This window comes from Patiria miniata, unplaced genomic scaffold (assembly GCF_015706575.1).
Source record: "Patiria miniata isolate m_02_andy unplaced genomic scaffold, ASM1570657v1 HiC_scaffold_29, whole genome shotgun sequence".
Taxonomy (NCBI): domain Eukaryota; kingdom Metazoa; phylum Echinodermata; class Asteroidea; order Valvatida; family Asterinidae; genus Patiria; species Patiria miniata.
Window position 1 is genome coordinate 16,052,111 of NW_024037068.1, and position 65,497 is coordinate 16,117,607.

At 42.2% G+C, this 65,497-nt stretch overlaps 5 protein-coding genes across 6 annotated transcripts; all 5 read left to right on the forward strand.

Annotated features, from left to right (window-relative positions):
* The first annotated feature begins 14,089 nt into the window (after positions 1-14,089).
* Positions 14,090-15,400, forward strand: LOC119735212 (G-protein coupled receptor 84-like). Its single transcript, XM_038208918.1, has one exon. It carries the CDS (start codon positions 14,090-14,092, stop codon positions 15,398-15,400), a length of 1,311 nt encoding a protein of 436 aa, XP_038064846.1.
* Positions 15,401-18,098: 2,698 nt separating this feature from the next.
* On the forward strand, positions 18,099-19,391 carry LOC119735213 (gastrin/cholecystokinin type B receptor-like). The gene has a single exon (XM_038208919.1). It carries the CDS (start codon positions 18,099-18,101, stop codon positions 19,389-19,391), a length of 1,293 nt encoding a protein of 430 aa, XP_038064847.1.
* Positions 19,392-32,406: 13,015 nt separating this feature from the next.
* LOC119736122 (TLC domain-containing protein 5-like) lies at positions 32,407-40,754 on the forward strand. Of its 2 annotated transcripts, none has more exons than XM_038210135.1 (3): positions 32,407-32,631; positions 37,531-37,767; positions 39,685-40,754. In XM_038210135.1, the coding sequence occupies exons 2-3, from the start codon at positions 37,560-37,562 to the stop codon at positions 40,284-40,286; spliced, it is 810 nt and encodes a 269-aa protein (XP_038066063.1). In that variant the 5' UTR covers positions 32,407-32,631; positions 37,531-37,559; the 3' UTR covers positions 40,287-40,754. The 2 variants fall into 2 exon arrangements, with proteins under 2 accessions (XP_038066063.1, XP_038066062.1); XM_038210134.1 differs by having other exon boundaries at positions 32,408-32,631; positions 37,514-37,767; positions 39,685-40,753.
* A 10,085-nt stretch (positions 40,755-50,839) lies between these two features.
* Positions 50,840-55,650, forward strand: LOC119736219 (TLC domain-containing protein 5-like; the record flags this gene model as incomplete). The annotated part of the gene is made up of 3 exons (XM_038210252.1): positions 50,840-50,876; positions 53,136-53,348; positions 54,911-55,650. Coding segments are annotated over 3 exons (774 nt in total), but the record flags the coding sequence as incomplete, so codon positions are not given.
* A 2,108-nt stretch (positions 55,651-57,758) lies between these two features.
* LOC119736020 (TLC domain-containing protein 5-like) lies at positions 57,759-60,407 on the forward strand. Its single transcript, XM_038210003.1, has 3 exons — positions 57,759-58,063; positions 58,600-58,821; positions 59,819-60,407. The coding sequence occupies exons 2-3, from the start codon at positions 58,614-58,616 to the stop codon at positions 60,292-60,294; spliced, it is 684 nt and encodes a 227-aa protein (XP_038065931.1). The 5' UTR covers positions 57,759-58,063; positions 58,600-58,613; the 3' UTR covers positions 60,295-60,407.
* Positions 60,408-65,497: the final 5,090 nt, after the last annotated feature.

The following is a 65,497-nucleotide window of genomic DNA, read 5'->3' on the forward strand; positions in this document are numbered from 1 at the left end:
GAGTGCAAGGAGTGAAAAGAAAACGAAATAAGCGAAGATTACCGAAAAGGACGCCGTACTTGCCAGATGAAAATTCAACCAGCCGAACGACTGCATGGTCGAGAATACCTCAAATTATTTCCATGCAAGCTTTGGGTAAAGATTGCAAAAATGTTGTCTTCTGTAACGTCTAGATTGAGGTGTTTCGCCGTGAAAAAAAAATGGTACTCTGGCCTACGACTTGAACTGCGTTTTTTTTCTTGAAGTGGAGGCACGCAGACGAGTTCCGAAAATTCAAACAGGCAGCGTAGGTCTTTACTCAGACTTACTTAATACCACTTCCCTACTTCAGATCTGAGAGTCAGTAGCTTACAAACGCCGCGCCAACACCACTGCTTGCTCAAAAGACCACACGCAGATGAATTAAAAGAGGCGTTAAATACCTAGCGAGTTTAGTTTCATGAAAGAGACGAATGTGAACTCCCTGTTCGTTATGTCGATCATTATATGACTTGCGAAGGCCTGTCGTTCATCGCTTTGAGATGTGGTCTGCGATCTGACAATTAAAGTAATTATCCGCGGGGTTGTTATGATGAGAAGAACCGGTAAGAAAGATTGAACGTGGAGCAGAGTAGTGGTTGTTTGGCAGCCGAATCGATCCTAATGCATTCTACTTGTATATGTACACGCGTAACATAGCAAGGCCATTTTGATGGGGGGGGGGGGGGGGGGTTGATTAGACGTGATAAGTGGCACTCGTCTCATCGCTGCACTCGTTTCATCCTTGTTCACCGTTTTCACTTTCCACAGCAGACTTTCGTCAATATTTATGATTTTCCAAGGCCTGCCGTCAATCGCTTTGAAATGTGGTCTGCGATCTGACAATTAAAGTTGATTGGTTCCAAGGAGCTGTGATAATGAAAGAACCGGTAAAAAGATTGAACTTGAATCAGAGTAAAGGTTGCTGGCAGCCGAATCGATCCTCATGCAATCTGCTTGAACATGTACACGCATGAGCAGTTGCGTATATAGGGGGGGGGGGGGAGACGGGTATTTAAAAAAAAAAAAAGTGGTCAACATTATTTTCTTTCGGCTTAAAATAGGTAAAATCGAGAATGGAATAAAAAAACACAGTAACGGTTGAAAGGTGGAAGTGCATGCTTTCATTAAAAAATAGGCATTGGATACACCACTTCGCGCGCGAGTAAAATTATATAATTTTACTACTTATTGATCGCTTAGCTGCCATTTAATAAAGGTGCTTAAACGGCTTCCTCCGCAGATATGTCAACTCCACATCAACCCCGCGCGAGGCCGGTACGCTTTCCGATCGCGCGTGTGAACATCAAGACTTGTGGATCTTTTCACTCGTCGTAAGTATAATGAAACATTAAACATAATTTACTCTTTCGAATGAAAGATATATCTATTCATTGAAACGGAAAACATTCAATTTCAAATGTGATGAATTGGTCAAATAATTATTACCAATGCTAAAATAGCACTTGTGGACGAAGCTAAAATGTCACCTAACCCAGGTTTACCTTATCCTGCCTCCACAAATTTCGATATACTTATGTTTTGGACCACAAGGAATCGATCTAGATGGTTTGTGACATTACAATTCCTCGTCCTAATGTCGTTTCAACGATAGGGCGACACGAATTTGTCGCTTCAATAAGGCGTGTCGCCCTAATGCAGCTGCGATGAGCAAAATCTGACGCCTTTTTATTTGATTTTGTAGTTCTAACAATTCCATTATTATTATGACGGGAGTGGTCATACGGCGGACTGCAGTTTCGAACATCCAATGAGCTATGCAGATCTTTTGAACGATGTTTCGAGTGTTTACGGGTACGGGTCAGCTGTAGTGTGAGTTTGTAACACCTCCTATCGGGGCACATTCCACTTTCCCATTTTGAAATACTCAGATTTTTGTATTTTTTTAAGGGTGTTTTTTGTTAAACAGTTTTCTCTCAAACAATATCGCTCACTCTGATATCGCTAACATAAAAACCAACCAATTAGTCTTTACATGCGGGATGTTTTGATGAGGATCCTTAGGCAAAGCATTTTTCGGTAAACATGCGCCACCTACTGCAAAGGTAATGTCGTAATAAGGCGGTAGGATTTGGCCACTTAAATTAGTCGAGTTCAGTGTTGATAACACTCACAGTTGGGGCCTCTCGTAAGAAAGCGTAAGAAAGTCCTCAACCTACTTCAACAAGTTTGATCTAGGATAAGTCGTTTGTTGGTGACGGAACTTACACCTGCGCACTAATATCAACATGCGCATGTTCCTAGTCAAAAGTTGGTCAAAACGTGCACAACACTTCTTTTTCCTGGCTCTCTGCTATGCGTTATGATGCGCGCGGCTATTGTTAACAGCGAGGCGACCGACCTTGAAAGGCGATAGGCTGGTTCTGAATACTTACCTAACTACTCTGTCGACTAACCATCATTCTCGCTAGGATGAAAACTGATGTCGAACGTTCGCAACGAAACCTACACAATAACTAGCTCTAGCTCTAGCTGGAGGGAGAAGTTTAGCGCTTTTAATGTACTGTCGAGGGCTTATTATGTCTGCATGTCACATAATAAAAGAACTGGGAAGATGACATTATACTGTTTTCGGTCAGTCATATAGAAGAACAGTGCTCAGGTGATCCAGAAATTGGTGCTATAGGGCTCCCGCCATCGGTTAATTCACGTAGAGTAAACTACATGTAGGGCCCACACCACTAGGTCGTCTTTTTTTAAGATAATACCAGTAGTGCTTTTAAAATTTCGCCATGTAATTTCTATCATAAAGCCGCCACACAGCGTTTATTGAAGGTTAAATGATGCGTTTAATATATGTGGAAACTTACCTCCAGAAAGTCTTGATTTTAAATGAGTCGATCGCACTGCTTTATAGTTACTGTTTCTCAAGTTCGCAGATAAAGTACCCAGCAGCAGTGCAACGATAGGTGAACCATGCCCACCCGTTAGACCGCTGAAGGTAAACACAATCGCGGCTGCTGCTGCCTAAATATGGTTCGCTTGAATCCCACTTAGTATATCCAGGGCTCTGCAAAGATTCACTCCAGACGTACGTACCCTCGCGTTCAATATCGTTCAGTCCTATCCACAAATAGTATACCATTACTTGCTGGGTATCTTCAGCATACTTAGCGAAGAACTGCTGCTCCGCTTCACTGTTGATCGTGACAAGGTGCGCATGCCCGAATCGACGGGGTGGCAACTGCTGACAGTAGTTCTCAGCATCCGCCCAAGGAAGTTGTTCAAGAACCAACCGGTAGCAATGGTCCCCAAATGACATCCACTGGAACGGACATGGACTGCAGCTGGCGTGGGTACCAACGACCAACAGACAGGTAGATAGTGCAAGAAAAGAGAGGCGTCGTGGCGTCGATGACATCTTCACAAAAGGTTTATCAGTCCATAATGCTGAATTAGATACCAGTTCAGGTAGTCAACATTGTATACGATATATAAGCGAACAAAATCAAAAAAGAAATCGGGATGTTTTTCCAACGTAAAAATTGAGGACCCCAACTAAACTGTCGGTACGTCGGAGCATAGAACTCAAAGTCTTTCGTTTACGCACCTGCTTGATGTAACGAATGTACTATGGTACTGCGACAACACACGGTTTCCAATATACCTTAGCATGACGTATTACTAGAAGTGCTTTCACCCAAATTTTCATGCGCGCGCATGACAGCCTTGCCAACTGACCAATCGTCACACACCTCGACGCGTGGCACTGCCAAACACCGTCCAATCAGAGCTTGCCCAAATCTTAACACAAATCATGAAGGCCCATCTAATGAGACTGTTTAGCGTAAAATAAAAATATACAACAGAAAATACCATGGTAACGGTTGGTTTGTTTCACGGGTGGGCATATAATTCGTGTGTGTGCGCATGCATACATTATGTAACTAAGGTTTGCTCGCTTCTAGGAATTAGTAAATTTGTTTTTAGCTCTGTAATCACACAAGGGGGAACACAGTTGGAACATTCCTTGGTTAGCAGAATTTGTAAGATCTATCACAGCCTTCAAGACTGGAATTAAAACTTGCTGATTTTGTTAGCACACTGTTAAGGGTACCTTGCGAATTATCGGGGAACAAAAGGTACACAAAAGTAGTTCTTACATTCAAAGGCCGTGTTTGCATCAAACATGGATGAAAATAAAGATCCCAATGTATGCACAAGCGGCCATAGACCAAATAATTATCTGCCATTTCTAACAATTTTGCTCAGGATTTGTATACAAACTAATCAGGTTTCTTTTTAATTAACCATGACCCTGGACAAAGGTGGATCGGGGAGGGGGGGGGGGGACGAGGGCGCCCTGGGCCATGCCTCTTCCAACTAAGTAGGTTCTAACAAAAACAAAACAAATCAAATAAATACAACAGAGGAGGAGTGAATATATTATTTCATCGATGCTATTGATCCCCTTTCCCTCCACAAATGGATTGGTGAAATACTGATAACATGACGAAAGAAAGGGCATACAGGGCCCCATGTGGTCAAGCCCCAGGCCAGTTGGTCACGTGCCCCCCCCACCTGATATTTAGCTCTAGGCCCGCCCTTGATTCAGGAAACATCATTCGCCTGAGTTTTATAGAAAGCAACAATTGCCATTCTGTTGAATAAATGATAATCATTATGATGTACCGGTGCTAATTGAAAACTCCAATCAACCTTTACCAAGGAACAAACGACGCTATGAATGTTTCATCTGACTGCAAATGGAAACCGAACGAGGGGGTAATTAATTGTCTTTGCTGTCAAACCGGCAGAGTTAATACTTAATAATTGTCGTAATAACTGAGAAGGATGAAAACAAATAATGCATGAAGTACGCCTGAGTCATATACCGAGTGGTTTTATCCTATCATTACGTGAAATGGTAGCTTTGCGAGGTATTCCCATGGACGTGTGCACAAGTAGTGCTGTACTCGAGACCATCACAAGACCAGACACAAGACCAATTGTGGAGCAAGCACAAGACAATTCATATTACCAGCCACAAGTAACAGGGCACGAAAAATAACATTGATGCAATTAATTTGAATAGCTTGTGCCTTGAGGTCTTGTGTTGGTCTTGTACTTGCGATGGTCTTGTGTGGGTCTTGTGGTTTTTTTTTACGCCCCCCCACAATATTTTGTAAAGACTGCCTGTTTCCATTCAAATGCCCTTTTTTTCAACGGGCTTACCCCCCCCCAATAATTTGCAAAGAGTGCCTTTTTTCTACGAAGTGCCCTTTTTTTCTGAACAAGTGCTCTTTTTAAAAAAGAAGTGGTTCCTTTTTTTGTGGCATCTGCCGTTTTGGTTGCCTTGTTCAAAATTTCGCACTTGTATCGCCCTGAAAAGCACCATATATTTGCCCTTTGTGTGAATAATTGTTGGTTTTGAACAGCTCCCCCATCGACAGATGGTACCAGCCCCCTCCCCCCCCCCGCTTTTTCATTTCACCTGTCCACATTTCACAACGGATGTACAATTGCCCTTTTCAAAAATTTTACCCCCCAATAAAAATGACCGTGCTACGCCCCTGATCAATGGTATATCATTAGCATGTGCAAATTGAAAACACAAGTCAAACGTTACCAAGGGACAAACAGCGTTATGAAAGTTTAATCCAAGAGCAGATGGTAACCGAGGGACAATTTTCTTTGTAATCCAACCGACTGTGCATTATAACATGTCTTAATGAAAATAAATAATTTAAAATGTAATTATCTCTACGGTTTGAAATATATGTATATTGCGAGCGAGAGTTTTTTGCACGTAGCTCACCTAAAAACCAATAATTATAGAGCGTGGATTAGGCCAAAAAAAATAAGTCTCCGGTTTCTGGTATGGAGCTTGCCAAAAAAGTGGTGCGGCGACGCGGCTTTTTTTTTTTTTTACCTGATTTTTTTTGCCTCAAAATGTAGGCTGATGACTGCAAATGGTGCCCGACTAGACTTAGTGCAAATATATTGGAGTCCAGAGAGACAACATAAAGCTTATTCTCGATCATAACCCCACCTAAAAACACGTTAAAATTGTGCAGCAGCAGGATTCCAGTCAAACCAGTGAGTTTGGCGGTTTTGAGACATCATCTTTCATTGAAAAAAAAAACTTTTTCATTTCGCCGACGCGCATGGCTACGGCGACGCGCGTGCATACCAGAAACCGGAGACTTTCTTTGTTTGGCCTTACTGTGAACCACAATATTACAGTATATAGTCCCAGCAATACGTCTATTTGTAAATAACCACATAAATATCGTCTCCAAAGTACGATTTCATAGATATCTTTTAAAGGGCAATGCAATGTAATTTGTTCAAGCAATCCTTGAAAATACACGTTCATCTTTTTGTCCCGTTTAACCTTATTTTCAATTTTTGTTTGGCCATTTTTAAGGGTATTTTTGGTGTCTTTTTGGTATTGAAGCTAATGCGGATTCCGCATTCTTGAGCCAAAGTTTACGTTCTCTTGCGTTCGTGATTTATGCCATTTTGAGACTATTGTGCTTTAAAACACAGGACACACTGATTCAATACTGAGGTTTGGAAATATCTTATATCCCCAACAATCCGTTAGCGGCCCCCACCCGCGAATCTTTTTTTTCCCCAACGACATCCGCATGGGGTGTACGCTATGACATTTTGGACCTAAATTAGAAACAAAGAAATAAATTCGAATGTAATTAAATATGGACTTTATTTCCCTTTAAAAAGTCCTCCAAAGCCTCAGATTAAAAAAAAACCACCACAAATTCGGGTAAAAATGGTGACTCGAACCCACACCGCGAGGATCTTCGCGGTCAAAATCACGATGCTATCCTACTAAGCTATCGAACTGCTCGAGAAATCCTGGAAATGCAGGGTAATATAATACCTGCGTACGTATCATAAAGATATCGTAGAGGGCACCCAACAACCATGTAATGTGGATGTTGTTTGGGAAAAATAATTCGCCCCCGCCCCGGCAGCGAATATTTTATTTACACAATAGTACAGGGTACCCATTTTTCAGGCGACTTGAATCAAGGTTATAGGATTATAGAGTGCCGCGTAGCGGCGCTCTACAATCCTATAGCATCGTTGAGCATCGCCGTTGCCTAGTGGTTTTGCAGGCTGGCTAATGATCAATAGTCCCGAGTTCGAATCCGCTCTGTCCCTTCACCCTTTGCTCTTTTTTTTTTTCAACAAGTCAAAGTTTTATCTGAGAAACGTTATTTTACAGTCGGATACTACTTGTTCAGCAGCAATTTTCTTCTTCTTTTCTGATCCGAGGCTCTGGAGGATTTTCAAAAAAAGGGAAATGAAGTCCGAAATCCGCACAAAGTTGAAAAATAGTAGCCTCCACTCCAGCCTGGTTTTAAAATGAATGCCCCATGGGAAAGCGCAGGTACCCCAGATAGTTGTGTAATAAAGGATATCGCGCCCCGGCAGAAATGCCACAAAACAATCATGACATGCAAAAGCTCAGAGTGTGGGCCTTGAATGCCGCCGTGTAGTCGCTGTTATGCTGTAAAAAAAGACAGCAGCTGAAGCCTGAAGAATTAATTGCTCCTAAAAACGAGAAGAAAGAAATAATGACCATTTCATTATTCATGAAAGCTTGATGGTTGATTGAATGTCGTATATAATGCTATGGAAACACATAACAGTGCGTCACAATTCCTATTCAATTGCTTTGCAAATGACAGAACCCCCCCCCTCCCATTATCCCTAGATTATTCATTAAAGCTTGATTGATGATCATTACCCAACCTTTACGTATATTTATATTTCACTATAATTATGGTGTCTAAAAGTACAGGGAGAGTTCGAACGAGTGAAAAACGTGTATTGAAATTTAGGGGTGATATAGGGGGGGGGGGGTTGGATGGGAGTCTGGGAAGCTCTGAAATCATCCGAGAGAAAACATGTTCTATCGTGACGATGCAAACGTCTTGAAGTGATGTCGTAATTGCGTGTGATCAAGGGCGGATCCAGAACACAATGGTGGGGGGGGGGAGGCCAAAAAAAAATGTTGGGCCCTCAAAAAGTGGGTCAAAAAAACTACGGCGTGGGGCTCGGGTCCCGCTTAAGGGCCCCGACAATTTTTTGGATTCTAGATGCTCTGTGGTGCGATCTGAGGCAATTTCTGACCACTTTAACCAATGTTTTTGAAGAAAAGATGGTGTTGTATACTCATTGCCTGCCTTTATTGCGACGTCACATAAAAAAAATGGTTTTGGGGGTTTTTTTGGGGGGGGACTATGGCCCCCTTGCCCCCCCCCCAAATCCGCCCTTGCGTGTGATCAATATCATAATACAGGGAGTCCCCAAAAAAGTAGTCCCAAAACAAAGGGACAGTATGAACAAGACCAAAACTTAATGACTATTATTGTTTTATCATAAATTAGAGGCAGTATAGGCTTTCCATTGATATCCTGGATGCATTCCTCATACCATGCATGACTGAGCTGAAACCGTTGTTTTGAAAATGGTGTGTGAACCTTCTTGGGACCTGTGTGGGGTAAAACCACTGATCTCTATATAAAGACTAGATAGCTAATAAAGAGCCGCACATGTACGAATTTGACGCCATTTTGGTGAGACCGGCTGGTGATCTACAAAGGACAAGTTGCCGTCTTTATAGACAGCTTGATTTCTTTTGTAACGTCGCGGCTCACTTGACTTATATTTTGGCTACCACCACTGACCAACTGACCAAGGTTTACTACAATTTTTCTAACGTAGTGGTTACTTTTATAATGCCGCAAATCACTCTTTCGGCGTTTTTGGAAATAATAATCACTACGGAAAAGTGTTCCTTTGAGAACATCATAATATGTGTACGTGACCAAAATGCGAGTCAACTGTTGATACAACGCGCGCGTATTTACGCGTAGAATGTTCGTATTATACGCGGCCATCTTCGTGAGACCGGGGGCGAATTGGTCAAAATGCAAAGTCTGCTGTGTGAATGTTGTATGCATATCCGCTATCCAGTCTTTATATAGACCGCTTGCAGACGCCTTCGATAATTGACGCGCGAAGGTGCGCGACGCCATGTTGTGGGACAAAATGTGCATGGATAGATATGCGCTTGACCCACAACATGGCGTCGCGCGCCTTCGCGCGTCGATTATCGAACGCGTCTGCAAGCAGTCTATAGAGATCAGTGGGTAAAACAGTGTTAACACAACCAGACATAAGACCAGAAGCTTCAAGGGATAGTCAAGAAAACAAAGAAAACAAGATGTTCGTCAATTGGTGATCTTGTGCTGCAGCACAAGTTGCATTTTGAACGAATTTCGATCAAGGAAATGGCACATGTCTTCCAATATCTTAGCCTGAAATTTCACCCCTGTTGGCACGCTTCCAAAATCTTTGAGTAGGATAATTGACGTGAAAAAAATTATAAGATTTGCAATTATTTTTGGCACATTTATTTCTTAAGAATGGCACCCTCGAAAAAGGTCTTTGTAAAATTGTTACTTAGCATCTCAGTTTATAGAAACTGGAAAAAAAAAGAATAGCGTGCCAAAAATCGACCACTAACTTCCGAAAATCCGAAAATCTAAATTACATCGTGTTTAATTCGTGCAAAGAAAAATTTTAAAATAATTTAGTGGCGGTCATAACTGAAAGTGGACCCCGAAATTCGTTCTCGCACACATAATACAGGATTAACACAAAAACGCCCAGTTTTTAAAGGGTAGTCGTGTGGATGTTTCTATCCTAGTTTTAAATGTTCTTTCCGATCAACATAATCTCGTTCAAAGCGCGTTTTGTAGCCCAATTTGGCTGTTCCAGGACCTAGTGTCCCTTTAAGACGCACCGTTGGAAAGGCCTTCTTTCGTTGATTACTTCAAAATGATAGCTTGCCAGAAAGATTAATTTCACAGGGAGTTTAGTCCACTTACTATCTTTGAACCAAGTATGTTTTTCAACAATAATACGCCAGTTACTTTTTTGGATGGCTGCAAATGATAGACTATAGCTTTAAATAAGAGACTAACTTAGATATATGTTAGGATGTACATTTTTTTGAAATAATAGAAGGACTCTTTGCATTAATACAAACAAAATAATTATGAAGTGACCGCTGATAAGGACTGCATTCAAGCCAGCCCAACTAAATCTAAAACACATCGGCTGTGGGAAGGTCACCCCCTCCACCATTAATCACTTGTTGGCAAAATCGTGTCTGTTGACAAACATACCGCCACAAAGAGCGCCAACAATTGTCCAATAACATCCACGATCGTTTGCTTTCATTAGCGCCTCCAATAGTCAGATCACTCCCCAGCCCATTTTTGGGGGTTTTCTTGTTGCGACGATCGACTTACCGAAAAAGGTTCCGGCTGTATACCATGCAGCACAGAGGTATGCCGGCATATTCTTGCCCCCCCCCCCCCCCCTATCAGTCTCCCTACTTACCCCCAAGGCCAGTCTAGCTCCGTCGGGAAATGAACCACAAATTCAAATAACAGAGCAAGGGCTCGCACAACCGGCGTCGCTTGACGAGAGGTGAGGGGAGTGTCAACCAACCCCCAAAGTCGCCATTCTGTCTGCAAAACTCGTACCCCCGTCCTGCAAACAGGACGCTGGGAAGGGCTGATGAATTCACGCTCTGATTGGATAGATTTTGCAAGACCTGTGACCTGCAAGTCATCACGCGACCACGACCCTGCACAGTTTCAAACAGCCGTTAAGACTGATTCATTACTCTTTTATTCCAATTAATAAATGTTATTGTTTTAGTTGAAAAGCATTATAATGTAGGAAAATCTGTAAAACTTACCTGTGTTGTAAATTTGCGATTCCCGTCACTTTCTCAGGCTCCGTTTCGAATTCACGAAGGGTCAATCATTGCATTATGCGACGCTCAAAATGTGTCCACATAGTCCGCAATGAAAAAGAAATCACATCCGGTATGGAATGTGTGCATTTCTATGGGAAGTTTTCGGATAGCATTATTTACGCGCATTGTTTTACTGCGGTCTTGAACAGCTGCAGCCAGATGCTTTATATATAGGTCATAGGTCAATTCCTTCACAAGATTCTGTGAAGCTCATCAGTCCTTCCCAGCGCCCTGTTTGCAGGGCGGTGGGCACGAGCGAACCATGAAGGTAGCAGACCAGTAAATAAACTTCCATAGACCCCAATGGTGAATGCTCCCACTTCAGAAATTCGGGAAAAATACTCACAACTCTCCAAGGTGTTCGAGACACACATCAAATTAAAGCTTATTTCATCATCTTTCATTTTCTTTTCAATTTTTGGGGGGTCAACTGATGACTTTTAGGAGAAATTTCCATCTGAAGATGATCACCCCTGAAAATAGTCCTGAAGCCCATCGCCATTTTGAAAAACGATGCCTACACTCCATTGCAAAATAGAGCGCTTTTAGGGTCCAAATTTCATCCAAATTACACAGAACTGCAAGCTCCCAGTCGTGTTCACGGCTTCCACCCATATTTTTTTACAAACCCTCAAGTTCATGGCCCACAGCATGCTCAAATACTGAATATTTTGAGGGCATGCAAATCGTGATTTGGCCGGCGTAGGCAATTTCGGACCGATTTACTATTCCGATAATGTCCACGATCGTCCACGATCGTCTGCTTTGAACAGCGCCTCCAATAGGCAGATCGTTACCTCTGCAGCCCATTTTTTTTTAATACATGCACTTCGGGTTTAATTTGTGCCTAACGGAAGAAAAGGAGCCGAAACCACAATAATCATGGCTCGGGGGGGGGGGGGGACACAGAAAAGGGGGCTTGTGCTCGGAGGGGGGGGGCAATCGTTGTGGGTTTTTAACAATAAAGGGTCATTTGGTCTTCCCTGAGTTTTGAGCAGGGGAGGAGGAACAAGTGGGGCAGGGAACACAAGCATCGAGCGGCGGATGCCCCAGTTCACGTACGCCACTGGTGATAGCTGTATTATATTGAATTCGTGAATTTATATTGTATTTAATTTCGTGGTGGCTCTCTTACAAATCGCACAACAAAGCGTGACGTCATGTAGTCTCAGGTCGTTTAATTTCGAGTAATTTATCAAACGAAACCTGTTTAGCACCTATTCCGTGATATCAGAGAATCGACCCGGGCGTTGTAATTTGGGAAACAACCACCTGCTCTCATTAATATCATAATGAATAGTTTACAGACAACACACAAAGACGAATACCCAACAAAAAAGGGGTTATCTGATTAATTATTTTTTTCTAGTTTAAGTTGCTGGTTTGTGGGGAAAGGGATACGACAATGGCGTGTCACAAATCAGCGTTGTTTTAGTCATTTTTTTTTAGTTTCCCCGTTTAAAGGGAAGATACCACATTTGCAAACATCAACAAACGAAATGATCAAATTATTACTAAATACCTTACCGGATTGGTAGGGAATGAGAGTCTAAAACATCCTGTAAAATTGTGGCTCCTGGTGTGCTGACATTTGCAAGAAATATGGTTAGATGATATATGATAGCGTTGGGGAAAACTGGCTTATTTTCAAAACTGCTCCTAATTGTTCATATTCCGCATTTACTTTGCACTTTATTACACACCTGTGAAAAGGTACAAGCCTGCCAGACTGATTCTCTGACCTTACAATTCCCCAAAGTCTAAAAATTGCTCCGTTTCATCTCAAGTGGAGTCAGGGAACCAGACTACAAGAAAATGATTGGTTTTCTTGGTTTCTCCAGCATCTACAAGCCCAAAACGTGAAACAAGTCAGTTTAACAATATTTGCTATTACATTAATTTTTTTTCAAATCCATTCATTTCTGAAAATTGCAGCAAAAGCAAATGTTGTACATTCCCTTTATTTAAAATGAATGATATTCACCGACAATAGAATACTGATTAAGGTTTGAATGATTCATGGGTAATAACGTACCGTTACAGGTTTATTTCTGAGCTTTCAGGCATAGTGAAGTTCTGCATGTAGCCCTTTCAATATCTAGGATACGAAAGCCCAATTCAAAATAGGCTTTCTTTTAGCGTCCTTGGCTTTTTTCTTCGATTAATATAGCAATGAATGACGTCCACTAATGTGTAAATTTAAACGATTGACGTCACAGAACCGTGAAATATTTAACATTCAAATGTAAGGTTCAAATCAGAACTACGCAAAGCCATCAGTTAGTGATATTTATTACAAATGCGCGTTTTTTACCCAAAGGTATTTTTGTTGGGGTTTTCGCCCACCACATGGTATCAGTAATTCATGCCTTATGTTTAAAATGTGTATATAACTTTATTTCTTTAACATTTCTGAAATACTTGTATTTGTACACATTAATGTTTGTCGAGTGTTTCACCAAGGTACTTTTCCTTTTGATTTTAACTTTGCTTAACATTATGTAATAATTTGTATTGTATGCAGGGCCCCAGTGGATACCCTTGGTTTTTAACTGTTTGGGCAAACCCTGGGTAAAGAAATGGAATCAATAAATAAATATACAAATATAATATTATGTGCAATGAAATGTTCGCCTTCGATGACTGCAATATGCGCGCAGCACCCTGTAAACCCTTATAAAGGTGCTACATAATAGGTCTCATATTTCTCATAAACTTCATTTACCTGTCTTTAAAAATAGACGTAATTAGACCAGCGCCGTGAATGCGTAATTGTTGGTAGATACGTGCACTATATAAGACCGGGGTTCTGTCTCCCAAACGAGCAACACCACAATGGGTTATTGGTTGGTCTATAGTCTCGTCTGTTGACGAGTCAGTCTTCATTAAACCATAGAGCAAGGACTTTGCGCCATGATTTAACAGTTACCTAGGCAATGAACTTCGTCTGACATACACGAGATGGGTGTGGATAATGATATCCAATGTACTTGTATTTTGCCTGCAACGAGTTGAGCATCTATCAAGATGATGTAGTTGGTGTCTTAGTTCAGTTCGAGGCTTGAGTAAATTGAAGGATTTTGGTCTGAATCGACTCAGTCTAAACTGGCTGATCATAATGAGCGGTTCGGAATGCATTAGTACCCGAGTTATTTGTCCAGAGTGAAATGTTCCGAGAGAGGCGACACCTGCGCAGTGAAGCTTAATTTACGTAAGAATCCAATCCACTTCAAACACAACATGGAGGACATGTTTGCCTCAAATTCAACATCCGAAGACGTGTTGGTTGCTGAGGACCATTCCATCAACGTTCGATTCACTATTTTCCTCATCGCTGAAAGTTTAGTGTTTTTGCTCGGAGTGCCCGGTAACTGCCTGATTCTCGGTGTCTACTGGACCAAGACTCGTAAGACCAGCACCGATATTCTGATCAGAGCCCTGGCCTGGGCTGATCTGGCCGTCTGCTTGCTGAGAACGCCAGATATCATCGTAATTTCTCTACGTTTGGCCGGAAAGTATTTGCCGTATTCATTTTCTCGAGAGCTCATAGATGCTGTTATCACGGCATTTACAGACGCTACATTAGTCTCGTCATTCAGTATCACTGCAATGATTGCAGTCGAACGCTATGACTGCGTATGCCGTCCGCAAAAACGGATTTTCAAACCTCGACGGTCTAAGATAGCTGTTTTGGTCGCAGTGTTGTTTGCAATTGCTATTAACGCAGGACAACTTGTCCTGCATATCTGTAGAGCGTCAGGCACCGTACCGCCTCCTTTACATGTACATGTATATGGAGACATAGAACCGATTGTTGAACCAGTTTTATATGTGATTGCGTTAGTGACAATAGTTGCGTGTTACGGGAGGGTTTACGCCACCATCCGTAAACATGTCAAGGTAGGGCCCGCACAAGCGCCAACTGCACGAGATGAACACAGGCCGAGTGATCTGACACTCGAACGCCAGGTTATCTGCTCGACAAGACCGACACCACCTCCGCAGAATAATGATTTAAACTCTCGTGAATCATTTGTCGACGAGGCCGTGACAAGGTTCGTAAATACGCCAAGCACAAGTCTGACAACTGAAGTAGATTCCTACAAACGGAAATCCAGCGATGCATGCACGTCTGCTCACGTAGTATCGTTGGCACACCAAGACTCCTCTGGCCCTAGCCAACCCAATGTGATCGCCGAGCCCAAAGCTAAAACTGCGCCCCAAGACAACTCCCCATCGCAAAGGCAGAGTCGTCCAGAGCCTGGACACGCCCCTCAAAGGGTCGGTGCTGCCAAACTGCAGCGTAAGACAACCAGAATGCTTTTCATCACTAGTGTGGTGTTTCTCCTGACCTGGCTGCCCTACCTGATTTACGCCGTCAGATCGTACGCGTCTCCACATGATCAATTAGCGGAAATAATTGAGGATATTTCGATCACTCTTCTGATTAACAGCGTAGTTAACCCGCTGATTTACGGCATCGCAAACAGACGATTTAGGAAAGATTGTAAGGAAGTCATCCCCAAGATCAAATGCTGCAAATGCTCATAGTCACAGGAGTCTGTAATTTACTCTAATACACGTAAGACTAAGCACGAAACTTTCCAGGACCTTGATTATCTTGAAATCCGTGACCATTTGCAGACACCGGGAAAATAAAACAGCAGAATGGGAGAAAGAAAGCTTCGATTTATTTCCAAATGTCTGGAACAATGGCGACGTTGTAAACTCCAATAAGTTGTGGCAGTTTGCTGATCGGGTCTTATATACGAATCCCAAAATACTATTGAAACCGATGCCCTCGGTGCTAAGCCATTGTATGACATTGATGACCGTTGTTTTTAATCATCTCAACAAAAGACAGCACTGAGGCCTTCAGCTTCTGTACCAATTTGAAATCCCTCTACTCGTATTCATGAATTGTATTCATGATACATTGCATGGTTAGAATCACACTGACCTACGAAGCTATTGTCAACTTGACCACTGTCATTACGTTTACAGGTTCCATGTGGTACTTGACAGGGTGGCATATACCGTAGAAACGGTCATACGTGACGGCGGCCGCTAGGTTTACTGATACGATAAAGCAAATTCGTAAATAAGGTGTGTGGCACACACAATCGGTCCGCTTTCTAGTTAATGATGTTATAATCATGGATGTGCACCACATTTTGAAAGCACACAACGTGTCGCAGAAAGCTAAGTTACACAAGTACACATTGGTGACAGTTTGCATGGACTTGATCTGGCTAAACGTAGCGATAGCTGATATGAATGATGACCGTCGCGAAGAGCGCCAACTATTGCCTAATAATGTCCACGATCGTCTGCTTTGAACAGCGCCTCCAATAGTCAGATCGCCCCGCCCAATTTTTGATTGTGCGACAACCGACTGACCAGGGGAAAAACATCCTTCCCAAATTTCAGCACAGAGCCTGGTCTGCCGGCAAAAAAAAAGGAATTTGCCACCCCCTAATTGAAATGTGTCTGGCCACGCCCCTGACAAGTGTGTGCATGCACTTTAGGCTTGCTCCTTCTGCCAGTTCGACGATAGAAAAGGAGCCGCGAAGCCACAATCAGCCTTTTTACGAGATCCAGTGGTGGTGGTGGGGGGGGGGGGGGAGAATGGGGCCAGGCTCTTGCTCAGGAGGTGTGCACGTCAGTCGCACTTATTCGGGCAGTTAAATTTTAACCAGCACACAGGCAGAAAGAAATCGGGTATCCATTAACCGTAATAACAGTGTTTTGTATTGAATCCAGAGCGCAAAAATACTGCACGACGGACCCGAGACATACCGACGTCACGCTTTGTTTACATGTACGCTTTCTTACTGGAGCCATGTGGCTCCCTTAAGAAGCGCACATGTAAACAAAGCGTTTGCGTGACGTCATTTTGTCTCAGTTCTTTTTTTTTTAATCTTGAGTAATTTATAAAACGACATCTGTTCTATACTTATTTCTTGATAATTGGGGAATCGACGTAACATATTTATAGACCTACGACCAAGGCAATGTAATTGGGGGGAAACCATTTGCACAATGATAATTATCATTACGAGTAGTCTACAGACAACACACAAATACAAATACAGAAACAAAATGGGTTTTCTGCACTGTAAAAAAAGGTTGGGCAAAATGGATTGATAATTCGACCAGAGCTGTCGAATTATCAACTGCCAATACACTCTTGGGCAAATTCTTCCACTCTTGGGCAAATTCTTCCCACTCTTGGGCAAATTCTTCCCAATCTTGGGCAAATTCTTCCCGACAGTTTGACAGTTTTTACCCAATTCAACCCAATATGAGGTAATTTCATTGCCCAACAGTATTTTACCCGACCTTTTTACGGTGTGATCAATTGTCTTTTTGTAAGTCAAGTTGCCGGATTGTGTAGAGGTATGTGGGAGGGGGTACGGGCAATGGGGCGTCTGAAAATGTAACTATCCTCCTTTTTGGTCATTTAGTGTCCACGTTATTAATATATAAAATGAATGACGTTAACCGGCGAATGGGAAAATTGCAAGGACCGATGAAAGTTTGAATGATTGATCGGCAATAACTCGCACCGGTATACTGAGTTTATTTTCTGAACTTTTAGGCTCATTTTGATGTGATTGGGCCTATTTAGCTTACTTGGTTTTTTTTCTTCGATTAACATAGCAATGAATGACGTCCACTAATGTGTAAATGATTGTCTGTTGCAGGACCGTGTAATAATTAACGTTATGTTCGTTAGCAATCTGTCAGCCTGAACCAGCCACGATCCGGTAATAATGAGCAGCAATACAATGTAGGCTTCGATGTCCGTCAGATGAGCAGCAAGACTAAGGCTTATTTGTCGTTGCAGTCTCGTCGCCGAGTCAGTCTTTCTTTAACCACAGCGCAAGGACCTTGCTTTATGAGTAAACAGTTACCTATAAGTAATGCACTGGAAACGCTTTTCCTCTGACAATCACTAGATAGACGTGGATAATGATATCCAATTATACTTGTATTTTACCTGCAACGAGCGGTGCATCTATATAGATGACGGAGTTAGTGTCTTGGTTCAGTTCGAGGCAGAAGGCTTTTGGTCTAAAGCAACACAATTTACCAACTGGTTGAAGTGAGCGGTTTGGAATTCATTCATATTATAGAGTTTTACCAGAGTCATTTGTTCGACTTCAGCGAATTTCAGACAGAGAGGTGATACCTGCACAGTGAAGCTTGACTTATACGTAAGAATCCAATCGACTTAAAACACAACATGGACAATATTTTCGCCTCGAATGCAACGCCCGAATGTGGGGTAGTTGCTGAGGATCATCCCCTCGACGCTCGATTTACTATTCTACTCATCGCTGAAAGTTTAGTTTTTCTGCTGGGGGTGCCCGGTAACTGCTTGATTCTCCGTGTCTACTGGACCAAGACTCGTAAGACCAGCACCGATATTCTGATCAGAGCCCTGGCCTGGGCTGATCTGGCCGTCTGCTTGCTGAGAATCCCGGCGAAAGTAATTTCTCTACTTTTGACCGGAAAGTATTTGCCGTGTTCATTATTTCTAGGGCTCACAGATGCCTTTATCGCGGCATTTAATGACGTCACAGTAGTCTCGTCATTTAGCATTACTGCGGTGATTGCGGTAGAACGCTATGACTGCGTATGCCGCCCGCAAAAACGGATTTTCAACCCAAGACGGTCTAAGGTAGCTGTGTTGGTCGCAGTGTTGCTTGCAATTGCTACGAGCGCAGGACAACTTGCCCTGGATGTCTGTAAAGCATCAGGCACCATTCCTCCTTCTTTACAGGTATACGGAGAGATTGAAGAGATTTTCAAGTCAGTTTCAGTTGTGATTGTGTTAGTGACAATGGGTGCATGTTACGGGAAAGTTTACGCCACCATCCGTAAACACGTCAAGGTAGGGCCCGCACAAGCGTCAACTTCACGAGATGAATGCAAACCGAGTGTCGAACGTCAGGTTGTCTGCTCGACACGACCGACACCACCTCCGCAGAATAATGAGCTGCCGACACGTGAATCATATGTCAACGAGGCCGTGACAAAGATCGTTAATCGAAGAAGCACATGTCCGACAACTGAAGTAGATTCCTACAAACGGAAATCCAGCGATGCATGCACGTCTGCTCACGTAGTATCGTTGGCACAGCAAGACTCCTCTGGCCCTAGCCAACCCAATGTGATCGCCGAGCCCAAAGCTAAAACTGCGCCCCAAGACAATTCTCCATCGCTGAGGCAGAGCCGTCCAGAGCCAGGACACGCCCCTCGAAGGGTCGGTGCTGCCAAACTGCAGCGTAAGACAACCAGAATGCTTTTCATCACCAGTGTGGTGTTTCTCCTGACCTGGCTGCCCTACCTGATTTACGCTGTCAGATCGTACGCGTCTCCACATGATCAATTAGCGGAAATAATTGAGGATATTTCGATCACTCTTCTGATTAACAGCGTAGTTAACCCGCTGATTTACGGCATCGCAAACAGACGATTTAGGAAAGATTGTAAGGAAGTCATCCCCAAGATCAAATGCTGTAAATGCTCATAGTCACAGGAGTCTGTAATTTACTCTAATACACGTAAGACTAAGCACGAAACTTTCCAGGACCTTGATTATCTTGAAATCCGTGACCATTTGCAGACACCGGGAAAATAAAACAGCAGAATGGGAGAAAGAAAGCTTCGATTTCTTTCCAAATGTCTTGGACTATGGCGACGTCGCAAACTCCAATAAGTTGTGGCAGTTTGCTGATCGGGCCTTATATACGAATCCCAAAATACATGTACTACTGAAACCGAGGCCCTCAGTGCTAAGCCATTGTATGACATCCAGGACCGTTGTTTTTAATCCTCTCAACAAAAGACAGCACTGAGCTAGGCCCTCCGCTTCTGTGCCAATTTGAAATCCCTCTACTCGTATTCATGATTAAACTCCACCCGTGACGTCACCCTATTGTCCTAGCGCTCCATTATTTTGCACGAATGGAGCGTTGGAGGCGATACCTTCCATTCTTTTGGAATGTAATAAAGCCTCCATCACTCCATTCCTACAAAATAATGGAGCGGGAAATAAAGAAACACCAAAAATGACACAGTTATAGTTTTGCACAGTTGCAACTTTACTACACCGTTTCTCAATGATGATTTTATGCATTTTCTTATACATTTCGTACAATGCTTACGTAAGTCAAGAACCATTTTTTTTTCTCATACAGACTTTTTTCATAGGCCCTACACCGTTTCTCAAATGGAATTTTAGGCATCATTCGTACTTTTACGTGATAGTCAATAACCAATTTTTTTTATACAGTATGCTACACCGTTTCTCGAATAGAATTTTATGCATTTTCGTATACAATTTCTTACAGTGTTGAGGCGAAAGTCAAGAACCATTTTTTTCTTGTACAGAATCTTCGCACAAAGTAATGTTACATGTAACAATATAAACGTTTCAACGATATAAATGTTTCACAATTAAAGCAGATGTTTTGACAAGGTTCGCAGTACAATTTATATCTCAATCTTGTTCCTGGGTTTCAATGCCTAGCATGCAGTCCTAGAAATTCTTGATCGGCAAGAACTCAACATCCTGAAGAAATGTGTAGGTCTTTTCCATGGTGTCCAAGAAAAGTTGAAGGAAAATCACAAGTTCGTGCAATGTAAATCTGGTCTGGAACAGTTGTAGCGGTTTTGCAAAAAAAAAACCACCAAAATCTTAATCTTGCAATTTTGAGTGGTTTTAGCTCGTCCTTCCTTGTCCAATGATGAGTAGTTTGACTAGTCTCGAGTTGCGTTGGTAATGCCGTCGACGAGGTAGTCCGACTGGAGACTGCCCGCTAGTTTTGACCCTCTTCGTGACACTATCCACAGACTGCATGGCCAGAATTAGAAGAAAACAAAATCAGAAATTAGTTTTTGGGGTCAAACAACAAGACGGAAGCATAAGTTCATATTCCTGTAAATCCACTTAAGTCTTACAAAGCCGTAAAAAGCACAGGGTAGTGACGACACAGAAAGCTTCAAATTAGAACAGTTTTAGTGCAAACACGATGTCTGAATAACCTTTATCGGATAATAAATTAAAGAATAAAGCTTACTGCTATCTGACATTATCATGCTCAAAATACAACATTTAAATTTTCTGATTTTATTAGCTGTTATTTCTACTTAACAAAAAGGGTACTTCTTACCTTTATACTCATACATGTAATCTTCCTGTTCATTTGGAGTGTCGAGATGGTCTTTTATATCTTCCAGGCAAAATTTGAAGCGGCCGGCAAATTATTATCCGATATATCCATGGAGCTAGTATCAGCACCGTATCAAAGACAGTTCCCTGGCACGCTTTAATTCCACTGTATCTCACGTATTATTATCATACATTCCATAACGTCTTGAGATTGAACACTGGGTGTCATCAGCACGCTAGTCAAGAACGAATGCATGGTGCCTGGGTGGGGTTTAGCATTTTATACCAAGCGCGCCTAGAATCCAGCATTGTATTGGTTACGTAAGAACATTACGCCAACATATACTATTCGCAGTACAATTCTGTACAATTCCATTTATACTAATGCATTTTACAGTTACGCAATGAGACAAAGCGTGTGTCTTTGTATGAAACAAAGTCGCTCCATTCGTGCAAAATAATGGAGCGCTAGAAACAATAGGGGGACGTCACGGGTGGAGTTTAAGTCGGATAATGCCGCTCGGTACCGCGCCATTCGTGGGTAAGAATGGCCCTCGGGCTTCGCCCTCGGGCCATTCTTACCCACGAATGTCGCGTACCTCAGGCATTATCCTTTACATAATGATACATTGCATGGTTAGAACCACACTGACCTACGAAGCTATTGTCAACTTGACCACTGTCATTACGTTTACAGGTTCCATATGGTACTTGACAGGGTGGCATATACCGTAGAAACGGTCATACGTGACGGCGGCCGCTAGGTTTACTGATTCGATGAAGCATATTTCGAAAATAAGTTGTATAACACACACAATCGTTCCGTTTTGTAGTTAATGATGTTATAATCATGGATGTGCTCCACATTTTGAAAGCACACAACGTGTCGCAGAAAGCTAAGTTACACAAGTACACATTGGTGACAGTTTGCATGGACTTGATCTGGCTAAACGTAGAGATAGCTGATATGAATGATGACCGTCGCGAAGAGCGCCAACTATTGCCTAATAATGTCCACGATCGTCTGCTCTGAGCAGCGCCTCCATAACAATAGTCAGATCGCTTTCGCCCAATTTTTGATTGTGCGACAACCGACTGACCAGGGGACAAAAACATCCTTCCCAAATTTTAGCACAGAGCCTGGTATGCCGGCAAAAAAAATGTATTTGCCAACCCCCCCCCCCAATTGAAATCAGTCTGGCCACGCCCCTGACAAGTGTGTGCATGCACTTTAGGCGATAGAAAAGGAGCCGCGAAACCACAATCAGCCTTTTTACGAGATCCGGTGGTGGTGGTGGGGGGGGGGGGGATGGGGCTAGGCTCTTGCTCAGGAGGTGTGCACGTCAGTCGCACTTATTTGGGCAGTTAAATTTTAACCAACATACAGACAGAAAGAAATCGGGTATCCATTAACCGTAATAACAGTGTTTTTTATTGAATCCAGAGCACAAAAATACTGCGCGACGGACCCGAGACATAACGACGTCACGCTTTGTTCACATGTACGCTTTCTTGCTCCCTCAAGAAGCGCACATGTGAACGAAGCCTTTGCGTGACGTCATTTTGTCTCACTTCTTTTTTTTTATCTTGAGTAATTTATAAAACGAAATCTGTTCTATACTTATTTCTTGATAGCATAATTGGGAAATCGACATATCATATTTATAGACCTACGACCCGGGCAATGTAATTGGAGGAAAAACCATTTGCACAATGATAATTATCATTACGAGTAGTCTAACAGACAACACACAAATACAAATACAGAAACAAAATGGGTTTTCTGCACTGTAAAAAAAAGTTGGGCAAAATGGGTTGATAATTCGACCAGAGCTGGTCGAATTATCAACTGGCAATACACTCTTGGGCAAATTCTTCGCAACAGTGTGACAGTTTTTACCCAATTCAACCCAATATGAGGTAATTTCATTGCCCAACAGTATTTTACCCGACGTTTTTACAGTGTGATCGATTTTCTTTTTGTAAGTCAAGTTGCTGGATTGTGTAGAGGTATGTGGGAGGGGGTACGGGCAGTGGGGCGGCTGAGAATGTAACTATCCTTCCTTTTTGGTCATTTAGTGTCCCCGTTATTAATATATAAAATGAATGACGTTAACCGGCAAATGGGATAATTGCAAGGACCGATGAAAGTTTGAATGATTGATGGGCAATAACTCGCACCGGTATACTGAGTTTATTTTCTGAACTTTTAGGCTCATTTTGATGTGATTGGGCCTATTAGCTTACTTGGCTTTTTTCTTCGATTTATATAGAAATGAATGACGTCCACTAATGTGTAAATGATTGCCTGTTGCAGGACCGTGTAATAATTAACGTTATGTTCGTTAACAATCTGTCAGCCTGAACCAGCCACGATCCGGTAATAATGAGCAATACAATGTAGGCTGTGATGTCCGTCAGATGAGCAGCAAGACTAAGGCTTATTTGTCGTTGCAGTCTCGTCGCCGCGTCAGTCTTTATTTAACCACAGAGCAAGGACCTTGCTCTATGAGTAAACAGTTACCTATAAGTAATGCACTGGAAACGCTTTTCCTCTGACAATCACTAAATAGACGTGGATAATGATATCCAATTATACTTGTATTTGGTCTGCAACGAGCTGTGCATCTATATAGATGATGGAGTTAGTGTCTTGGTTCAGTTCGAGGCAGAAGGCTTTTGGTCTAAAGCAACACAATTTACCAACTGGTTGAAATGAGCGGTTTGGAATTCATTCAAATTATAGAGTTTTACCAGAGTCGTCTGTACGACTTCAGCGGATTTTCAGACAGAGAGGTGATACCTGCACAGTGAAGCTTGACTTATACGTAAGGATCCAATCGACTTAAAACACAACATGGACAACATTTTCGCCTCGAATGCAACGCCCGAATGTGGGGTAGTTGCTGAGGTTCATCCCCTCGACGCTCGATTTACTATTCTCCTCATCGCTGAAAGTTTAGTTTTTCTGCTGGGGGTGCCCGGTAACTGCTTGATTCTCCGTGTCTACTGGACCAAGACTCGTAAGACCAGCACCGATATTCTGATCAGAGCCCTGGCCTGGGCTGATCTGGCCGTCTGCTTGCTGAGAATCCCGGCGAACGTAATTTCTCTACTTTTGACCGGAAAGTATTTGCCGTATTCATTATTTCTAAGGCTCACAGATGCCTTTATCGCGGCATTTAATGACGTCACAGTTGTCTCATCATTTAGCATTACTGCGGTGATTGCGGTAGAACGCTATGACTGCGTATGCCGCCCGCAAAAACGGATTTTCAACCCACGACGGTCTAAGGTAGCTGTGTTGGTCGCAGTGTTGTTTGCAATTGCTATGAGCGCAGGACAACTTGCCCTGGATGTCTGTAAAGCATCAGGCACCATTCCTCCTTCTTTACAGGTATACGAAGAGATTGAAGAGATTTTCAAGTCAGTTTCAGTTGTGATTGTGTTAGTGACAATGGGTGCATGTTACGGGAAAGTTTACGCCACCATCCGTAAACACGTCAAGGTAGGTCCCGCACAAGTGCCAACTTCACGAGATGAACGCAGGCCGAGTGTCGAACGTCAGGTTATCTGCTCGACACGACCGACACCACCTCCGCAGAATAATGAGCTGCCGACACGTGAATCATATGTCAACGAGGCCGTGACGAAGATCGTTAATCGAAGAAGCACATGTCCGACAACTGAAGTAGATTCCTACAAACGGAAATCCAGCGATGCATGCACGTCTGCTCACGTAGTATCGTTGGCACCAGTGGCGTAGCCAGGAATTTTTCAGTCGGGGGGCGCTGGGGGGGCTGGAACATTTCATGGGGGGGCGTCATGTAGGGGCGTCAATCGCTTCTCAAAAGTGGGGGGCGGGGGACATACCTTGATCAGAACTGATGCAAGTGCGAAACGCGAAGCCCTTCCTGCGTGGGGGTTCGGGGCCCGCTTAAGGGCCCCGAAAAAATTGGATTCTAGATGTTCTGTGGTGTGATCTGAAGCAATTTCTTACCACTTTCCTCCATGCTTTAACTAATATTTTCTCAGCAAAAGATAATTATTTGAACATCGTTTTTGAGGTTGGAGTCATTGAATCAGCTATCGGTATTCTGAGCTATAGGCGTGGGGTTCGGGGCCCGCTTAAGGGCCCCGAAAAAAATTGGATTCTCGATGCTCTGTGGTGTGATCTGAGGCAATTTCTTACCACTTTAACCAATAATTATCTTAGCACAAAAGATAATAATTTAAACATAATTTTCGAGGTTTTCTCAGCTAAAGGCATAAGAAAAATTTTTGAACATTGTTTTCGAGGTTGGAGTCATTGAATCAGCTACCAGAATTCTGAGCTATAGGCGTGGGGTTCGGGGCCCGCCGCGGCTTAAGGGCCCCGAAAAATTTTGGATTCTAAATGCTCTGTGGTGCTATCTGAGGCAATTTCTGACCACTTTAACCAATATTTTCTAAGCAAAAGATACATTGTAGTACATAATAGGGCCCTGTAAATGAGACACGAGTTCAAAAATCTGGGGGGGGGGGACATTTGATATTGTGTCCCCCACCCTTCAAAAAGTGGGGGGGGGGGGAACCAGTCCCCCTGTCCCCCCAGGATTGACGCCCATGGCGTCATGTAGATCAATGATAATTTTTTTAGAAACTCCAAATCTCAGTGGGGGGGGGGGGGGGGGGGGGGGGGGCGACAAGGTTTCATGGGGGGGGGGGCTGTCGCCCCCCCCGCCCCCCCCCCCCCCCGTGGCTACGCCACTGATTTCAAGGATTTTTAATTGGCCTATTATTATTATTTAGCTTATATGAATGGAGGAAAAAGTTTGTGCGTGGCCGATTCGCGTGATATCGCTGACTGAAACTGTGTGACCCACGGACCACCTGTCTATAATACGTGTTCCGTGGTGTGAGCGAGCAGTGCAGTGGGTGTTAATACGCATTTTAGATTATCATTATGCGCTATGTCACGCCGGTTGTCAGCTTACTGGTCCGCGAAGGGTCGTTTCTCAGTGGTCATCATGTGGATCATTCGCGACTATTTAGATTTAGATCAATGATAACTTTTTTAGAAACTCTAAATCTCAGTGGGGGGGCGACTGGGGGGCGACAAGGTTTCATGGGGGGGGGGGGGGGGGGGGGGGTCGCCCCCCCCCCCACGCCCCCCCGGTGGCTACGCCACTGGTTGGCACACCAAGACTCCTCTGGCCCTAGCCAACCCAATCTGATCGCCGAGCCCAAAGCTAATACTGCGCCCCAAGACAATGCCCCATCGCTAAGGCAGAGCCGTCCAGAGCCAGGACACGCCCCTCGAAGGGTCGGTGCTGCCAAACTGCAGCGTAAGACAACCAGAATGCTTTTCATCACCAGTGTGGTGTTTCTCCTGACCTGGCTGCCCTACCTGATTTACGCCGTCAGATCGTACGCGTCTCCACATGATCAATTAGCGGAAATAATTGAGGATATTTCGATCACTCTTCTGATTAACAGCGTAGTTAACCCGCTGATTTACGGCATCGCAAACAGACGATTTAGGAAAGATTGTAAGGAAGTCATCCCGAAGATCAAATGCTGCAAATGCTCATAGTCACAGGAGTCTGTAATTTACTCTAATACACGCAAAACTATAGCACAAAACAACACAGGGCCGTGAATATTTTGAAATCCGTGACCATTTGCAGACACCGGGAAAATAAAACAGCAGAATGGGAGAAAGAAAGCTTCGATTTCTTTCCAAATGTCTGGAACTATGGCGACGTTGCAAACTCCAATAAGTTGTGACAATTTGCTGATCAGGCCTTATACGAATCCCAAAATGGGCCAGCCAAACGCCCATCCCTCTAAATCCGTGGGTGATTAAACTGACATTGGTATGGTGCAGCCAAAAACAAGAAAGGGAATCGTTGGGCTTTCGTTTACTGTTGAATATGGTCTCACCATCAGCCTGGACAAAACAGAGGTCCTACGCCAGTTTACCCCGTTATCTGCGGCTCCCCGCCCCTCCATCTCCCTCGAGGGAACAGAGCTGGAGACTGTAGATGACTTCAAATACATCGGCAGTGTCATCTCCAGCGACGGTTCCCTTGACGGTTCCCTTGGCAAAGAGATCAAAGCGAGGATTTGCAAGGCAAGCCATGCAAGCTCTTGGCAGACTGAGATCTCGTGCATGTTGAACCAGCACAGCATCCGGCAGTTCACCAAACTGTGTACAAGAGAGTTGTGCTCACCAGCCTTCTTTATGGATGTGAGACCTGGACCTTGTACAGGAGGCACGCCAAACTGCTGGAACGCTTCCACACGCGCAGCCTGAGATCGATTACTCTCGGCATCCAGTGGCAGGGCAGGATCACGAATCTGGAGGTCCTGGACAGGACAGAGACCATTACAAGCATCGAAGCTACTGATCTTAAAAGCCCAGCTTCGATGGACAGGGCATGTCATCCGAATGGATGCCGACTCCAGAATTCCCAAGCAGCTTCTCTATGGCGAACCTTGCTTAGGCAAAAGAAACCGGGGAAGGCCTCAGAAGCTCTTAGTAGTAGAAACATTTATTTCAATGTTGCCATTTCCACACAATAAAATGTTACAATGCCGTGTAAACATATTATACAGAGCAAAATGCAAGGAGTTATGTAATTGTGTATAATAATGTACATGGATCAATACTAGAACAAATTTACGACAACATTAGGTATAAGGTGAAGCGTCACGCTTTTGTACCCTAACCTATCGACAGACAAGTGGACATGACCAAGAAAAACAGAGACAGTGACAAAGGACAAAATGGACAACAGTGAGACACACAAAGACACAACCTAGAAAAACACAAACTGGTATGAGACGAGGGCATACATCTAGATTCATACATTATAACTAGTTATTCGAATAAACGTAGAAAAACACAAACTGGTATGAGACGAGAGCATACATCTAGATTCATAAATTATAACTAGTTGTTCGAATAAGAATTGAGTAGATGTGATCTAAGGTTTTTAACAAAGACAGAGAAGGAAGGTGCTGATTTTAAGAAGTCATCTAGACTATTCCAGTATGCACCACGTTGATTAACGCTATTTTTAGACAATGTTGTTCTGTTGAATTGGACATATAAATTTATCCTACTAGTGCTTCGGGTATTATACAAATGAATATCAGATGTGAGCATAAAGAAGGGGTTGACACTGTCTTCAAACTCAAGATAGTGTCAAGGCCAACATCGTCCATGCTGGAATACCCCCGAAGTACATGTAGCTAGAGGAGCTTGCGTAGGACCGGGCACAGGCTGGCGTGCTGTGACAAAACAAGCAACCGACAGCTGTGAAAAAAACCGCCGAAATAAAGTCATGGAGGCCCGGGAGAGGAGGAAGGCAGCTGCAGCAGCAGGACCCGAAGCGCTAGGCCAGTTTGTCTGCCCTCACTGCGGACGTCTATGCAGATCAAGACTGGGAGTCCACAGTCATATGAGAGTTTACACCACTACCGAATGAGAGGCACAGACGTCATCGTCGGACGCGACGGACTACCAATGAAATGAATGTTGAATGTCAAAGCTATATTTGTTTGTAATTTTTTATGAGCTAATCTCGCGAAAGAATATGAAATGTATTTTTTTTTATTGCAGTCCTTGAAAGTGCACCTTTATGTCCCTTTAACCTTATTTTCAATTTTCATTTTGCCATTTTCAAGTGTATTTTGCTGCCTTTTTGGTTTTATGCTATATAAAAATATATATTCATGAGCAAGTTTTCCGTAGTCTGGTTCCCAGACCTGACAATTATTCCCGACGCTCACGTCTTAAATTGTAGGTCAGGCAGCCTCCGTGGCTAAAAAATAAACATGACGACATTAATAGCCCTTTTTCAAAGCGCGGCTTCGTTTCCGATTTCGCTTTATCACTTGTAGCTTTTAATGTTCTGATCAAATCTTTAAATAAATCACTTACTTCGTAATATCATACAGTTATGATGATACAGTTTGATGTTTTTGTAAGATAAGATTGAGTAATGTTGATCTGGAATCTTCAAAATTACGGAACCAAATAGCACTGTTAGCAGGCGGAGCCGAATGAAGACCGAGTTTTGGAAAATCTCGGTAACGGTCGTCAAATTCAAAATTGTACATGACGCAGCAAAAAAGTTCGCCCGTACGATATGAGTATATTTGATGCACAAAATCGTCGTTGAATTTCAAGTTTTCTAAATGAAAACAATGAATATTAATTATCAAATCATTTAAAATAAAATTAATAAGCAATTAGCAGTTAATTAAACCTATATTATATACTCGGAAATACTCGGGCGCTATCCGATTTTCGACGAAACGACTTCGGCAAACTTCGGAAATTTTCGGAAAAAGGAGGAATTCCTCCCGTTTTTGTCACGTGACGTAAATTGTAATACATTGTATTACCGGAGGCTACCGGACCTAAGAATCATCAGGAATAGTCGGAATCTTTTGGTCTGGGAACCAGACTAGTTTTCCGGAAAAGCTTGAAAAATTGTAAAGGTTTAAAGAAAAGTGCACTTTTCAACAAAATTAACCAAAAAGGAATATTAATTAGTTTGCATACACTAAAAGAGGATCAGACAGTAGCACAAAATATGTTACTCAGAAATATTCACTTCATTTAACCACGTCCCCAACAAGGGCGGATCCAGAACACAATTTTTTGGGGGGCCAAAAAATTTTTGGTACTCCAAAAAAGTGGGTCCAAAAATTACGGCGTGGGGTTCGGGGCCCGCCTAAGGGCCCCGAAAAAAATTTTGGATTCTAGATGCTCCGTGGTGCGATCTGAGGCAATTTCTGACCACTTTAACCAATGTTTTTTTGAGGAAAAGATGGTGGTGTACTCATTGCCTGCCTTTTTTGCGATGTCACATAAAAAAAAAAAAATTGGTTTCGTTTTGGGGGGGGGGGGGGGGGGGCCATGGCCCCCTTTGGCCCCCCCTGGATCCGCCCTTGGTCCCCAAGAGTTACTTACAACGACGTGTAGGCCTATTGCTAATTTAAACGCACAGTGTTATTTTTCCGTCCGCATACAAAAACAAGCACCGATTTTAAAAGCACAGCCAGGCACCCGGCTATTCCTCTAGTTTTGCATACATGTGAAACTTTTGTTGCACAGTTACCGGATCTAGAGAAGGCCGGGGTTAAGGGACACCCCCCCCCCCCCCTTCAGCCCAGCGCTGACATATTTTTAATGAATGGGGCCCAAAAATAATAAATGGATGCTAAAGTTCCTAAATTTATTCTCGAGTTGCCTGTTCCATCTCGAGAATGTTTACAATCTTGTTAATGCGCGAGGGGTATCTGTGTTTTTGAGGGGTACTTTTGCATTACAAGAGAGGAGGCAAATTACTGTTCAGCGCGATCATAATAATTTCTTGACCTGTTTGAGGGGCAGTCATCTCCAGGTGGCACATAATTATGCAAGAGGGGCAATTTTGTTGGCCTTCCCCCCCCCCCTCTCCGTCCCCCCCCCCCCCCCCCCCCAGTTTCGCCGCCCCAGGCTGTATCGCAGGCGCGGTGCTAATGCTAGAGGGGGCTAGCAGCAGCGGCGTAGCTACGGCGGACGTGGGGGGGGGGGGCGCACGCCCCCATAAAAATTCGCCCCCCCCCCCCCCATTCGCCCTCCCCTCACTGAAAATCTTGCATCCGGACAAAAGCAAGGGGGCGAGGGCTCATACTCCTACAATCGTGCACACTACTTCATCTATAATTAGTGTACGCCCCTTCTCACGACTATTTTATTAGGGCGGAGACCGTTCGCATGTGACGTCACTAGTAGCATTTGCTAATGTCATTTTTTTGTGGCATGTGCCGTTTTCGGTGCCTTTTTTCAGAATTTCGCAACAATATCGCACCATATAATTGGTCCTTTACGGTGTGCATAATTGGCGGTTTTGAACAGCGCCTCCATCGACAGTTCTGTCTTCCGTGTGTATTGTTTACTTGGTTTCTTTTTTTTTGGTATATCCTTTTGTTGTGTGTATATACATGTCAATCATCCGAATAAATTATATTATTATTATTACAGTTGATTTTGGGCCAGCAGGCTACAATCGTTTTTTTCCTTCACTTTTTAAGCCTTGAAATATATGTCTCTCAGCCCCAGCAAAATGGAAGATCTGGGCCACAGGTTCAACATATCTTCAACATTATCGATTTTCTTTCCCGCTAATACATGTTCATGATTTGTCTGTGTATAAACGGCGGGGGGGGGGGGGGGACTTTTATATTTTTAAAATTGTTAGGCCCCATGAAAGTACGCTTTTAGTGGATGTGCCCTAGCGTTCGTAATCCACAAAAGATGGGTCCTATTTCATATCACTGAAATAACTACTGTCTGGCCCGTCCGCAATAATCTGAAATTTCTATATAAAAAAGGTTAAAAAAATAAAAGAACAAAGAAAATAGGCCTATAACCGACCTTGGGTGGAATGTTCTTTGTTTCTATATGTCTCATTCTAAACTGAATACGTTTTGGTATTATTAGAGAAATCATAAATTTAAGACATTCTGCATTTTTCAGGGTAAAACCGAAAAGAGTTCAGCCATCACTGCCGGTGTGGACGGTAATTCTGTCCCCCGGTAAAAGTGTCCGGGGGGACAGAATTACCTAGGTAAAAGTGTCCCCCCTGTCCCGTTAATTCTGTCCCCCTCCAGGTAATTCTGTCCCCTCCAGTTAATTCTGTCCCCCTGGTTTTGCACGCATATGTTGCTATATTGATGTTATTATAATGAATTCAGCGCACAGGGTTTCCTTTTTTAGATTTTTCCACCCTTCATCATTGATTATCAAAATGAAATTAACGTTTAGATGTTAATCAACCGATCTATGTTTCTGCAAGAAAGCAGAAAAGGCACGCGTAGTATAGTAATACTCAACCTATCGCTAGCGCCCTCACGCCCTCCGTAGGTGCGGTACACTCGCGCGCACGCCCACCATGCAAATCGCTCGCTCCCGAAGTCGTCATCAAAATTTAGCAAGGCGCCGCGCAAAAACAGTTAATAACTTTACTAATATACAGTCTGGGTGCTAGACTTGTGACGTTGCACGGGGACACATTTACCAGGGGGGACACATTTAACGTCGTGCAGGGGTACAGATTTACCTAGAGGGGGACAGGTTTACCTAGGTAAAAGTGTCCCCCCGGACAGATTTACCGGGTCACGACCCGGTAAATCTGTCCGGGGGGGGGGGACACATTTACCAGGGGGACAGAATTACCTGCCACACCGGCCATGTTGAACTGCCGGCAAAGGTTTTCATGTCACCATTAATTTCACCATGGGAACTGTTATATAGCGCCCTCCATTGATTGTGTATGACAAATAGACGGGTCCCCTCGCGTGATATCGAATATCTCGCTCACATTGTACTGCATCTTCAGGGTACATGTCAACTAGGCGGTTCCACAAGAATTTGCGGCTGATCAGAGTCATGTCTACTTGTTACTTCCACTTCCAGGTTTTTTTTTTTACTAACGTTAGTCCTCATGCATAAAACTTTTCCTAACTTGGGTTGTTGAAAGAAAAGCATCAATAGTATACACAATTATTTGGACTGCAAAATTTAGACTTCCACTGGAAGTTCCAGGAAGTGCAAAGGGTAAGATTTTATTCAGGATTTATTGTTTGAAGTGGCTATCGTTACGGCAGTCGTTGTTTAGCGCCCTCTACGATACTTTTTTGATACGCACGCAGGTATATAATTATAATTATTTGTTTCCACACAAGTTAGTGATCAGTGCGACAGCTCAGTCGATAGAGGGTAGGATTTTGCACCGCGAGGTTGCGGGTTCGAATCTCAGTTTTGCACTCGAATTTTTTTTCCTTTTCTAACCTGAGGCTTTGGAGGATTTTTTTTAAAAGGGAAATAAAGTCCCAATTTCATAACGTTCAAATTCACTTTTTTCCTTCTTTTAATTTTATATTTTCTTGTCATGTTTTTATAAAAGTTGCAGTCTACCGTAACGATAGAAAATGGGAAATGCGTTACGGCTGCCGTAACAATAGCCACTGCGTTTATTGTTAGATACAGGCTACCGAGATGACCGATTACGAACTTAACAAAGTCGAAGCAGGGTAAACATTGGGCTATTGGCAATGGCATGATTGATTGGGTAAACATAGCCCAGGGCTAGCTGGAGTTACCCAGCCCTGAGTTTTATCATTGGGTTGTCATTTAGGGCTGGAGCTAGTTTTTCTCGTAACCGATAGTATAGGCAAACATTTTTGGAAAATGTTCAATTTTGTCCTTGTTACACACTAATTGCAACTGCAACTCACCCCAAACTTGCCTGGAATAACCATTACACAGGTCCTTGAAGTAAAAAACGATCCACGATGGAGTTTCAGCCTACAATTGCAGTGAAAACAGGAGGAATAACCGCTAACCTGACAACCTTGCAGGCATGGCCAGGACCGCAATTGGTTTGTGCACACACAAAAATTGTGTACAATGAATGGCGGTCGATTACCATGCACGTACAGCTCGCTGGTACTAGGCGTTTGTGCGGTCGGTGCATGACGTGACGCGGAAGCGTAATACCCGATGACTGTTTCATGCTTTAATAAGAGGTTCACTCGCATCACAGTGCGGTACTGGAACGGCAACCGTCGAGTTGGCCGGCTATCGTGCATTCATAGTGCAGTGTTATTTACGTTCATTGAAAGACAGGGACAATAACTAGTTAGTTCCATAAATGAATGCACGATGTAGGCTGAATCTTCATCGTGGATCGTTTTTTACTTCAAGGACCTGTGTAATGGTTATTCCAGGCAAGTTTGGGGTGAGTTGCAGTTGCAATTAGTGTGTAACGGGGACAAAATTGAACATTTTCCAAAAATTTTTGCCTATACTATCGGTTACGAGAAAAACTCGCTCCAGCCCTAAATGACAACCCAATGATAAAACTCAGGGCTGGGTAACTCCAGCTAGCCCAGGGCCCAATTTCTGGTTCTGGTTGTTATGTTACTGTGCAAACACCTCTTAAGTGGTTATCTCGCACATTTCACGGCGCTGCTTAACAGTTAGCAGAAAAGTTGTGTTTAGCATAGCAGAAAAATTTGCGGCACAATTGCAGAATACCCCGCCACTCAATCTATCCACCTCGTAGCCGGCTACAAGGTCACGGTTGATTGCCCTTAATACACCTTCTCAACAGCAGCGCTACTTGAGATGTACTCTCATGACTCTGCGTCTAGCTTGAGTAACTCCAGCTGATATGCTCCATTTTCATTCACATGTAACATGTGAATGAATATGGAGCATGTGAGCTGGAGTTACTCAAGCTACTCTGCGTCATGCTCCACTGCACTCCCACTCCGTATCCGCGTAGCCGCCAACAGTTGGTTTGGACTTGGAATTTTTTTCAGCAACTCCCATTCCTTTTGTGTTGCTTCGTTCTCAAGCATATTCAAGGGGACTCCCACCATGCCCACTCTGTATCCGCGTAGCCGTCAACAGGGTGGTTGGTTTGGACGTATAAATTTTTCAGCAACTGCCATTCCTTTTGTGTTGCTTCGTTTTCAAATAATGGACCCCCACTCAGTATCCGCGTAGCTGGCATGGACTTGAATTGTTTCTTTTCCAGTGATTCCAACCTTGTTTTGTAGCCAGTGATTTTAGGGGTGTATTTCCGAGTGGCGGAGTATTCTGCAATTACTCCTTCCTCTGTAGTAAGCGTGCCTTTTGCTGTGCTTATCGTTACGGTCTCCATGAAAAGCAGCAAATCGTGTGCTTAGCAGCGCCGTGAAATTGGGCCCCGGTTGGACTCCGTTGTCAGAACAGTGTCTTACCCGTATTTCCGTTATTCGTGTAATACAGTCGTTTTCTTAGTTCCGGATTTTTCCTAGTTCCGGATCGCTTCAAATAAAAACCTACCTCTTTTGGACTAGTCTCCAATAAAAAAAAAAATCTGACGAAGTGCATTTTGAAAAGGGAAATGTAAGCTTCCTGATACACACAGACCTTTTCGATAAAACTTTTAGAAAAGGAATTTTGGCCAGATTTCCGACTCGCACTTTGACATGTTTGGACCGTTTGTAGAAAATCATGGGAGCTGCGAATCGACGATAAATTTTCTCCTCGGTATTTCTCTCGTACTGTGCTTTTAAATTCAACTTTTTAGGACGTATTATCACTTTCTGATGGCTGATAGGCCACTGAAGGGAAAAATTAGTTATGGCCAGATATGGGAATCTTTCCGAATCGGGGACTAGCTGAGAAACATTTCCAATTTTGTTAGGAAAAACTATTTTTCATAAATACCTAAGACAGTTTACGCATTCCTATTGGTCGAGAGCCCGTCACGTGGCCGGTCTTAAACGGATGATTTAGACATGGCTAGCTGGTCTTAAACTAGCTCTACAGTTGTGTACTGAGTGGAGCGTTGAATTACGGGTACCCCTCCATACAAACGCTCCATCGATTTGGCATACTTTGGTGACGGCTTCACAGTAGCATAGTCACATACCCACGAGAGGACAAAAAGACCCCAAAAAAACCCGGTAAAGAGAATACAAATGAGAGAGACAGTTACCCTGGATTGATCTACACATTCATGACATTCCATCAGACCCCTTACATTGTTCCCAAACAGCGAAAATTTTGAAGAAAAACAGCAAAATAGTCTGAAAACTTACAGCTCAATGTGTTGGCTGTGAGGCTCAATCCTTGCACCGGTTTGCCGAATGAGGGCGTCTGACGTGACGTCACCGTCGTTACTCGATCGAAGAAAAACAAGTCGCGCTTTATCAACGACTGTTTCGTGTAATAATACGTGCTCCAATCCGCCCGTACGACAGTATGGGCTTTGAACAAACACACGCAAGGTGGAGATGGCTGAAACGTACACGTTCTAAATTAAAAACAAATTAATGACGACAGATACCCACATGAAACTTGTATCAAAGAACTACATGTACTAATACTGACAAATGAAAATCCCATTGTTATTAAAATACGTTTCAGCCGTCTCCACCTTGCGTGTGTTCAAAGCCCATACTGTCGTACGGCGCGGATCGGAGCACGTATTATTACACGAAACAGTCGTTGATAAAGCGCGACTTGTTTTTCTTCGATCGAGCAACGACAGTGACGTCACGTCAGACGCCCTCATTCGGCAAACCGGTGCAAGGATTGAGCCTCACGGCGAACACATTGAGCTGTAAGTTTTCAGACTATTTTGCTGTTTTTCTTCAAAATTTTCGCTGTTTGGGAACAATGTAAGGGGTCTGATGGAATGTCATGAATGTGTAGATCAATCCAGGGTAACTGTCGCTCTCATTTGTATTCTCTTTACCGGTTTTTTGGGGGGTCTTTTTGTCCTCGCGTGGGTATGTGACTATGCTACTGTGAAGCCGTCACCAAAGTATGGCAAATCGGTGGAGCGTTTGTATGGAGGGGTACCCGTAATTCAACGCTCCACTCAGTAGAGCTAGTCTTAAACACTTTTCCAGTGTCACATGAAATTTGGACTCCCGTGAAATCCGGTGCCTTTTAATGTTTTATTGGTTGAGCGTTCACATTCCTCATCACGTATGCATATTATACTTTTATTGTCAGAGGGGTGTTTCGTAAAACATGGAAGTAAAATTGTTGAACAAAATGGTTGGTAACGTCAAGTTTTTTTACTTGTTTTGATATCTGGACCGAAAAGATTTGTTTTTTTGACCAAAAAGGTATTTTTGAATGGGAATAAATATGTGTTCGGTCGGTATTAAACACTCTGTTCAAGACCGGTGTGAGTCTGGATGGGTGATAATTGCCCTCGGCTTCGCCTCAGGTAATTATCACCCTCCAGACTCACACCGGTCTTGAACAGAGTGTTATAATACCTCCGGAACACACATTTATTCCCTTAGTATTACTACTGGGAAAATGTTCTTGACTCTCCATAGACTTTGTACACAGTCGCGGAAGTGGCGCGTCAGGTTGCAACATTTTTTTCTGTTTTTAAAATGTGATATAAATTCAATGGTGTTGTTGCAGTACCTTAATGATAGCAGTTAAAAATTGCATTACGGCTTCCCTAATGATAGCCAGTTTATTGTCCTTCAGGCCAAAAAAAACCAACATAGTCGGTCTCTGGTCAGACCGAAGTTCCGGAATTGATGCGGTGACGCGTTTTTATTATTTTTTTGGTGGCTTTTTTTCCCCAAGCTTGTATTGTACAGACAAGGTGGGCACTATTTTGCTTTTTTGTGTCCTCATTATACATTGGTGTCCTCCATCATTTGCCTTGGTGCCCTTTATCATTTGCCTGGGTGCAATTTCCCCATTCCTTGGTACAAAAATTTGAGGAGGCGCGGCAATAGAGGGCGCTGTTGTAGCTTCCGTGTTAATTTGAAGAAAAAAAAAGTTGACGCACATAATTAAAATTGACGCGCGCGCTGACCAGAGACAGAGTAATTTTTTTGGGGGGGCCTAATACCCAACATGCCCAACCTATAAAAACGTTTATTTATCTTGATTTTTATTGATGCAGCTCCTCTACTATACCAGCTCAATTGCCGTGGGCTAGATTTATCGCCATGGAAATGAGCGCTTCTACCATCAGTCTCCTTGTCATATCCTCCTGTGTCTTCTGGTCGTCGCTGTACGGCCTCTTCTGTTACCTCTGCCCGCAGCGGTCGTACGAGTGGAACTGCCGAGCCGTGACCCTGGTACACGCCGTCACCATCGTCGTTATGTCCTACATCTTTGGAATTTACTACAACCCGTGGCCTTTCACACATCCTGGTAATACATTGTTTGAACTCATTGGAACTCACTTGCAGGCCAGTCAGGCAGTTTGAGTACTGTTTTGGGGGTGAAATCTGAAGATTTTGATTTGGGGTACGAGTGAAAATGGTCAAAAAAGGTTATTGGTAAGGACTCTCTACTTTCACCCGACCATGTCCAAATGTTAAAAAAGGCGATTCGTAGAGTCCTACTCAGACTACTTGCAGACCAGGTTGGGGGGGGGGGGGGGGGGAGGGGGAGGGCAAGGTTTCCCTAAAAAAATGTGATTAAAAAAAAACTAATCAAACCAGACAACGAATGAAGATGACAATTTTTACAGCACCCGATTTCACGAAACTCTTCGTAACTTACGATGCATCGCAGCGCTGCGACGCATCGTATCCCTACGATGCGTCGCAGTTGCAACACGTCCTGCGATCCATTTCACAAAACACGTCGTAAGTGCGACGCATCGCATGTGTATTTATAGCACAATTCGGTGACTGTTTTATGTATTAAGTCAGCATACAGCAAATAGTCGTCTGGTATTCAACAAAGTGTCGTCGGATCTCCGCTCGAAATTTGTTAAAACGTAGGACAAAATGGTGGCCGTGCGATGCAATTTTAAAGGAAAATGAGCTCTCAGTGGACTGTGTAGCTACTTTGAAATTTCAACTGCAATATTCCAGGCTAATTCATAATTATTCAATGAATTTTCTATTTACAACTTAACACACATTGCCTCGGTATATAATCTTGTTTATGTAATGTTTATGGCACAAAACTGGCTAAAAACGGACTCTTTTTATTTTGCGACGACCACTAGACACGTCGTAGCTTGCGACGTGTTTTAAGCCGTTGTCAAGGAACTTACGAAGCGTTCAACACATCGCAACTTTCAGGAAATGGATTATACGATGCGTCGCGAGTTGCGACGTGTTACACGTCGGAACTCGAGTTGCGACGCGTCGCAGCGCTTTGTGAAATCGGGTGCTGGTACATGTAGTTGACACATTTGAGCATTAAGTGGATGGGCTTTCTGGGCTTGATGTGATACGTGTGCATGGAATGTATGTACCGAGTACATGAACGTTGTGGCAAGTGACCTACAAATACTCACAATGGTTTGCGATGTCTGCATTTCCTTCGCAAATCATTGTGAAAGGGATCATCAATCACCAGGATGTTTTGATAATCGGTGAACACTAGCAAATGTCGGGTCTCTGAGCACCATTCCTAACACGAGTGTCAGTTAAAGCTATAGTCCATCATTTGCAGCAATCCAAAAAGTAACTGGCATAATTATTGTTGAAAAACATACTTGGTTGAAAGATAGTAAGTTGACTAAACTCCCTGTGAAATTATTCTTTCTGGCAAGCTGTCATTTTCAAGTAATCAACAAAAGAAGGCCTTTCCAAGGGTGCTTCTTTAGACGCACCGTAAGAAATTTAAATTAGTAGTTCGTTTTGTTATTCGGCGAAGCACGCGCAAGGGTTGACACGATGCACACGCGCGCGGTTGCTATAATTCGTCGGAATAGTGCGCGACATCGCGTATAGTTGCAATCAGCTCAGTGAGAACGTGTCTCGGACGCTGAATTCAGGCCCAATTCAAAACATGATTCAGCAACTTTTGTTTTGAAATTGAGATCCTAGAATGCTGTTTAAAAAAAATATATACATGTACAGCTGAAGCTGAGCTGAAACTTCATCAGGTTAGTTGTTCAGTATCTTTCATTAGATTTTGAACACTTTTGTTGCTTCAAACAAACAAAATGCACAAATTACAAATGATGGACTATATCTTTAAAAAAAATGATCTCCTACAGAAATTGAGACAATGTCAAGATTGTTCAGACAATAAGTCATTGTTGCCAATTCTATAAGAACTGCAATGCATACTCAGTTGTTTCTCTGTCATTTCTGGTTTGGTCAGGCGGCAAGTCCAGCATCCACGAGGTCTACACCATGGTAGTATGTGTGGGTTACTTCATCTTTGATTTCGTCTGGTGCGTCTGGTTCCGAGACCAAGAATCCAGCGTCATGTTAGTACACCACCTCATAACGATCGTCGGTATACTCGCTGCCCTGGCGTGGGAGCACTCCGGCACCGAGGTCGGCGCGACCATCTTTGGGGCGGAGCTAAGCAACCCCCTCCTACAGATGCGGTGGTTCATGCGCCAGGCAGGCTGGAAGGGGTCCTTTCTGTACGAAGTCAACGATTTTCTGTTCCTACTGACTTTCACCGTTTGCCGGATCGGTTTGGGGTCGTACTTCCTCTACTGTGAGCTGTTACATCCGCTGCCTCGGATGTTCTTCAAAGTTGGCGCGGTGGCGCTGTACCTAGTTAGCTGGGTCCTCATGGTCAATATCCTGGTGTTTACGTCCCGCAAGTACACAAAGATGTACCACGGTTGGACAGGCAAGACTGTGGATGGGCCACATGGTCAACCCCTCGTTGATAGGAATAGCACGGTGCATGCAAAGGAGGATGAACGCGTAAGAATGAGAAATGGTTACGCAGCAGTGGATGGGTAGCAGTTGGCTAACTCGCTTTCGTATTGTAGTTGGGTCCCTCACAAGTCCATCTCAAGTCTGTCACAAGTACATCATCAGTCCGTTACAAGCGCATCACAAGACATTTTGCAAGGACCCTACCCTTCCCAAATCCATCAAAATCCATTCCCCCTTTTGGGGGATTTTGGTAGGCAAGCCAAGATAAGTCCATCAAAATCCAGCTATAGTAGTGGTGGTCTTGTGGTGGATTTCAGTGGGTTTGGTCCTAAAGCATTTGTGTGGAGCAGGGTCAGTGATGGATTTTGGCAGACTTGGTCCAGTACTTAGTTAATGACACTTGAGGGAGTTGTAGGGTTAATGAGGTCACAAGTAGCAAGTGATGAGCAATAACAAAGCAATTATACCTTTGTCAAAGTTCATTTGAATAGCTTGTGACTTGACTTTGGACTGGAGTACTTGTGATGGCCTTGTGATGGACTTGTGATGGACTTGTGATGGCCTTGTGATGGACTTGTGATGGACTTGTGATGGACTTGTGAAGGACTTGTGATGGACTTGTGATGGCCTTGTGATGGACTTGTGATGGACTTGTGATGGCCTTGTAATGGACTTGTGATGGACTTGTGATGGACTTGTGATGGACTTGTGATGGACTTGTGATGGCCTTGTAATGGACTTGTGATGGACTTGTGATGGACTTGTGATGGACTTGGGATGGACTTGGGATGGACTGGACTTCAACACTGTCTCTTACACGGATATGCATTACACTATCTCGTGTGATTACTAGTTCATAACGAAGCATTCAGAGTTGTAGGTTTAATGTCCCCATGATAAGTCAGTTACTAGTCATTCAGTCTGGAGTCAAATCACAAGTTGGTCACAAGTCATTCAATCTAAAGTCAAGTCACAAGTAGGGCTGTGCATCGGAACCGGGTACCCGAGTACCCGACCGTTGATGTCAGGAACCGGTTCCAGATTATGGGATCGGGTACCCATAACCAACTTCATGAATTACTTAGTTTAACAGAAAGGTTTTAAATGTCATTTGTGGGAAATTTGAAACATGAAAACCAGGCTACGTGGGAAAACAAAACATTAAACATATTTCACGTTTGTGACGCTTGCGAAATGAGCAGTTTACCCCGTAAATCTGTACAACTTACTGTACACATTTGTATCTTGCTGTATTGATGCACTGATGTACAAAACTACATTTTGTGGTAGTATTATCGTGCGGATCTTTATGAACATCTGAACAGCAACTTCTGAGATTTGAATTTGGGGGTTGGCATTCTGTAACATGTACACAATGTATCCAGGTACCCATGGTTTTCTTTTAATCAGGTTCCCCTTTTCTTGTACTACCCATACATGTAAATGCACACCCCTAGTCACAAGTTATTGAATGAACAGAGACAAAAGCCTTTTTTTGTCATGTGACCAGATTTGTGGTGGATTTGCAATTGACTGTTGACTTGACTTAACCCTAAAAGGTCCGGGGGGGGGGGGGGGGGAGGGGGGAACCCCTTCAACTTTTTCCGCGATAGCCTTTTTTTTTTTCGTGACCCGAGCTGTTATGACTTTTTAGCCTCAAGCCTTGCACATCTTTTGATACCAAAAACATAAAAATCAGACCACACGTTGTGGTGGATTTGCAATTGAATGTTGACTTGACTTAACCCTGAAAGGGCCGGGGGGGGGGGGGGGGGGGATTTTTGCCCCCCTTCAACTGTTTCCGCGATAGCCTTGAAATTTTTTTTCTTCGCGACCTGAGCTGTTATGACTTTTTAGCCTCGAGCCTTGCGCATCTTTTGATACCAAAAACATAAAAATCAGACCACGCGTTACCGCACAGCGAAACATTTTCCGGAGCTAAGCGCCATTAAAAACTGAACTTTCCCATATGTCGTGTACACAGAGCACAATTACCATTCGTACGTATGAATAATTAATCAGCCATAATTCCAAAACTCTTTGACCTGTAGTCATGAAATTTCTTGGGTATGTTCATGATGAGTTGTTCTATGCATGTACCGAGTTTGAAAATGTTTCGTCACTTGATGGCCGAGATCTTAGATGGTCAAAATAACCCGGCCCTTTTAGGGTCAATTAGTTAAACTCTTGAAACTTGTAGTAAAAAGATCTTTCCTTGAAATTTGTCTTATATCAAGTATATTGCCCACCCTCGCATCTAGTAATACCCAGGATGTGTACTTTCGAGTTTATTTTGATATGCAATACCGCAAACGGAACAAAATCACTACATTTTACCCATGACTATACATCCTCTGAAATTATGTACAATGTAATCCCAAGTAGTTTTGTTGGCATTTACATGTGAGCTGGAAATCACATGAATTATTATGAAAGGCATGTTGAAACGTGATGGTTAAAATGAAGAAGATAGTTTAAGGAATGTAAATATTTAAATTACAGTGTACATGTAGCTCATGTACATTCATGAGATAGGCTAGTAGCTTTATACATACCGGTGTCATATGAAAATCGGACTCGTATGAAAATCGGGCTCTTTTTCCCTTTTATTGGTTGAACCCTCTCACGTGACCGGTCCCTCTCCTAATTATCTATGCATGAGCATGCGCAATACCACCAAAGAGTCCGTATTTCATAAAACCTAAATTCATGCTACACCGGTTACCGGTACATATAATACATACATGTCAGACATGTCCGTACAGTACTATCATTATTATTATTATTATTATTATTAATCATTTCTGGTAATGAAACCAAGGATTCCTCAAAAGCGCCCTAGGCACTGTAGCTCGCAAGCCTGAAGAAACCTGTGGAGAGAAGACAATAAGAAGAAGTTACAGTTTTAGAGGTGGGAGGAAAAGCCCAGAAGAATATTTTGGGGAAACCCACGGAATCAGGCAGGGACTGAAAACCCAATCCACATATTGGCCCAGGCGGGATTCGAACCCGGGTCACAGCGGTGGAAGGCGAGGAAAGTACCACTACGCCAACCTGACTCCCCCACGCCACCTCAAACACCTTGTTGAGAATTTCTGAAGAGGTTGAATGACCTAGGATTTGTGATCTTACATGTATATAAAAAAAAGATGAAGAATGATATTGTACATGTACATACCACTGGACAAGTTATGTTATAGTGATCACTTACATGTAAAGTGATAATTTTTTATTTGACAAAAACGATTTTGCACAGTCAGGTTTTTTTTTTTTCAATTTTGGTGCACTGGCCTTAACAGTTGGCATTTATTAATGAAACCAAAATCAAGTTATTGTTGTGTTTTTGATGTTATGCATTTGATTATCACAGGGATTTTGTGGTTTTGTGTGTTGTTGCAACTTATTAATTTGATTTTCATCATAATTTTGGTGCACTCCATTTTATAAGTGGGCATTGTTTTAAAGTCTTTATACATACATGCAATAGGGCTGTGCATCAGAGCCAGGTGACCGAGTACCCGATCACTGATGTCAGGAATCAGTTCCAGATTGTGGGATCGGGTGCCCGTTACCGACTTTACAAATTACTTCTCAGACAATGAAAAAGTAAGGTTTTGATGTCATTTGTAGGGAATTTTCAAACTGAAACAAGCTATGTGGAATAACAAAACAGGTTTCACTTTTTATGACGTTCGCAGATGTTGCAGTTTACACGGTAAAGCTATAAAGCTCACTGAACACACTTGTATCTTGTTGCATAGACGCACTGATGTGCTAGTATTATGGGGGGGGGGGCCTTTATGAACAATCTGAACAGCAACTACCAACATTTGAATTTTGGGTTTGGGGTTTCTGTAACTGATACCCATGTTTTTTTGTTCCAGTCGGGTACCCGGTTCCCAGACTAGCCGTAAATGCACACCCCTACTTTATAATTATGTAATGTTAGTGTGTTCATTTCTAACTTCATTTAATTTTAATGAAATGAAGTTAGAGATAGACACATTAACATGACATACTCGACAGTGAACAGTAGATATAATTCACAGAATTGCTCACTGTGTTCTTTGAATCACTGGTGCACCCAAGGGGGGCGGGGGGCTTAATTGTCCCACGATCTGACCTTGATGATATGTATGTGGCCTATTTTCAAGTAGTATAATAGGGGTGTCAGTGGCGCCACCAACATCAAAATAGTCAAACCCCCCCCCCCCAAAAAAAATCCCAAATTGTTTGGGAAAAAAAATTGTGAGCCCCCCCCCCCCCAAAAAGCCAAATCATGGGTGCGCCACTGCTGTGAATGTTCATGAAAAAAAATTTACCACTCGCAACAAGTCTCAGGATTTTCTTTTAATAGTTTAAACAGTTTTGTATGTATGTAGAGATGATATGGTACTTGATATTTTGTGTGCATGCTATGCCTGTCCACATGTACAATGCACATGTACATGTGTTTCCTTTTTTCTTTCAAGCATCAGTAAGCACTTGTTGAAAATTTGCAGTTTATAGTACAACACTTCTCTTACACCCCGTTCCTTGGAAATAATGGCCTGGTATATGATAATTTTAGGACAGTTGGCAAATGTGTTATAAAGAGCCCATGCAAAAGGTTTTAATTTAAACTTTCAATTGACACTTTTTGTGTCCAACTTCACTTCCAGTCGTTAAAATAATGTCAAGGAGAAAGGATGATGACCTAGTAGGTTTGCTCTAAGAATGTGATATCACAAACTGTTTAGAGCAATTTCAGTGACATTTTGTTTTCATGCTAAGGCAAATTTCCATATTCACTACAAAAAACAGTGACGTCATCTTAGGCAGATTATAATGGGGGTGTCTCAGTATTTTAATACAGTTCAGAGGAATGGGAAAGTACGCTTAAGTGTAAAATTCTCTGCACAGGTCCTTTAATTTAACAAGGCAGAAAGAACATTGTATGTAAATTAGCATGCCATAGTCCCGTGACCCTGCCTGTTTTTACGTCAAAACCACTTTAAAGGGCATATTAAAGGGTTTGTTCATACACTGTGAATGCAACTCAAAAAGAATAGACTTCTTGCACAGAGCGCCCTCACAGGGGACAGGTCTGCATTTGTCTGTGATAGGCATGAGTAGACACTACCTTTTTTTCATTAACAAATCTGTCCCCTATTGAGGGCGCTCTATGCAAGGGGTCTATCAAGGCCCTGCCTGATGTGTGTCCGTCCTTGGCTCTCATGAGTCAGTCAAACTGTGTCGTTCTTCGGCTAATCCGATTGGTTCCTCACTCAAAATTGTGTCCAATCATGTCCCTGTGCTCTTGTGGGAATCAGGGTGACCGTTTTAGCCGACTTTTGGCTAACTTTGACAGATTTTTTGTTAAAAATTGAGTTTGACAGAAAATTTGACGGAGTGGATTTTTTTGGCAGATTTCTGGCAGAATTCTTCAAACATGGATATTTGACAGAAAAACATAGCAAATTTGAAGAATAATGGTACATTTGTTTAAAAAAAGCTTCAATCTTCTCAAACAAACCCTTGCATAATGGGACAGGTTGGCTGGTCTAGGTGCTGAGGTTCACTGGGAACCAGACTTTGTCGTGACACAACTGCGTTTAGCCTGAAATTTACGCAATTTTATAACATCTTTACCTTACTGTAGATTGTTTATAAAGTAATTGGAACCTTAATGAAGGCAGTACTACACCATCTACATGTGATTTTAAGTGTTTATAGTGTATTTGCAGTACTTCTGGGGAATTTGGCAGATTTTTGATGAATCTGACAGATTTTTGAATTGCATTTAGCAGAATTTGGCCATGAAAATGGAAATATAAAATTCATGCAGTGTTGTAGCGAAGTCCATCACAGTTCCAGTCGCCAGTAACTCATGTGCCTACATACCTCTACTAGTACTAGTCACTGTGACAAGTAACAGATGATGAACATTGACAAAAAGTACCTTTGTCACAAACCATTTTGAATGCATGTAGCTTGTGACTTAACTTGGGTCTGGGTGACTTGTGAGGGACATTTGAGACGGGTGCGGGTAGTCAGGGTTTTGGTTTGCCTGCTGCAAAATAGAATTTTCGTCCCATTTAACCCGTTTTCAGCTTTCTGACTTTGCTTTTATCAGCTTCCCGATTTTGATTGTAAAATATCCACCCCGTTGCAACATGCCACTCTGCCACACCCACCCCCCACCATCTACGCCAGTACTGCTTTCTGAGGACCTCATGTACTACATCACTGAATTTATGTATCTTTAAATATTGAATGAACAGTACTGCTATCTTTATACGCGTGTGTATGTTTGTAGCGTGACATAAATGGTCTGAAATGTTTAAGAGTTTTTGCATATTGAAGGTTGTATCGGTTTGTGGTTCCTAGTGATAATCTCTATATGAAACCAAAACGATGCCGCTATTTGAAGGTAGAGTACATAATTTTGTCGTTTGTGCATTATGTTTGTTTGAAGCAGCAAAAGTGTTTGAAACCTAAAGACGGGTGCTGAACAACTAACCTGATGAAGTTTTACATCAGCGAGTGCTGTATGTTCCGAGAAAACAAAATTGTAGAATCTCGATTTCAAATCAAAAGTTGCCTAGTCAGGTTTTGAATTGCGCCCGAAATCGACGCCCGGGCGGGACACGTTCTCATTCAGCCAATTGCACTGCTACGCGATGTCACGCTTCGCCGATTTAAACGAACTAAATGTGCTAACGGACATTTCCAAAACTTTGCAAACTTCTTTTATTGTTTTCTTCAAAATGACAGCATGCCAGAAACAATTGTTTCACAGTGAGTTTAGTGTCATTACCATCTGTAATCAAAGTATGCCTTAAGTTATTACAATAATTTCGTCAGTTACTTTTTGGATAGCTGCAAGTGATGTACATGTACTCTACCTTTAATTAATGCATGCACACATGTATTGCAAGAAATACTTTGGTTTTACACGGAAGAATTCGAAGTGGCCGTTATTTTACAGCCAACTTGGTTCGGAAGCGAGAGTGGTTGTGAAACCGGCCAGATGTAGTTTGCTTGGCATACTGCCGTTTTTCTTTCGGCTATGTTCTTACTATTTCATCAAGTTATGGAGAGCTTTTCCTCATGGATTCTTGGTGTCGGGACTATTGTTTTAGTGAAGTTCTGCATGTAGCACTTTCAAAATCCAGGATATTAAAGCCCAATTCATCAGCTTTCTTTAAGTACAAGAATAGTTCTAATCACTCATGTACTTTTTAAGTAACGGAGTTTTAAACACGACCGCCATTTTAAAGTTCTGCCCACGGATCACAAAAAAGGTGTGCGTTCTTTCAGCAAAACGAAAACAATTCACACACATCCTGTGTGATTTGTTTTCGTTTTGCTGAAAGAACACTGAACTTTTTGTGATCCGTGGACAGAACCTTAAAACGGCGGTTGTGTTAAAAACTCCGTAACTTGAAAAGTACATGAGTGATTTGAATGATTCTTGTACTAAAAGAAAGCTTGTGAATTGATCTTTCATATGCTAGATTTTGAAAGTGCTACATGCAGAACTTCACTAAAACAATGGTCCCAACATTTGGGTTTCGTTTTTTTGACTCGCCTTGTAGAGCCGCGTTTGGATTATTGGCTATGGCCATCAATATTAGACAAGCATTATGGAAGCGGATATGAAGTCACTTCCCATATAGACACGTGTGTTACTGTCGACTTCGGTCCTGGGGCCAATTTCACGGCGAAAACTGCTCAGCACAAAGATGTGCTTAGCACAAAACAAGTCTGGCTTCTAAAAGCAGTTTACCAGCCAAAACTCCATGTGATGTTGCTCTTGATTACACTGTACATTGTATATAGTATTAAGCTGTTGTTTGCTAAAGCATGAAAATCACGTGGAGTTTTTGCTGGTAAACTGCTTTTATAAGCCACATTATTTTTTTGTGCCAAGTACTATGGCATGCGCAGTACTATACGAATGTTTTTGAGTGCAATGGTAAGAATAATTTCATGGGGTGACAGATGGAATGTTCCGTTCCACGAGGCGAAGCAGTGGAATGGAACGTTGCATCTGCATCTGGAAATTATTCTTTCCATTGCACGAATTTGAAACATTCATTGTTTTTTTATACAACACCTGAATAAATCCTCGTCATCTGATTGGTCAGAGCCGCCAATAGTGTGACCGTGCAATGGATCTTTTATTTTTGAGGTGTGGCGCGCCGGGCCATGATCAACTGTTCAACTACTGATAAATCAGATGACTTTGTGGCCTTAAATTGTTTTTCTTCTTTGCCGAACATATACGTGAATTGTGATGCCTCCAGAATTGTAGTTGAGTCAACATAGTTATTAACAAAAGGTTACAAGTAATATGGAGGACATGTGAATGTCTTTCTCACAGCTGAATATAAGAAGTGGAAGTCTTGTAGTTTACTAGTAATTTTCTAAATGATTGTATCGATGAATTTGACAAACTGAAAAAAAATGAAAAGTTTGAAATGTTGACATTTATACAACTGCTTAAAGGATAATAAAATATAAAATGTTTTGTGATTGTTTTGTATTATAATATAACATAATTTTCTTCTTGTGACAAAGTCATATTTCCTAGTGAGGTCTTTATATTATTATTTTTTTTTAAAGGTTTGATTGATTTTTGAATAAAAAAACCTAAATTTTTGATTGCAAGCCCTGTTTTTCCCAAAGTTCCTTTTCTTTTTGAAAATGATTTCATCCGGCGGATTTTAAATGGTTTCATCTGATCTTGTTTTTATGTAAGATACATTGTCCTTGCCCTATTCGAGCTTCACCGCGAAAAAAAATGTACTGATGTTTTTTCACTTGCCCCTTTTTTTGCAATTCAAACGTTATTCACTTTGAATGAAATGTCGGACAAACAAAATCTGCCCACGTTAAGGAATAGAATTTCAAATTGTTTTTGTACCCACAGTTTTCGTAGGGTAGATTAGACAGGTTCGTGTGCGCGATCAAATTTTGCCCGAAAAAAAACGATATTTCTTCAGAGGGTAAGGCAGACGCACAAATAAGAAAAGAAAAAGAAGTATTTTTGTTAAAAAGTGAAGCACACAAGTTGAACAATTTAATAGGGAAAACATATGATCGATGCATAATTCAGAGATAAAAATGTGAAGTATGTATCATGGTAGTTTGCGCAATCATCTAACATAAAATTTGTCTTGTAGTTTATTTTGTAAATGTGATGAGAAATATATCGCTAGGGTCAGGCACTCGACCACCAGTAAGATTATATCGGGCAAAGTGCACGATGAGTCATGTTTTCTGATTAACGATGTATATTTGAACGGTGCAGTGGTCACGAAATTTCAGCACTTTGACCTTGAAACACAAATAGAAAATCTGATATTAAAAGATACGGAAGTGTGACAAAGTACAATCAACCTTTAGAACAGCGCCATCTTGTCTTGGATTCAACACTCCATGTGGTTTTCGAAAACACGGCCTCGTCTGCGACTGTGGCTTCACTTTTTTTGAGGTCCCGATTTTCGGGCCTCGGGCTTAATATATATCACCATGTCAATGCACCAGGAGCATCAAATATTGTATCATGAGGCAATAGTTTAGTGTATTCCCATCTGGTTTCCCTCCTAAAGGATGATGGATAAGCCAATCCCAGCCATTAGAAAAGCCGCGGTTTGAAAACCGCCTATAATTGCTTTGTACACTGTCATGTCGGAGACATTTTGACCGGTGACATCATGTACTTGCATGGTTTGAAAACATATTTTTTGTGCGTATGATTTCTGTGTGAGCAATTAGCATCAAGCATGGTACTGCCCTTCGTATGACTTATATGGGCAAGTGAAACCGAGTATCTCACTGATACAGCCCCCCCCCCCCAAAAAAAAATACACCCAAATTTTTAAAACAAAAAATTCCGTGAATTTTCTTTTTTAAATAACACACAAAATCGTAAGGAATATGACTCCCGTTATTCTTACCCTATCCAACACGGTACCATGGAAATCAATAAGATCCGAGAAAACACGGAACAAAAGCTTTTCATTGCGACAATCATTATACAGCCGTGAAAATACAATCAATGTTCCCCTTTGACCCGCATTGTTCACTGCATGCAGAAGGCCGGATCAACGTACGTGTACGTACATGTGCACTGTACGTCCGTATCATGGTTATACGCCGTGTGTACGATGATGTCCGTCCGTTGCTGATGACGCGCAGTATCCTAACATGTAGAGTATTGAAAATCAGGTGATTATAATATTTCAACATCGCAGTTGCATGATCTATTAATTCCTCCATGCATGCACGATCGTACTGGACATCTCTGATTTGAAATCAACAGGTTTATGCAGATATAGATTCATTCGTGCGGCAGTGATCTCACCATCTTTGCCGGCCATGTAATTAATAATATTGTCGGCCCATCGTCTGCATCATGAGAAACGTCGCTCCGGCCTATGTTCATTCGATTGAATTGATGACTGCGTGCACAAGAGTCAACGTACGTATATATAGCCAGGTAAGCGATTTGGTGCACCATGCTATTGAGAGTGTATCTGTAATTGGATGCATTTTCAAATCTCTAAAATACAATTTCCATCATTATGCTCGGCATCATCATCTTGATTCATGGCAATTTCTTTTTACCATTTCAGTTACAGTAATAATCCGGCTTCATCATCCATGCAGGCATAGGCTATACAGGTAAATATATGAGACATTATAGAACTTCTAAAACAACTGGCAAGCAATGTTGCATTTTAATTATGCACGGCTTTGATGTATACATGTATATAGCTTTTGATTCGTATTAGATCCATATGTGTGTTGTTCTGGGCATCCAATACAATTTCGCATTAATTAAAATGCCTACAGCGCCGTCTGTGTTATGCACAGCACTGCCCAGCTGTTGCAATCACGGACCATTTATGGTCCGTGTTGCAATGCACGAAACAATATATCTCTCGGCTGTGAAAGAAGATCGGTTCCGATAGTACATGCGAAGAAACTAGCACTGACGAACGTAAAATCAACACAGGATTTCATAGCGGCAACCCCTGTACCTTTGAGGTCAAACTTTGTATTATAAATAGGCCTATATGCATCCTTCTTTAAAGCATGCAATAAGCCCGTACAGTTACCGACAGTGTTATCGAAAACTACATAATATATGTTTCGAATCGACTCTCGTTTATAGTTTTTGTCAATTTACTGGATTTGACGTGAGCATAATACACAATTCAATACACACGTGAGCAGTGTATACGCGTACTGTCATAAATAATCCTGGAAATAAATCTGCAACAAATCGTGAAAAGCTTCAGGTACAAATTTAATTGATGACTTCGGTCCTACGTGACGCAAGTTAAATGATGGCATGTTGTATTTGTACATCAACCGACGCACTCGAGCACAGTAAAAATAAATTATAAACTATTGCAGCATCAGACACACGTACACGGGCTATGAAAAAAATGATACTCATCATATTCATAATGATCATGGGTATGGTTTATCCATGTATACAGTTTTGTCAAAGATAGACAGCGGATAAAGAACAGATTATGCATATGGAAGCCCAGATGATAACAGCATAGTACTAGCTGATCACTCGCAGATGAGTTTTTGGATCCCTTTTATTTTAACTTAGGCTATTGGATAGCTCATTGTAAAGAATGAAACACTGCAAATCTTAAAACATGTACTCAACACAAAATTAATATACATTATCCCTTGTCATAGTTGACCGACTATAATGAAGGACATGTGATTACGGCACGGTAAAAAGCCCTGTAAAAACGCTGTACCAGCAAAATTAAAACAAACCAGACAGCATGTCAAATTATATTTTAATGGCCTTTTGTCTACCGATGTCTGTAGAGAAGCACCAACACAAACCAACCAAACAACAGCCATAATTGTGTTCGGGTTAATGATTTATTGTCATACAAAAAGGCGTGGTGGCGCTGACCGTGCATGTATCTCCCACATAGTCCTTAAAAACATAATAACCAACTGAACACGGTATCTGTTAAACTGTTCTGGTATGTTTCTTTTCAGCAAATGAAGTGTTAGATTTGATTTATACTGAAAATTAGAATTATTGTTTTGAAAGGACTTACTTGCAATCACTTGAGTCATCAAAAACACAACAAGCAACTGAACAATATCAAAGTGTTCTGGTAGGTTTCGTTTCAGCAAATTACATGTTTGTTTTGATTAATACAGATAAATATAGAGTTCCAAAGAAGCACTTATTTGAAATCACCCAAAGATGTGAAATCACCCAAATATGTGAAATCACCCAAAGATGTGAAATCACTCAAAGATGAACCAAGTTCGGTCGGGGACCACTGGTCGACTGTAGTTGATTCATGACGTAACTTACGCCTGCGCACTAATAACAACGTGTGCACTTACATACCTTATGCGTATAATAGGCCTTTACATGTATAGCAGGCATCTTAGACGGCAATGCCCTTTTTTTTTTCTTTGCTGGGATATGCATAGGCCCTATGAGTGAATTTGTTTGTGCATTCATTGTTACTGAATTAAAATAACAGAAAACGCCCTCTATTGGTGGCTGCTACGTATATAGCAACATGCGAATGTCTCCACTGAGTCTCAATGATGGCTAGTCATCACAATGCGTCTCTCCCTGCACGCTAATGGGCACAACCGATACGCGGCCGACATTGGTATAAACTGGTACCAAATTGCCGACATGACAAGGCGAACTGTAGTCCATTAGTAGCGTCGGTTTGAGAGAAGATAGTTGAATTTGTCATGAACTCCGCGCATTTATAATAGGTTCCCGCCCAAAATATGAAGAGGTCAGAACGACACGTGTCGGTACCGGGAACCACGTACTAAATTACTGTGCTGAAGAAGTGTTATTATTTCCTACCAAGTGGGCCTATATTGTAGTACAATTTATACGAAATTATTTTCATCGATTCACAGTCACCATGGAGCTAACCACGGGACCCATCCTGCTTCTCACGGTCACCGCCTTCGTGTGCTGGAGCGCCCTCTACGGCCTGTTCTGCTGGCTCCAGCCCCACCGATCTTATGAATGGAACTGTCGGGTTGTGGTCTTGATCCACGCAGTGACTGTGCTTAGCATGTCGTCGACCTTTGGGTTTCTATACAATCCTTGGCCGTTCACGCATCCAGGTTGGTGCACATAATTATAATCGTCAGTGAATTTAACTCACAATGCAGAAACGCTGCCGTTGGCGGCGCTAATCCTGTTCGACGCACAGTGCATCATGGAAACGTGTGAGATCTTGGGCCAAGTTCGCGCTAGGACTCCAATGGTTAACTAAAGTTTGCCCGAACTCTGCCTAGTCAACGATGGCCAAGTTCGCGCAAGGACTATAGTTGACCAATGGTTAACTAACGTTTGCCCAAACTCTGTCTAGTCAACGGTGGTTGACTACGCTAGTCGACTATTTGGAACCAGCCTCCTGGGGTTGGTTGCTTCGCTGGTAACCAATTGCCGCGCGCATTCATAACGCAATCAGAGAGCCAGGATCCAGAAGTTTTGCGATGACAATTTGACCAGCGTTTGACTAGAGACGTTCGCACGTTGCTATTAGTGCACAGGCGTAAGGTACGTCATAAATCAACCACTGGTCGACTAATGGTCCTTGCCCGAACTTGGCCGATGGTTGACTACGCTAGTCGACTATTTGGAACTAGCCTACTGGGGTTGGTTGCTTCGCTGGTAACCAATAGCCGCGCGCATTCATAACGCTAGCAGAGAGCCAGGATCCAGAAGTTTTGCGATGACATTTTGACCAGCGTTTGACTAGGGACGTTCGCACGTTGCTATCAGTGCGTAGGCGTAAGGTACGTCACAAATCAACCACTAGTCGACTAATGGTCCTTGCCCGAACTTGGCCATTATTGGCAAAATTTGACAAATGTTTAAACTTCGTTTCCAACTATGCGAAATAAGCGACACGGGAAATTTAGTTTTTTGGTTGCGCAAAATTTGAGCTTTTTTTGTTTTAGCATACAAAAGTTGACATTTTCAAGTTCATAACATTGTGGACAAATTCCAAAACTGTCACGTGGTTCAGTTTAAAAGACATCATGGCAACATCGCCCTCAAGTGTCAAAATATAGCATTTACAGTGCACCCTTACTGATAATTAAGAGTAGGCCCAACAATTGAAAATTTGGAAGAGAAAAAACACGAATTCAAAAACGGTGTGACCGTTTCCATATTATTCATTGTTTAATTCCTAATGGGACCTGTGTACCTTAGGCCTAAGGCTAAACTCATTACATTCTGGGACGCGTAATTTTTTTTCCTAGGAGGGTTAGGGGCAATGTCATGAATAATTCAGTTTTTCCTTTGAATCATTGCAAGACTTAGGTTTTCGTTCTATTTTCCCCTTAATTTAAAATTATCTCAGTGATAAATTTGGAGAAGAAAAATAGCTGATGAAAATGAGCAGCGACGACGAGGATTCGAACCAGGGATCTTTGTATCCATAGCTCATCTGGCTATCCACTAGGCTACTGTGTGGTAGCTCGACGACAACCATTCTTTAAAATGCTTTAATGTATTGTAACTATAGTTGAGTAACTAACAACAATGCTGTTGATGTCATTGTCCGTTCTCATGGATAAACATGAATTATTCATGACATTGCCCCTAACCCTCCTAGGAATAAAAATTACGCTTCTGGGACTCTTTTTTGGTTTTTGTCCATCTGGATTTTCAGGTAACAAATCCAACATTTACGAGATAACGACCATGATAGTGTGCCTTGGATACTTCCTCTTCGACTTCTGCTGGTGCGTCTGGTTCTACGACGACGAAACCAAGATCATGATAGTCCATCACCTCGTCTCCATCATTGGTATCGCCGCCTCGTTGGTAACCGGCCTCTCGGGCACCGAAATCGGAACCTGCATCTTCCTGGCGGAACTCACGAACCCTATGCTCCAGTTCCGCTGGTTCATGCGCAGTTCTGGCATCAAGGAAGGGTGGGTGTACGAGCTGAACGATTTGATGTTCATGCTAATGTTCGCCCTCTGTCGGTGTGTGATCGCCAGCTTTTTCCTCTACAGACATATCAAGCATCCGCGCCCGAAACCTTTCTTCAAGGTGGGCGGGGTGGCCCTCTACCTTGTTGGAATAGTTATGTTTGGACACATAGTGGTGTTTGGTTATCACAAGTACACGAAGTTGTACCGGAGATGGAAGTCGAGGGACAAGACGATAGAAAACAATAAGGCAAAGTGAGCCTGAGACTTTCAATTAAGCAGAAATAAAAACTGCGTACCTGGGCCCAATTTCTAGATCTCTTAACCCTAAAAGGGCCGGGTTATTTTGACCATCTCTCAGCTGCCGGGGGCGGATTTTCCCCCCTTGTGATCTCGGCCATCGAATGAAGGGAAAAAATGAAACTCGGTACATGCATAGAGCAACTCATCAAAAACATGCCCAAGAAATGTCATGGCTTTAAGTCAAAGGGTTTTGGAATTTTGGCTAATTAATTGTTCATATGTACGAATGGTAATTCTGCTCTGTGTACACGATGTATATGGCAAAATTCAGTTTTCACGGCGCGTAGCGCACGAAGCCCAAATGGCAGGACCATTTTTTTCTTATCTTAGTTCTGAATGTAGCACTTTCAAAATCTAGGATATGAAAGCCCAATTAATAAGCTTTCTTTTAGTACAAGAATCATTCACATCACTCCTGTACTTTTCAAGTTTCTGAGTTTTAAACAAAACCACCGTTTTAAAGATCTGTCCACTGATCACAAACAAAGGTGTGCGTTCTTTCAGCAAAACAAAACCATTGAATCGTTTTTTTGTTTCGCGGAAACAACGCTCACTTTTTTTTTTCTCCAGTGCTTAGCGTCTGGTTTGAACTTTCAAGTCAATCATAAGAGCTATCAGAAATACAAATGAATTGGTTTATTTCCCAAACGCGACATATCCATTTTCAACAAAGAAAAAAAATGCACGTTTATCAAACTTTAAAGGATAAAAAAGATGTAATAGTTGTTTCTACATTTTATTTTTGGCTTTATAGTCTTCTTGAATTGTGCTTAAAACCCGTCGAACTGACTTTGGCCCTTTTGGGCAGCCATGACGGAGCGGGATTCAAAATGTATCAAAATGGCGCTGATCGCGTGTTGGAAATAGACTCTTCTTAAAAGACAATATTATTTGTATCTCTGAAGTTCTGTACACCAAGTTAAACGTATTTTCGCGATAATTAGCCAGGACGCACGCTTAGGCCCCCCAAAAAGTCTCCGGTTTCTGGTATGGAGCTTGCTCAAAAAGTGGTGCGGCGACGCGGCTTTTTTTTTTTTACCTGATTATTTTTTGCTTCAAATGTCGGCTGATGACTGCAAATGGTGCCCGACTAAACTTGGTGCAAATATATGGGAGTCCAGAGAGGTCACATAAAGCTTATTCTCGACCATAAACCAATCTAAAAACACGTTAAAATTGTGCAGCAGCAGGATTCCAGTCAAACCAGTGAGTTTGGCGGTTTTGAGACATCATCTTACATTGAAAAAAAAACACCTTTTCATTTTGCCGACGCGCATGGCTACGGCGACGCGCGCGCATACCCGAAACCGGAGACTTTTTGGGGGGCCTTATACTTACTTTTTTTTTAACATTCAGCACGCTATAATTTCACCGTGTACACAAGGCTGAGTATTAACGTAAGTTGTTGCATTATATGGTACTATAAACAGGAGCAATCTGAGTGGTCGAACTCCGAAAGTTCTTGGTTTTATTATCTCAATATTTTTGTAGGCTGTGCTAAGATGTAGTTTAACTGTCTTCCACTCTTGCGTAACGAGTCTTGAATCATTACATTTTGAGGGTTTGCATGAATAGCCTTTTTGATACATGGCGGACACTGAGGGCGCTATTGGAGTGGTTCACAAAAACATTTACTCGCCCCAAATAGCTACGCCCTATTTTTGTGCAACATATCTGACAGAGGCAAAATAAGTTTGACATCACACGATGTGAAAGCAATTGTTTTTTTTAGCATATGTGTGGTTCTGACAACGAGAGAACGGATACAAAGTCAACGATCAGTGAGATAAATTGCTCTAACACTTTTCACAGGCGTTCAGCGTTTCTAGATGATTACGTATAATGCACATGAAGGGCTAACGGCAATGATTTTTTAAAATAAAATTTTGATACGCACTCTACTTATTTTGGGCTGAAAAGGGTTCTTTCGTCTCATTTCTTTGTTTAAATACCACTTTAATTCCCTAGTCGGCCTGAAATTTCATTTCTATTATGCCAGCCACAAAATGTTTGCATTTACAAAGCACACGTATACCTACGCAGTATTGACGTTCATGGCGCTATACATCTTTGTTTAATACCACGCTCATTTGGCCGATGAAGCATTCCAAAGACAATCTTAGCTCCATGGGAAATATAAAGCTCGATGCTGCCAGATCGGCGCAAAGCAGCTAAAACCAATCACAATAACCATCTCTGCCCTCACAGGTACCCATTTTACTCCTGGGTGGGGAGAAGCAATATGAGTGACAAAGTGCCTTGCCCACAGACACACGCACCATAACCCCACTGCAGGCTGGACTCCAAACCACAACCTGCCGAATTACTTGTAGAAAAAATGCCCCAGACCGCGATGTCAAGGCACTTCGCAGACAAAGTTCAAGAGATAACGAATCATTTTGTTTGTCAGGTAGCTTTTTTGACAATTTAATCTGATGGATTAATTGATAGTCAAGTAAATCGCAGAACATTGGATACAATACAATTAGAATCATTCACCGACGATTGCATTATGTGGCAACCTTGCGCGTACTACTGGTGCTTGGAGAACGAATAAACACAGGAGAGGACAGGAATTCATGAAGGTGAGATTACTGATAATTAAATACATGTAGGCCAAGAGGGTTCTTGAGAAACCAGTTCTGTTTCTTTCGTTTCTTTAATTGTCCCCATTTCATCTTTCCTCCCAAATGTATTGGTCAACCTCCAAGAAATTGAACAGAAAATGGAAGATGACGAATTTAACTTCACTTGATGTGTGTCTCAAACACCTTTGAGAGTTTTGAGCATTATCCCTTGTTTTTGGAAGTGGGCGTATTTCTTACTGAGGTCTGTATGTATTTACTGGTCTCAGTGTAACCTATAGGTGGTTGCCTCCATGATGATGCAGTTATACTGAGGGCGCTCTTTTTCATAAAGGCACTTTTATGGCGGGGGGGGGGGGACACCAGGTGGGCACATGGGAATTAGTTAGGGTTGTCCCCAGCTACCCCCCCCCCCCCCCAGCAACGCCACTGCGAAGTTCAAACGTAAACACACCACTTATTACCCTTTTAGAGCTTAAAGGATATTTTTAATTTTTAAATCAACTTTTCATATACTTTTTTTTTTTTTTACCAAGGCCACCGATCTACAATGCAGATCAGCCAAACTGCCATCTTGCTGTTGTCAGTAACGTCATTCACCTCATGGAGCGCCCTCTACGGCATCCTTTGCCTGGCGTTTACTCACAAGTCCTACGAGTGGAGTTACCGGGTTGTGGTGACGGTCCACTGTCTGGCTATGCTCGTTATGAGCGCAGCTTGCGAATTGTTCAACGAAACCTGGCGATTTAGCATTCCAGGTAATCACTATTAATTAAGCAGGTTCGCAGTTCGGTTACCTGACCAAACGATCACACGATGTCCCTTTTAAGACATGTAGGATCATTTGCGATTACCCGGAAATTATTCTTTCCATTGCACGAATGTGAAATATTCACTATTTGGTTTATGCAACATCTGAATAAATCCTCGTTATCTGCTTGGTCAGAGCCACCAATGGTGTGGTGTGACCGTGCAATAGAGCGTTTATTTTTGCGGTGCACCCGGGCCGTCTGAGTATCACCCGTTATCCACGGAGCCAAATCCTGTATAACGTCTGACATCTCCTGACATGCAAATGTATGCAAGCCGCGCGCCAGCCAATCGGAGTCGACTTCGAATGCAGCGCTTTGTAATACCACAACAACCGGCCACATTTTTGCGACACATGATACAGAGCGGGTGTCACGCTTGTTTTTATCATGTGACACGCAACGGGTGAATGACCGAAAACTCAATAAAGAAAGCGCCCGCTGACTGGTCAAACTCTAGGGCAAGAGACGGGGTCTTCCCTAATTAATCAGCAAATATGTTCACGCGAAATAGACCAAGGCATTCGCCGTGGTCTACTACATGAACTAATGGCCAGAGTGGGGTGGGGGGGGGGGGAGATAATTAATGCCCGTTAATAATGCCCTTTTTTACAAGTGCACTTAATGGGGCGCAATTTCTGAAGGGAGGCATGCACTCAATGCATTTTGGAGCTTATGTTTGCCTTCCCGAATTTCTCAGAATGCAGAGGGGGACATGTCCCCCCCCCCATTTTAAAGTCACTTATAGTGCGACAAAAAAGTCCCTATATAATGTAATTTCAGCAGGACATACATTTTTAAGTACAATCTATCAACTCGAGAAGAGCCATATATTGGTCCTGGTGATGTTAGTTTGGCAGGTCTTTATTGGTGGTGAGAGTGATATATTAATCACACACACACTTCTCGCCAAATAGTGGCTTTTCCATTTATTTCTTTTCCACAGGACAGCCGTCTACGAACGACGAGATTTTCACGTTGGCAATATGCCAAGGTTATTTCATCTTTGACCTCATCCACAGTATATACCAAGGCAAGGCCAAGGTGATGTGGGCCCACCATGCAATCGCAGCCGTGGGAGCCCGCGTGACATTGACGTCCGGCATTTGTGGCGCCGAAGTCACCTTATGTCTGTTCCTGGCCGAACTGACCAACCCAATGCTGATGGCGCACTGGTTCCTACGCGATGCCGGCATGGCAGATCACATCCTCTACGAGGTGAATCAGCTCTTGTTCTTGGCGTCCTACATTGTAATACGCATGGGGCTTGGGTCGTATCTACTGTACCTCTACATCATGAACCCTCTGTCCTATGTACTCCTCAAGATCGGCGGGATAATAATGTGGCTAGTTAACGTAGTTTTTATGGGGGAGATTTTAAAGAAGGCTTACAAGAATTTCATAGTGAAGAAACGGATATGAGAAACGTGTGCGAGTGAAACCATCATTAAGGGCTGGCTATTTATTCCCGTGGTTTAAACGATATACTTTGAGTAAGGCCAAAAAAAAGTCTCCGGTTTCTGGTATGCGCGCGCGTCGCCGTAGCCATGCGCGTCGGCAAACCGAAAAAGTGTTTTTTTCAATGAAAGATGATGTCTCAAAACCGCCAAACTCACTGGTTTGACTGGAATCCTGCTACTGCACAATTTTAACGTGTTTTTAGATGGGGTTATGATCGAGAATAAGCTTTATGTGGCCTCTCTGGACTCCCATAGTCTAGTCGGGCACCATTTGGAGTCATCAGCCGACATTTTGAGGCAAAAAAATCAGGTAAAAAAAAAAAAAAAAAGCCGCGACGCCGCACCACTTTTTGGGCAAGCTCCATACCAGAAACCGGAGACTTATTTTTTTTGGCCAATAATTATATTTTACACAAGTTCTTAATATGGCGTTTTCAATTGCAACTTTAGCCAAATTGCAACATCCAGACACTTAATTATGTTTTGTTAAAACTTCATACAAATAGAAACCCTATGGCATGTGCATTGAAATCGATGTATGCTGTCCATGTTAAGGCTGGTTCATACTAGGCGTGAAAGCGAACGCGAATTTGTGACGTCATAAGCCCGGTTCACTCTGGGCGCGAAAGCGAAAGCGAATTTGTGACGTCATAGCAAGTATTCGCGCTGCGAATTCGTAAAAGTTGAACATATTTCAACTCAAACCCGGTTCATACTCCATGCATGCGAATGCGAAGCGAATTTGACGTCATGAAACGTTCGCTGCCAAATTCGCCCGAGTTGAAATGTGCTCAACTTTTACAAATTCGCAGCGCGAATACTTGACACGACGTCACAAATTCGCGTTGCGTATTTCGCAGCGAATGTTTCATGACGTCAAAATCAATTCGTATTCCTATGAAGTATACGAACCGGCTTTGCACAAGTATTCGCGAAGAGAATTCGCAAAAGTTGAACTGGTGAATTTCGCAGCGACTATCCCGTGACGTAGGCCTATTCGCTTCGCATTCTAGTCGCGTATGAGCCGACCATTTAACTGTCGAATGAGGAGAAAATGTATGAGATTAAAATATACGTTTGCATTGTTTTTTTTTAATCCAAGTTTTCTCACGAACTATCTTCTTATTAATTATGTACCATTCAAAATAGTCCATACAATGTAGATATCTTGCAGTGTTATACTGGAAACGTCCTTCAGTTCATCTATCTCTACAGTGCGAGTCAAAATAAGCGAAACCCGAATGTCGGGACCATTGTTTAAGTGGCGTTTTAAAGTTCTGAAAATTCCGTAACTTGAAAAGGTACACGAGTGATTTGAATGATTCTTGTACTAAAAGAAAGCTTAGGAATTGGGCTTTCATATCCTAGATTTTGAAAGTGCTACATGCAGAACTTCACTAAAACAATGGGCCAGACATTTGAATCTCGTTTTTTCACGCACACCGTGCAGGCTTCAATCATATTTTTATCTCGAGATATAAAATGCTGCTGTAAACTATTACTGACTGGATTGACGTGAAGTGTTCGAACGTGAACGTTACTGGGCCTGCACTGCAAAAACTGCAGTATTAAATTTACACTGTTGGTATCTACATAGGACCATCTGGTGTTAAATTTTACTAGTGTTGTCCTATATAGATACCGAATGGTGTTAAATTAACACTACAGTTTTTGCAGTGTGACGTGTCGATAGCAGATCATTTTGTCAAAGGCAAACAAACCTAAAGAAAGTCATACTTCAGAACAACAGTTTAGTAAATGCACGTGGAAGCAAGGTGCGCTTTATTCATTTATCAGCCAATAATTTGTGATGAGGCAAAATCGTTCTAGCTCTACTCAAGCAAGTATGGAGAACATAAATTAATACATGTACATGAATATATATAGAGGCCGAGAAAACTTTGCGGGTAAAAATCCAAACAAAACCAGCTAACATTCAGATAAACACACCGAACTGTAGCATGCTCATACAGATTTGGTTAAACCAATAATTTACAATTCAGCGTAATGTACCTATAGGTTTGGGCCGACTGTCACCTACTTTATGATAATGATCAAACCCATAAGAGGTACGTAAGGAGCAAAACGATAGGACAACACAGCGTGGATTTTTGTAACTTTAAGTTATGACCGATAAATTAAGGGCGAGCGTGATATCTTGAAATATACATGTACATTGATTTAAGCATTGCTAATGTTGCTAGCACCATGACTTTGGGCGTGATCCCTGACTACATGGAAGGTTTCTGGCTATATAGCGCCCCTGAACCAATACATAGACAAAATGGGGGCCGCAAACATAGGGCAGGATAGAGCACCGGAACGGCAAATCCGGAGGTGGCAGGTCAATTACTTTGTTCAACTAAAAAAAAAACCACCCAAATGTCATCTTGTCAGTTTCTTTTTTTTAGTGATTTGAATATTAAAGAGCTTCTCGTCTGACAGGAACAGGAGTTATATAGATGGGGAGCTGTGGCAGGGAAGCGTACATTTTGGACCCTCAATTTATGGCAGCCAGGTTACTGCGCTTATTCCAAACGAAGCACAGGATTAACACTAAGTAAAATGGTACTGATAAAATAGGTTGAATTATCAGTAAGTTAACGAAAAGGGATTTACAAAGATAAAGTAATGGATTAGAATATGTGGTAGAGATTGGTTCAGCACGATAAGGCAAATTTAGTTCTTTGGTTTTAAATTGAACTTAAGAAACTGAAAACAAAATAATTAACACACGTTCCTTTGTGGCAAGATGAAAGCCTGAAAACATGCGAAAAAGCAAATGGATACGTTATTTGGAGTTCAGGCCGGTTCACACTTAGTCCGAGTATCACCCGTTATCCACGGAGCCAAATCCTGGAGAACGTCTGACATCTCCTGACATGCAAATTTATGCAAGCCGCGCGCCCGCCAATCGAATCGTGACATCATTTCATTCCTAAATCAGGACTACATTGTTTGATTGGTCAATTCGAATTGCAGTGTTTTGTAATAATACAACAGCCGGGCGCGATATCGCGTAACATGATACAGAGCGCGTGACCCCTTTTTTTTTTTTTTTTTTTTTTTTTTTAAATCTTATCCATTGTCTTTGACGCACAACGGGTGAATGACCGAAGACCCGATATAGAAAGCGCTCACTGATTGGTCAAAACCTAGGAGGTCAAGAGGCGGGGTCTTGCCTAATTAATCAGCAAATCTGTTCACGCAAAATAGACCACGGCATTATAGACTAGTTCGATACTCGGCGTGAAAGCGAACGCGGTGACGTACGTCGCGGCAAATGTTCGCGGTGCGAATTCGCAAGAGTTGAACACATTTCAACTCCGGTGAATTTCAAAGCGCAGGTATTACCGTTTTCGCTTTTCGCGTTGAGTATGAACCGGCCATTATAGATTGTCGAATCAGAAGAAAATGTGAGAAATAAAAGTCATTTTTTTACATTGGGTTCTCCCGGTTCTTCTCACGACTTGTCTTCTTATTACGTACCAATCATAATAGTCTATAGATACAGTGTATCTTGCAGTGTTGTTATACTGGTCCTTCAGTTTATCTCTCTTACAGGCTTCAAATCATATTTTTGTTCCAAACAAGAGAAGTAAACAGCTGCTGTAAACTATTACTGACTGGATTGACGTGAACTATACGAATCGTGAACGTTATTGGGTGTAACGTGTCGATAGCAGAACACTAAAGGTAAACAACCCGTAAATAGCAAACAGTATTACATGCACGTGGCGGTAAAGTGTCGTTCACACTGCGCTATATTTAGTTTAACAGCAAAGATGAGAAAATAACACGTTCTAGCTCTACTCAAGCAAATATGGAGAAAGCAAATAAGGCCAATACATGGAATATATATAGGCAAGGAAAACTGAACGAGTGACACTGTAACGTCCAAAAAAGACCAGCTAAACTTCTGATAAACAGACACCCAAACTATACAGGGTGCAACCCTGCAAACAAAATCGCATAGACACTTGTGCTAAATGCGCATACTTCAAAATTCTTTTAAAAATACTCAGAACTCTCACAGGTGTTCAAGCTGCACAGAAAAATGATGATCAACATGTCATCTTTCATTTTCTTTTCATTTTTTGGTGGGTTGACCATTGACTTTTCGAGATATTCTCACCCAAAGAAGACGACCCCTATTTTCCCCAAAGCGGAAAATAGCATCCAAAATGCTCAGAATTGGAAGCCACAAGTCCGGGCCATTACCATATCTCTTCAATTTCCCAATTTTATAACTCCAAAACTCTCTAATATAGAATATTTTGCGGGTATAACATTTATTCATGAGCTCGGCGGAAGGATTTTTGGCCTATTTACAGGTGTGCACCCATATCATGCTCATTATACAAATTTTTTGTTGAACCAATAATGGGAGGCGTTTGAGACACTTTGTGGCATCAAAACACAACGGTCCTTTTCAATTGTAACGTCATGTTTAAGCTCTGTGTGACCGTTTTGGCAGAGTTTCTGCTAGATCTGAGAATGTTTTGTGCACCCCCCCCCATCAGAATTTTGAAGTGCATCCAACAGAATCGTGCGATTTTTTATCTGGTCGCCCTGGTTCAAACGTAAATATAGTACTATGCGTGCTGTATCAACATTTGACAGGCTGTATTGTTAGGCCAAAACAAAATATATATTTCTGCTTCCGATTACATGGCATTTGAAAATAGGGTATAGGTAGGTAAGGAACTTTTTTTGGCAATCGTTTTTTTTTTGTGTACGATGGAGGTTTCTGCGTGTAGTCAAGGGTAAAATGTAGAAATTTATGGTTTTGGGTGTTAATTTTTTCATTTTTCCAATAAAGATATTATGGTAGGGGCTGTCAGAATAGGGTAGGTAGCTTAGGAAAACCGGAAGCAGAACTTTTTTTTTTTGGCCTTCGTTTTTTGTGCATTTTAATTGTGTAATTCATGGCGACTAAGCAGATTTTCATAGAATCTTGTAGAGTTTTGAAATGCATCTAGCAGAGATTTGAGATTTTCATCTGGTCACCCTCTTTAAGCTACAATGTGCCCATATTCAAAATGAGGTAAACCATTGAAAAGGACCACAAAATAATGTAAAGCGTGTCAAATGTCTCCCACGACAATAGTGTACCTTTTCGGCCGACTTTCCGCCCGACTTTCCGCCATTTTGATGGTAATAAT

Coding starts and splice junctions, on each gene's coding strand:
- LOC119735212 (XM_038208918.1), top strand. CDS start 14,090: ATGGAGGACATGTTTGCCTCAAATTCAACATCCGAAGACGTGTTGGTT.
- LOC119735213 (XM_038208919.1), top strand. CDS start 18,099: ATGGACAATATTTTCGCCTCGAATGCAACGCCCGAATGTGGGGTAGTT.
- LOC119736122 (XM_038210135.1), top strand. CDS start 37,560: ATGGAAATGAGCGCTTCTACCATCAGTCTCCTTGTCATATCCTCCTGT. Junction 37,768..39,684: donor GTGGCCTTTCACACATCCTG/GTAATACATTGT, acceptor TGGTTTGGTCAG/GCGGCAAGTCCAGCATCCAC.
- LOC119736020 (XM_038210003.1), top strand. CDS start 58,614: ATGCAGATCAGCCAAACTGCCATCTTGCTGTTGTCAGTAACGTCATTC. Junction 58,822..59,818: donor CTGGCGATTTAGCATTCCAG/GTAATCACTATT, acceptor TCTTTTCCACAG/GACAGCCGTCTACGAACGAC.